General features: G+C 32.5%; 1 protein-coding gene across 1 annotated transcript; it reads right to left on the bottom strand.

Moving 5' to 3' along the window:
* Positions 1-14,764: 14,764 nt before the first annotated feature.
* On the bottom strand, positions 14,765-64,730 carry LOC129226653 (neural cell adhesion molecule 1-like). The gene is made up of 15 exons (XM_054861284.1): positions 64,637-64,730; positions 61,382-61,432; positions 53,154-53,495; positions 52,022-52,132; positions 50,380-50,583; positions 48,300-48,593; positions 45,109-45,399; positions 43,334-43,627; positions 36,375-36,674; positions 30,794-30,925; positions 28,807-28,837; positions 26,939-27,012; positions 25,213-25,328; positions 20,169-20,402; positions 14,765-14,837 (listed from the first exon to the last, which is right to left on the bottom strand). The coding sequence occupies exons 1-14, from the start codon at positions 64,728-64,730 to the stop codon at positions 20,367-20,369; spliced, it is 2,370 nt and encodes a 789-aa protein (XP_054717259.1). The 3' UTR covers positions 14,765-14,837; positions 20,169-20,366.
* Positions 64,731-72,089: the final 7,359 nt, after the last annotated feature.

Here is a 72,089-nt window from a genome sequence, read left to right as displayed (position 1 = left end):
AAGAAACTCTACACCAACTCAATAAGTTTCGAGTTGGTTCTGTACAACCTTTTGAATCTTCCACATGTCCAAGAAAATTAACAAGAAAAATCATACAAAATATCAGTTTTCCCTCAAATTATGTAAATTACACAAAATTGTAGCAAATATCAAAATGCAATCTTCCAAAAAAGTAAAAAGAGCGGATAACTTGGTTTTTTCCCATTTATCCCTGAGTAGTGTTTGTTGACTAAATAGAACAAGTTAAAATGCACATCAAAAATATCTTGGAAAGTTAAATGTAAAAATTAATGTTTATAGTAACCTTCTACATTACAAGCAAAACTGGGCGATATAATTTATTGTAAAAGCACTTATTTTTGGGAGGTCTTAATTTTTGGGATTTTGGCGAACCGGTTGTCGTCTCCTCGTGAATTATTTGTTGTTCGGAATGTTTCAACTTTTCGATCTGCTAGCATAAAATATGCGACATTTTCAGCTCGTAAAGTGACCAAAATCTTCATTTTCATTATAACTACGGCTAATGAAAATGATTGCTTTTACAGTACTTTGAATTTATAGACCTTCTGTAGAGGAAAATGTACTTAATCATAAGTTAATTAGGTAAATTACTAATTAACTTATTATTTTACTAGCGTCATTGCCCAGCGTTGAACGTTGTACCTCGAAAATAAAAAATGGGACAAGTGACGCATGTTCAAAATTCACTTTTAAACTAGTATGTTGTGGCCATCACGAAACTTTCTTCTATATTTTTCTTTTTTTTTTTTTTTCTGATCCCTCCCCATGCTTGACGAGGAAGCAATATTCCCAACAAAAACAAAATGACACATGCAAAAACTTGACGACTATCCCAATGTCTGAATTATTGCAAAAGCAAAGCAAAGAGCGAAAATTGAAAGTTATTTTAAAAGCCTTGCTTGAATGAATTACAAATATTTTATTTGTTAACAAACATAAGATGGCAACAGTTAAAAATTTTAAATCATTGAGATAATATTTCCTATCATTTCCATACAATTAAAATCACGAGAAATACGCAGACGACAATCTATTACGATTTATCTTTCTTATTGTTGCATTAATAAAAATATTTTTATTCGCAAAAAAAAAAAAAAAAAAAAAAATCAACACCTCTTGGAGCGATCGGCGTCAAAATAGAACCAAAGCCTGTTTACATATGGATTCACATATATTCCAAATTTCAACCAGAACGTAGCATTACTTCTTGAGATAGGGCACTCAAAATGGAAAAAAAGAACGGGTGATTGCGCTACCTCCTTTTTAGCTGTTGACACAAAAATAAAATCAGTTCTTATACCCACTAAGGGCTACTTGCCGATAAATTTTTCTTTCATTCCGTTCATTATTTCTTGAGATACAGCAGTCACAATTGACGACAAAAAACGTTCTATAGCTCAACCCCCGTTTGAGTTATTGACACCAAAATTGAATCAGCACCTGTTCCTGTTAATACCAACATATGGACCAAATTTTGTTTGATTCCGCCAGTAACTTCCTGAGGAATAGCAAGCACGCGTAACTCGAAAAACGTCCCATTGCTCCACCCCCCTTGGAGGAATTCGCGCCAAAAACTAATGGGCACAAGTTCACATAGGGGCACATATGTGTACTAAATTTCGTTCGATTTCATGCGGTAGTTTTTGTTGTAGAGCGGCCACAAAAAACTGGTCACACACAGACGTGACACACATACATACACACACACACACACACACACACACACATACATACACACACACAGACAGACAGACATTTTCCAAAAATGGTCGAAATGGACTCAGCACACCTCAAAACGTTCGAATCCGTCAAAATTCGAAATTCGAAAATTTGCACGAATCCAATACTTTCTTCTATATATTAGATATAGAAGAAAGTAAAAAGAAGAGAAAAATAACAGTGCATTAAATTCCACTTCAACTTGAAGAAAAAAGCAATTTCATGACTTGAAATTTAAATTTAAAATTCTTAATTTTTTTATAAAATTTCAAAAATATAGTTATTGTTAATTATAAATGTAAAAATCCCTATTACGAATTTTCTTGCTGAACTTCCCTACCAGGGGGTGCATTCTCCCCCCTACATTGTGGCAAACAACAACAAAAAGAAACTTATAGGAATTCCTGACCATAGAACAACTGTGCCAAGTTTCTCAAAGGTTCAGCTTAAACTGTGGATTTGCTTGAAAAAACTCTCCGTGAGATGTTTTAGTCCCTCTCTCCCACACAAAGGAAGCGGAAACCCCCACAAGACAATTCCTGAGCATCAAACCTCTGTTTCAAACTTGGCAAAGATGTGGTAAAAACTGGATTTTTAAAAAGAAACCCTTTCCCCCCATGAAGAGTTTGCCCTATAGCGGGACAAAAGCTGCCATGCATGAATTCCTAAGCGTCAGAGAACGTATTTTCTAAAATTGGCAGAAATATGATCTAGACTGGTTTCGTTTAGGAACACACACTGACACACGACGTACTTTTATATATATATATATATATATATATATATATATATATATATATATATATATATATATATATATATATATATATATATATATATATATATATATATATATATATATATATATATATATATATATATATATGTGTGTGTGTGTGTGTGTCATGTTCACACAATGATGACTCTTACGCAATGGGTTTTTTTCCTTATGTCAAAAGTACTACTTTTAGAAGCCAAAATTGGTTGAAAAAGTAATAATAATTAACATTGGATCAGAAATTGTTTTTTCCCTTACATTTAGTTTTTAATTATATTTTTTTCAATATCACATTTTAAAAACAAGATGTTACAGCGTGTGACGTCACAAGTGATGAAAGCCATCTTGAATTGGTTTATTTTTTAGCTCAACAGACCATACATAAAAAGTTGACTTACTTATTCTGCGCTTGCATTGAAATTGGTCAGAGATAGGTTAAACTTGTATTTACATTTATTTTTAATATTCATTTCTATTGAATGTGTATGATGTTTTATATTTCTGTCTAATCTTTAAAATTTAGTCTTACTGGAACTCCAGATAAAAAATCGAGTTTGTTTAAACAGAAACACTTTCAATGTTTAATGATTTTAATTTAAAACCCTTTACAAGCAACAGAAGAACGTAAAGCTGACTTTATTACTTTCGTACAGTTGAAAAAACTCTCTATGGATCCTTAACTTGTTTGTGAGCTCTCACTATTTCTAAGAAGTGTCTAATTTTCAAACTCTGAGTTCTTCAAGAATGAGAATTGAAGTTTAAAGCAAATAATCAAACTAATTGGATCCACGAGTGCTTTCATTAATTTAACAATAATCTTAGCATAGCTTTTTCCTTTCTGAAAAATCATATTAATCTAGGTTAAAGCAAATACTTTTTTTTTTCAATATAAATCAATTTTATTTTTATTGTATGTTTAAATAAATATTTTTGCTGCTTTATGCGACCATTTCTCAAGCAGATTATTTTTATGACATCTGTAGCTGTTTAAAATACTTCTGAACTTCATTGCAATAAAGCTGGGAAAATATCAATACTTATGTTCTTTTTAATTCTCTTATAAAGTTTTTTTAACATAGTTTTGTATCCTTCTCTTCCTGTAAAAGTATTAGCATCAAGTTTTACGCTTAATATTTCATTTTTTCTTTCACTTCACGAACCAATCTATCCCTGTATATGAAAATTCATTGTTTAAATTTCTTTAAAAAAATTCTCAGACTTAAAGTGGTGTTTTAAAAATTTTAATTCTGCCATTTTTAAATGGCTATTCAAAACTTAAAAGATCAATTTGAATTCTCACTCAAAGTAACTACAGGGTGGCCTGAAAAAGACTGACTGTTATCAAAAATTTATAACGGGAAAATGGTTAATGATAAAAAAGTAATTTTTGCAGAAAATGTATGTGGTGGACCATAAGTTTCATTCCCTAGAGTTCCGAATTTTAGTTCAACATTTTTTCAATAGATAGCGCTGCAAATAGTAAGCCTCTAAGTCAAAAAATAATTATTGGAATTCACCGAATTTTTCTCCGATTGTGACATGTGGTTGCAGCCGGCTGCAGACATTTTGAAAATACCGTTGCGTAATTTTGTTTATTAAAAACCTTTTTCCCAAAATTATCATGTAATTTTTTGTCTTTCTTTGCTTTACGGTCTTACTATCTGCAGCGCCATCCGTTGGGAAATTTTTGATCTAATTTTTTGGACGAAAGTTACGGTCCACCACATGAATTTTCTGCAAAAATTATTATTTTTTTATCACTAACCATTTTATTTTTATAAATTTTAGAAAACAGTCAGTCTTTTTCAGGACACATTGTACAAAAATAATACAATGGATTATGAATGTGTATCAAGTGTACCAGAAAAGCTAGTTTCTTTTTTTTTAAATAAAATAAAGGTTTGATGTTTTATAACAATGGAATGCAATATAACCTTATAAAATGGAATGCACAGTTTTTTTCCTCGAAATGTAACATCAAATCCAACGGAAGCTTCCGTTGCTGCACGGTTTTTGTGACAATCAAATGAATAACAATCAAAAACTAGTATCCTTAGTACTTTTTTTCCGTTTTATTGGTATAGTTTAATATATTCATGCATTATATATTCATTTAAGACTTAACTGTAATTTAAACATTATTCTCAGTAAACTGGTTTTGTTCAATGAAATATTTTGCTCCAAATGCTTTGAATAAATGACTGAAATATTAAATGCTACATCGTTATTTTTATTTTTTCCCATATTTACCGCAAAATCCCTTTTAGCAATATTTACGCTATTCATACAAAATAAAGTAAGTTAGCTTCCTTTAAGGAACATTTCATTTCTGCTTGAGTTAATAGTCTTTGAGAATTTTTAGTAAGTTACTCATGCTTTCGGGGGATACATCAAAGGAATTTATTTGGGAAATAAAAACAAAACTATGAACTTTATAAAGAGTTTACTAGTCGAGAAGATATTCAAAGACTTTTTAAAATCGACACTAAGTTATCTTATATCAGACGGATGTACTTTGTGCTACGTAAATATTAGTTTTGCTGCATTGAATCACATAAAACTTTGTTTATGTCACACATTTTCCCAGATTTAAGTTGAAGTATTCTTTAGTTTTATCTTTGAAAGCGCATTTCTAACTTATCGAGACGCCTTGCTTCTAATTATTTTTCATAAAAATTAATAGTTTCCATGTTTTAACATTAAATCCTCATATTTTCTCTTAACAAAGCAAGTTAAAAGTTTTATGGGCTATTCAGCATCTTATATAGTACATTATTGATTAAAAATAGTAATTCAAATTCAGCTATATCTTGCGTCTCAGATCTTGGTTTTGAATCTTTATTTATAGCCGTAGAACTCATTATTATTTGCATTTTTTAATGATATGATCTTTCTTGAATAACGATTCAGGTTTAATATTTTATGTTTTTCTTTCTTTGCCCCACCCCCTTTTTTGCGATCATATTTTTAAGAGGGGGGAGGGGGACAAATGTTGTGAAACCCAAGCAGGTAGGAAAAGTTTTAAGTACGTATTATGTAAAATTAGTTTTTTTTATAGTTAATTTTAAAATTCAGTTCAACAAAGCTTTTGAAAGGTGCGTGTTCTAAAATAACAAGCCACAAAGCCATGCTTTAGTCTCCAGAGCGACCTGGTTCTCAAAATTCGTCAGAACCTGCTAACTATACAAGTAGGCTATATTTGAAGTTACCCTTTTTGGAGCCACACACTACACATATCTCGTTCTGATATAGTTAAATCATTGAAACTTGGAATACACGTGATACGTGTATGGGGAAAAGCGATTTCCAATACGGAAACACTAGTTTACATTTTCTCTATGCTGGATGCAAATTTCCTTTCGTTGAAGCTGAGACTACTTTTAACCTGATAGTTCAAATTAGTTTAGAACGCCCGAAAGAGTCCGCAACCTAGAGTGTGTTTCAGCTTATAAACTGAAGGTAAAGTATTAAAGGTTCAATTATTTGAATACGTGGCTTTTAGCGTACTTTTTTACTGAACGTCTGAAACTATTTTTTTTTTCTTTTAAAAAAATCATTTATTGGTTCAAAGTACTCATGAGACGACTCATTTAACTGTTATGAGTGTCGTTCGTAAGTTTTCATAAAAGAAGGTAATATGCACACAGTTTTATATATTTTGAAATGTTTTGAAGTCAACCTTACATCTTCGATGTCAAGTCCACGGTAAAAGAGTAAAAAAAAAAAAAAAAAAATAATAAAAATAATAATTTGAATTTTGACATCTTGAATTCAAATTATGTTTTTCGCAATCACGTGTTTTTTTGCGTGTGTGCTGGCATGTGTGCGTGTGTGGGTATGTGTGTATGTGTGTGTGTTTGTTTCTGTGTGCAGGCATGAGAATGTAGGCATGCGTGTGTAGGCATGCGTGTGTGTATGTATACGTGTTGGATATGGACGCAACCTGGAGACGGTTTTCGCTAGAGGAGCAGCATCGTGAGGCCGGTCGACGATGGTGCTGGCAGAGGGAGACGGGGGAGGGGGGAAATAAAATCATAGCACGCCAAAAAAAAAAAAAAAAAAACACAGTCAAATGAGAACAATAAGCAATCGTGATTGCTTAAAAAACAGATTGACAATTGCTAATTCTAATTAGTTTCTTAATGATATGAACAGGCACATAAACATAAATAAATGTACTGTATGAGTAAGAAGGAAAGTGTTTATTGTATTTTGATTTTTTCCATAAGTATTAAGGTTTTTAAACGAGCGATATCCTATATTTTAAAATTTTTGTTTGTTTCTTAAACGCCAACGTGATACATTGTTAGGTACCAAGTAAAATTTTGCATTTTTTAAAAATGGGTCGTAGTAAAAACTTCCTGTTAAACTTCTTATCAAATTGGCCTCTTAAATAAAAAATGTGAACTAGCCGAACCAGTAGACAATGAAACAGTGCTATTCTCCTGTATTCAGTGAGCTCAGGGGAAAATTAGACTTGCGTTAATTGGCACTTAACAACTGCGGAACAGTAATTTCGAACAAAACACTGAAGTGCCATGGAACATAATTTAAAGGAGACACGTACTAAGGAGGAAGAGAATCTCTTGTCTCTTAAGAGTACAAGAAGCAGGTTTTCCAATTTTAGGAGATTCTGTGAAATAGAATGTGCTGTTTCATTAAAAGCTGGTAGTGATCATTTAAAGTTACTGCGGAAATAATAGGAAAATTAAAAATATGTTTTAACCAGAAAAAATATCATAATGCAATACAGTCGAGTCCCGACTTACGCGAGGGATGCGTTCCAAGACTCCTCGCGTAAGTCGAAATTTCGTGTTGTAGAAAAATGTACGTATGCAGTTTTTTTAGAAACATATCAATTTCTTTTAGACACTGTTAAACACCCCTTAAAATGCTTTAAAGCATTCCTCAACCATACTTTACAGTTCCTTACATAAAGAACTGAACTTTTACTGTTTTTTAAAAAATAAAGATAGCCATTTTATTCAGCAAAAATTACTTTAAGATGCACAAAATGAATGATCAATGCGAGGGAAAAACATAAAATAAAACACGGCACGCACACTACGTAGCAATAGTAAAATGCTGCACTCTAATAGTACTGAACAGTAGACACAGTAATATTATTTATGAGTTAAAAAATAAAGATGGTGATGACTTATGCTCCATGATCAGATCGTTATTTTTTTTAAAAATGCATTTTTATGTACGATTACTTCGCCTTTTCTTTTATAACGTGGTAACAGCCTCTCTTCCTGATCTCTTTAATCCACAGTACATCAAGAGCAGCTTCCATTTTCATAATACATATTTCCTTTGCTTTGACACTACTCTATAAGCTTTAATATTGAAACTAAGTTCAGAACGTTTACGCTTATCTTTTTGTTTTGACTTTTAACTGTACGTATGGAAGATTCACTCATACTTATTGTCGTGCTGCCGTCGACATTTTGTGGCTGTTCAAGCATATGGACAATCTTAACTTTATTTTTCTCCCATCTTCAAACTTTGGATGAAACAGCGCACTAAGGGGTGTCATTATATTTCATCAACTTTCAAAATTAGAATGAAAAAATAAATAAATAAATGAAAGATGCTGAGTGGTTATTTGATGCACTAACAACGCGACGCGTGGACTCGTTAGAAGTTTCGCTTTCGCTGTCAGTGATTCTAAAAGGATGTAATGACAATCACGAAAGCAATATTTAGTAACTAATAAACGAAATCGATGCTTTCTACCAAAAAAAAAATCATGTTGTCGACGAGGAATTCGCGTTATCTCTAAAATTCATTACTCGTGAAAAAATCGCGTTATAGCCTTTTCGCGTAAGTCGAATCGCGCTGTAGCGGGAGTCGACTGTATTACGATAAGGAAGTTGTGTTGTTTTTAAAATGTAACTGCAGCAGTAAAATAATCTGAGGTTTTGAACTAACTTTTATTTTCGTCTAGAGTAAGTAAATCCGCCTTTGATAGAAAATGAAATTTAACTTCGGAACGAAAGCTGCTACATTCAAATATAAGTGATGTCCAGGGCCGATCCTAGGGTGTCGGCCGCCCGTGTGCAAAGACCTAATGTGCCGCCCCTCAAGAGTAATTTGCATATTTTGACTAATCTTTAACGTCTATATAAATCTTTCTTTAAATTTCTATGCCAAGTTCGAATTTTTTTAAAAAAAGGGGGGGGGGGGCAGAAGAATGATCTTATAAAAAGGAAGTGATTTTTTATAGTAAGAAACTCCTTAGGTACAATTTATATCTTTGAAGAAAGTAATAGATACCAAAATTTACTAGTCGTAAAAACGAATTTTATAGTCTTTCTTCTGTGACATCAGAGAAGGGACGGAGGAAGGGGAAGCGTGGGGGGAGGTGTCAGGGGTTCAGGGAAGGAGGATTGCTCCAAGAAAATTATCGAAATTGGCGTATGAAAAATATTTTTAGTTTATCTTTAGTTGTGTTTGGTTGCAAGGACAAAAGAGTCAAGTATATTCAAGGTGCATGGAGAAGGTTTCGAAATTGACGTCAAATATCGCAATTTTAGGAACTTTTTCGAGATTTTAGGTGAAAGTAATGTTGCAGTTCTTTCCTAAAATTCTTTCAAAATTGAAATCAATTTGAAGCTATTTTTTAAGACCGTAGCTTACGAAGGATCGGCGTTCTTCACGAAAAATCTCCGAAACTGAAATTTTAAACCCGCAATTTTGAGTTACCTTTGTTGACGTTGCAAGAGGGGGGGGGGGAGATTCAATCTAAAGCCCTGCTTTAATTCAATCGTCTCCCATCGAAATATTTCGAAATATAAGTGTAAAACACAAATTTAGGCCGTCTTTGGTGACGGTAGGGGATCTGGCGGCTATCCTCCGGTAATTTCTCGGCACTATTTTTTCGAAAACCCGTTTTTGGCTAGATTTGAAAACAATAGGGGAAACGTGAAAATATTCCGAACCAAAATATTTTTCGGAACTGAAATCCATTATAGGCTATTTTTGGGAAGGAAGGATTTTGGGGGTCTTAAGCGGATATTTCTAAAATCGCAATTTTATATTATCTTTGGTGACGTTGACAAAACTGGGAAGCTTCGACAGATTTTTCGGATATTTTTCAACATTAATATCTGAAAAATATAACTATAGACTTTTGTTCACCTCACCTCGACGATTGATGGATATGCCCTAGCGCCGTAAAAAGTTACATAAGCCTGGCAGTTCTCCTCCGGAATTCTTTAGAAATATAAGTCCCAAAATCGTATTTTAAGCATTGTTTGATAACGATGGGACTAAAGGCGGACGGGAGTTCAGTGTGCCCTCACGAACTGTGTTTTTGAAACTGAAGTCGATTTCAGACTAGTTTAGGCAGGAATTTTGATTATATTGGGTATAGTCATTGCGTTGGAGAAAAGGGGGATCCGGGGTCTTTCCCCAAAAGTTCTTGAAACTAATGTTTGAAAAACGCAATTTTAGTTTGTTTTTCAATACGTTAAGTGAGAGGGGGTGGAATTAAGGGCTTCTCTAAAGACGCTAATTGAGACTGTCTTTGGTAGTAATGTTTGCGAATGGATTTCGGGGTTCTCCACTGCAAAAAATTCGAGAAATGCCAAAGCAATTTTATATGACGTTTGATGATAGGAAGGGCTGTCGTCTAAAACACGTTTTGGATTTTGGAGCCAACATTTTTAGGCTATGCTTGATTAAGTTAAGGTGGAAGAGGTGAATCAGAGCCTTATTGGGTCTTTAAGATCGATGGTTCAACCAGTGAAATTGTCCGAAAAAAAAAGTCCTAGAAACGCAATTTTAAGCCTTCTTTAGTTTCGTCAAGGAGGTTATGGCATTCTTTTGGATCTTCGTTTTGGAGCTACATTTAAATTTTCTTCACGGGGCAAGCGCCCTGTCCTCCTACCTGATCTGAAACCGGGCAGTTCATTCAAGATTTTAATCAGAAAAATTGTCGTAAAGGGGGAAAAGTACAACATTTTAGTTCGTCATTAATATATGTTACTCTCAAGGGAGTCGCAATTTTCCACTTTCTCTCCCCGCATCCACGATTGTTAAACATAGAGTTTGTTAAATAGTTCGTTGTTTGAAATGCTTGCGAGAGTATCTCATCAGTATAGCTTTTTTTTAATAAATAAAATATGTCTTCATTGTTTAGGTCTATAAAAGCTTGGGGGGTAAACATTAGTGGCCGCCCTCGGAGCTCCTTTTAGACTGCACCATTTCATGCTTCAGAAGGGGGCCTTTCCCCTCCCCTGTATCCATGCCTGATTACCGGTTCTGTCACAAACTTTGCAACCAAATGAAGCATGTATGTTAAGAGTAGATATTAATGAACAATAAACCAACACAATGTTCCCTAACATTCTATCTTTCTTAAACTATGCTATGCTGTCGGGAAATCGACACATACTTTGACAATTGAACATTTAAAAATCAGCATATTTATTCTACTTATTATAAGTTATCTTGTGAGAAATTCTTGAGGAATTTTGCTTGATTATAAAAACTATATGATGCAGCCTGCGGCCGCCCCTTGTTTTGGCCGCCCTTGTGCGGCGCACACTCTGCACACCTGCTAGGATCGGCCCTGGTGATGTCTAGGTAGTCTGGTTTAGGTAAAGTAAAGTAGCCATGCAATACTGGAAAAAAAAAACTCACAGCGCCACCTGGTAGAAAACTTCGGAATTAGAATTGTTACTTTGAAGAGGAAGGTAGGAAAAATAATTAACCAGTTGTAGAACATTATTGATTTTGTGCGAAAAAAAACTTTTTTGGCACTTATACAATGAACAAAACGGTTAAAACATGCTTGTTTTTCGTAATTACCAAAATTATGATGCTGAAACTTGAACTGAAGAAGACATGATTTTTACTTCGGGCAAAACTTGGGATGCGCCGTTAAGCAAATAGGCCGATTACCGATTTATTGGTTCATGAAAATCGGTCAATTCTTTTTGTGATTATTCTTAATGCTATCAACACCCTAAGGGCCTTTTTACCGAAAAGTCAACCCTGTGTCCGCACGTGACTGTTCATATATTTCATTAAAAAGTAATAATTACAAAAGGTAATGACGAAACTTTTTTCTCAAGAAGTCTCACTTAAGTTTGTAATTTATTAAGAAGAAAAAAAATTCTTTATTAATGTTTTCAAGTATCATTTTTAATGAAATATATGAGGCGTTACGTGCGGGACAAAATGACCGTTTTTCATTTATTGGCCCCTCATCACTTTTTTTCTTTTATAATTTCGACCTTAGAAATAGTTAATATTTTTTTTTTCTGAGAAATGACTTATTTTTCCCCAATTTCTTAATTTTTCTAAAATAACTTCACAATTTCATCCAGTTTCTTTCAGCCATTTGTCATATTATTGTTAGTAAAATTACATTATATTAACTAGACATGAAAAATTAAAAATAGTAGGGCTGTGGTTCGCAAGCTAATTTTGGAGTACTTTTTTTTTAGTGATTAATTTACTTTTAATCCAAGTCATTTTTTCTTTATGAAAGGACTATGCTAAAGGAGAAAAGTGTAGACACATGGAAATGTTGCAAAATTGTATGCATAGGTACTGTGTATATTTATTCAAAATAGAAAATTAAATAAAAAGTAACACTAATTCAAACATCAGTGAGTAAGAAAATAATATTAAATTATGTACAGAATTTTTAATCAAATATTTAATAGTAATAATTAGTGACATGCCGATTTTCAAAGTAGTGAGATAAAGCATTATTCAAATAACCCCATTCCAAAGCGATTACTGTAAATTTAATATATTTTTAAATAGCCCAAAGAAGCCCCAATAATTCAAGTTTCTGGAAATAATCAACGCAAGTACAGGAAAGTACGGAAAATATTTTTTTAAAAAGCAGTTTGTACTTCAGTAGCCATATAGCGAAGGTTTTAGATGCTATGTTTAAGAAAAAAAATCGACAAATAAATCCTTTTAACTGAGTTAAAAAAAAAAAAAAAAAAAAAAAAAAAAATTGGAAATTCTTTAAATTTGTATGTTTAAGTGTCGTGCTTTCATTTCGAAGTAAATACTATTTGATTCATCATACTTATTGCTATTTTATTTTCAGAGGCGAGGATAGAGATGGATTTTTAATCAGGTCAAAGTGGTGTGTTTCGAGTTCTGTCAGTAAAAAAACTAAAACAAATGAAAGTAGCTATTGTGTCTATAAAAATTTTTGGAGTTAAACGCGTAAAAAGACTAAACCGTTCGAAAGGCTTTTGCTGGCATTTTTTATTTTAAATCATACTGCAAAGCAGGGCAGTTCCACGAAAAATTCAAATCTTTTTCCCGCACGTGACGGTTCATATAATTCATTAAAAAGTAAGAATTTTAAAGAGTAATGAGGAAATTTTTCGCTTAAAAACACACATAAGTTAATAATTTGTTAAACAGAAGAAATTGTTCAATAATAATGAAAGTATTATTTTAAATGAAATATATGAGGCGTCACGTGCGGGACAAAATGAACGTTTTCTGTGGAATGGCCCAGCAGCACCTTTCAAGGTTACTGTTCTTCTCTTTTGCTTCAAAGCAGTTGAGAGTTTCTCATACAGTAAAACCTGCAAAGTTGATCACCTTTGTAAGTTGATTACCTGTCTATTTGGCTGAGAATCATATAACAGCACCAAATTTGGCTGAGAATCATATAACAGCACCAAATTTGACTGAGAATCATATAACATGCCCTTTGTAATTTGACCACCTGTCTATGTTGACCACTAAAGTACTGCACCGCAAGTAGTAACTTACACAGGTTTCACTGTATTTTGTGCACAAAATATATTCTAAGTGTTGTTATTTTTATTTTTTTTAAATTTATTTTTTATTGGTAGTGACACCTATTTGCTTATAGGTGCTTCAGTTTAGATTGTTATATGATTTCAATATTTCTTTACTTTTAACCAGGGAGAAAACATTATCTAAAACTTACCTTTTCTTCGACTGCCTTACATCTGATGCCGTTCATTGAAAAGTTTTCCAAAAGAAATGTGAGTCATTATATTGCACGATATTGTAAAATACCTTCATTTTAAAAATAGTCTGTCTAAGGGGTTGAAAAATGTGTTAGAAAACAATACATTTAAAATTGTTTGAAAGTATTCTCTGCATTTTATTTATTTGTTTTAACAGCCAAAAAAAAAAAAAAAATCTAACGTAACGATAAACTACTTGGTTTTCAATCTTTTTGAATTCCTAAGGCTTCGAGAATCTTCTCTCAATCAGTTTAGTTGGGAAAAAAAGTTAATTATGATTCCTTAGATCGTTAGTCAAATTTTTTGCACTCTTATTATAAGCTATATATTCTTCTTTATCTCCTTTTGCTACTTTTTCTTCGACTGCCTTACATCTGATGCCGTTGATTGAAATGCTTTCCAATCGTGTAATGTGAGTCATCATATTACACGATATTGTAAAATATCTTCATTTAAAAAATGTCTGTCTAAGGAGCTGAAAAATGTGTTAGAAAACAATTCATTTAAAATTATTTGAAAGTATTATCTACGTTTTATTCATTTATTTATTTTAACAGCAAAAGAAAAAAGAAAAAAAAAAAAAAAAACGAGAATCTAACTAAAGTAACGAGACATGGTTTAGTAAACTACTTGATTTTCCATCTTTTGGAATTCCTAAGGCTTCGAGAATGTTCTCTCAATAAGTTTAATTGGGGAAAAAAGTTAATTATGATTCCTTTCTTTCTAGGTTATACTCTAACATAAATATTTCTTACATCGTTAGTCAATTTTTTTGCACTTCTATTAAGCTATATGTTCTTCTTTTCATTAAAAAGAATGTTCATTTTATCAGCTTCTAATTTTCAAAACATTTAATTACCACTCACGACGCTTCTTCTATCAGGACCTGAACAAAGTGGAGCGAATTAAGCTAATTCAATTTGATGTTTGGTAAGTGTTTTATTGAAAGTTTTCAATTAAAGTAAAACTTTCAAAACAGGCATTTTAAAATAAGAGTCATGTTCACAAAACATTTTCGAACCGCCCTCAAAAACGTATTTTTAAAAAAAATTTTAACAACGTTTAATCAGCTCAATTTTATTGCAGTAAAAAATAACGAATTAAAAAAAAATTTTTTTTTGTAAACCTATGAAACATTAAGTATTGCATTTTAGAAGAATGAACTAACTTTTTTATCTGTATATTTTTTAAGCAAATCATTGTTCAGACATGCATTTTTCTTTTAGAAATAGTTTTATTCTTTGCAAAAATATATAATTTTCAACAGAATTACAGAGAAGACAGTGCTTCACATTCAAGTAGTTTGCCGAATAAATCATCTTTTCCAAAGCAACCTGTAATTAAAAAACACAAATTAGTTACAATTTACAGTAAAACCACAACGTATAATGCATGAATTAGCATCACAGAAGCAATTAAAAAATAATAATCCGCATTCTCTTTGGTCTTATTAGAAAGTATTTTTATAACATGATCTTCAATTCATGACATGAATAGTCTAAGAAATTCTAAAAATAAAAAAGCAATAAGCTGTAAGAGTGTGAGAGCTTTTTGATCGTTTTCAAGATTACTATGCATGTTAAAACAAGTTTATACTACAGTGTGCAGGTAAACTGTAGTAGCTGCAGAATTGAGTTTTCTAGATAGTAGAAGAAACGCGTTTCGAAAAAACTACTGCCAATGGAGAAATGTTGATTTAATCATTTTTTCGCACCTTTTTCTCCGCGGAAAACAAATAACCAAGCTTGTGCAATGAACCTGAAGTAAAGTAGATGACGAAACTGCAAAAAAGTAAATAAATACAATAGAAATGCATTTACTGCCCTTTACATGCCCAGAGTTGTAGATTCGTTTCTACTGGCATATTTATTAAAAGTGGGTACGCTTTCTAAGTTGTAGTTGTTTGGAATTATGTCACATCCAGTGATGAAAGCTCTGTACGGCAACACGGTTCTCTCATTTATGAATTTTTTTTTTTTTTTTTTATTTTACTCCTTCCTCCCTTTGTCACGAAGTCGTTAGTACCTCCTTTCTGCATGGTATAAACTCGCAATTTCAAAAACGCTCTCAAAGTGAGACATCATTTGTAAACAACTCTCACTATGATTAAAAATGGACATGTGTTGTTTAAAGTTTGCTACTGTTTTTGCGGTTCACCCCAGTTTCGCTGACAGTTAAAATGTCATCTCCCCTTATATATGTCAAAAGATCTGATTGGAACTGTAGAACGGGGAAGGGGATTTCACGTCGGGCGAAACTGATGGGATCAGACCGATTTCATCTTAAATATTTTAAAATCTAGATAAATTACAAACAGGTAAACTCAACTCTTGTGCAATATGTTTTACATTTTATTTTGCATTAACCATTTTCATTGGCACATGATGCGGAAATCAAAGTTAAAATAGGCTGATGGTTTTCCAAAAATATCAAAAAAAGTCAATGGAACAACGGTTAAGGCTAAAAACACAATTATTGAAAAAAAAATTCCATGTGACAGGATGTTTTTTTCTCTCCCCAGAGGTATTTGTTTTACTCCAAAAATTTTCAAATGAAAAATAAAATCCCCTTAAATAAAAGAAAAATAATTGAAGATTATGTCATAATGTTTCGACATTTTTAATTATCAGCATTACGTGTAACTATTTTAGATATGTTCGCCATCGGTTGCGGTTACGTGTCGTAATCGGAAGCACAAAACTAGCAGCGATGTTCTGCAAAGTTTTCGTAGAATGGCGGCACATTAACCACTGAAATTTCTTCAACTTTATCTGCGGAAAATACTTGAACTAAAACGAGAAATTCTGAGAATGATCTGCCTCAGTAAAGAGCTTTAATAACCTTTTTTTAAAGTTAGGCAGTTTTTGGTTATACGTTTTTGAAAATCATTCATTTAACCGTCTCGTAATTGCATCAGGTGGTAGACATTTTGAAGAAAATGGAATGTAATTCTATCCTCTAAGTATTTCAAAACAATGCTATGCGCTTTAAATTGCGTTTCTGTGTTTTGCGTGCCAACTGTCGGGTGCTTCATCGGTTGAAAATGTTTTTAACTAACGTCATGAACTCGGAGATTAACCAAAATATGCCAGATCACATGATTTTTCCACAAGTGTCAATGTTATGACCTAACCGTGTTCCTGCTTTTTTTTTCCTTTTTTACTTCCTTTTACAAAAAAGGAAACAAAAGTATTTGCGAAAAAATTTTCATTCAAAAATCGACCTTAATTTCCATTTTGCTCACCCCCGAATGAATGTTAAGTTTTTTTTTGTGACTTGACCACACGTGGATAATAAGAACATACAGAAACGCGAAATAACTATTTTGACGATTCCCGAGTTAATTACGACGAGTTTTCTCGTGACGTCTGTATGTATGTGCGTATGTATGTCGCATAACTCAAGAACGGTATGTCCTAGAAAGTTAAAATTTGGTACGTAGACTCCTAGTGAGGTCTAGTTGCGCACCTCCCTTTTTGGTTGCATTCGGGTGTATCTAAAGGGGGTCTTTTGCTCTTTTTTGGGGGGAAATCGTTATTTTCGATGTAAACTCAAGTAGTGTTACAATTTGGCGGAGACTTGGCGATAAATCGCCAGTCTTTTGGTCGCCAAGTTTTGTCGCAAACTTGTTGACAAATTTGCCGATTTTTGAGCAGTCACGATTGCTTATTGTTCTCGACAGTTTTGAATTCCTATGATTTTATTTTTCCCCCGCCTCCCTCTGCAGCACCACCGTCGGCCGGCCGCCTTACCATGCTGCTCCTCTAGGGAAAACCGTCTCCAAGTTGCGTCACTTACTCGCCTAAACTTACACTAACACATACACCTTACACCCATATACACCTACACACACAAACACACGTATATATACAGACACCTACACACACAAACACACGTATATATACAGACACCTACACACATACACACACACATCCACACAACTACCCACACATACACATACCCCCCCCCCCACAAACACACATACACACAACTACCCACACACAAAAAAACATACCCCACTCATTACACACACAAACACAAGCGCCTACATACACACACACTCGTGATTGCGAAAAACATAGTTTGAATTCAAGATGTCAAAGTTTTTTTTTTTTTTTAAATCTGGTTTCAGTTCGGCTACTGTTGGTGATATTTAGAGAGTAAACTATTGAATCATATTAAAACTACCAATAATGAGAAAATGACATTAAATTGGAGTAAAAGGTAGTCATGTGATGCACATATCAGCTCATTTTCTATGGAAACCGTCAGCATATTTAGAACATCATGTATGAACATAATGTGTGCGTGCTACAAAAAATAGATTCACGAATTTTATACAAACTTAACAAAAAAAGCGTTACAGATATTTTATAACCATTTCCCTTAAAGCAGGGGTTCTCAAACTTTTTCAACTCGCGGCACCCTTTGAAGATTTGGAATTTTCTCATGACACCCTTTTCCGTAACTGTTATGTAAACAACTAATAAATCGGGGGGAAATATATTTAGAGTTTTATTCCCACACCTGTACACAGTTAGTTCATTTATGTGCAGCATATGCAGCACACGATCATATCCTCCTACCCAAAACTCCGGTGTTATATTATAAGGACACGAGAGTTGTTAGTAAGGCGAACTAGAACCTCTATATAGAGAGTAGTATATATAGGGATATATAGGGGTTTCATATATAGGGGCCGTATATATAGGGGCCTTGAGGCGAACCGTGGCCGTATCGTATTACAATCTACGTTTCTAGGTTATCAAATCAAGGGAAAATTACGCTTACAAAGACATTTTTCTTTTTGAATTCGTCAACTACATAATTCAGGTTTCAAGAAAAAAAATGCAACTTTTTTTTATTCTAGTTAAACTTTAGGGAACCATGTAGAAACAAAATTTACCGTAAAATAAGATCAGTTGATTTTGACATCACTCTTCTACAACTTTTACTACACTGTTGCACTTCAGCCTGGTGGTACAAAAAATGTGTTTTTGATAATGCTTTATCATCAGTTTGAAATTTTCACAACGATGAAGAGGAGCTAAGGATTCTTTGCTACACTGTATCAAAAAATAGAGGACTTCCTAACTGGGCAACCGAGCATTATTTAGATCGCTCATCTTACCTATATTGATACCACGGACATCGCGCCACCCTTCACTCTTCCAACGATACACAGTGTTTCGATTAATGCAAGCTAGGTGGACAAAAGTCATGTTCAAAATTCTAAATTTGGTATTAGAGTGCAAACAATAAACCAAAACATGAAACTTAGTTATTTGTTTATGTCTAGCTCCCTTCCGTCACGCGAGTAATAAGGTTCAAAGGTACGTATCCGTTTGTAATAGAATAAATCAGTTGAGTTCATCATTTCATCACACAAAATAAAAGTGTTCCTAATTTCATATGATTTTATTGTTCGATATGGGTATTATTTATACTAGTAAGTGCTTTTTGTTTCTAATTTAATTAATCTATCTTATAGTTAAACAATATTTAAAAAAAATGATGAACGAAGGATTTTTTTACCCATTTTAAAACTTTCAAGTGATGATAATGACTTGTATCCATTTGTACCCGGACTAAATTTTCTGTACATAGTAGCTGCAGCTCTCCCATTATTAATAAAACGTATTATAGTCAGCACACTCGAGTACAACATATTTTTTTTTTTTTAATCCAAAGTTTTGTATACTTCAATTTTTCTTCAAAGAAATCCCTACTCGAAAGAAAGTACTCCAGAGAAAAAATATGTTGTACTCGAGTGCGCTGACTATAATACTTCTTATTAATAAAGGGAAAAGTGCAGCTATCATATGCAGAAAATGTAGCACGTGTATAAACGAGTAAAATCATTACCATCATTTGAAAAGTTTTAAACGAGCAAAAATTTCTTCGTTTACCTTTAAAAAGTTTTTAATATTGTTTAGTTATCAGATAGAGTAATTGAATTAGGGGAAAAAAACCAGTATAAGTAATATCCTTCTTGAACAAGTAAATCATGTGATTTTAGGAACACTTTAATTGTGTGTGACGAAATGATGAATTCTGAAATTGATTTTTGTCCACTTAGCTTGTAGTATTAATCGAAACACTGTGCGGCACCCAGTTTGAGAACCTTAGATCATTGAGACATAGATACGGCAAGTGGGAGCAGTTGTTGACGCAGGAATCTTTACAGGCGAAAGTGAGGGGAGACCATTTGCTACGGCCTTCCACGGAAGACGATTCGTCAGAGCTACACTAATTCTCATAGAAATTTATTTGAATAATCGTCGATTTTAATTTTTTACTTTCTGCCTAAATTGTTTTGGCACATTTTCTTTCTGTCACCCGCACGCGCATAGTTTACTGATTCATGGATAAGTGTTTTTTTTTTTTTTAAATTTTTACAGTAAGTTGTTGAGTTATGCCGATTTAAAAATGGCTCCAAGAGTTTCCCGATTGAGAAATAGAGTTAGTACTTCACGTAAAAATCGAAGGACTTAATCACGTGGTACACGGTATCGACATTATTTGATGTTTTCCCCCGGAGGTAAGACCTGTCGCCTTTATTCCTACTTCATCGCATACAATAGCAAATGAATGGGAGGGCTCGTCTATCCCTCAACGGTCTAAGTTGAGAAACTCTGCCTTAAACTATAAAACTTAAGTCTTACTCTCTTGCGTCACAACTTCGAAGATCGTTTTATGAAGAAACTGCTGTAGGAACGCCATTCTTTTCCGACCCAATCTTCAAGCGGGAGTCTTCCTCTGGAACACTGTTTCAGAACAGGTTTCGGGTTCAGGAATTTTGTTGAGCGTTGACGATGTTCATGGTTGACCCTCATGAAAACCGCAGGGTGGTATTGATCTCGTCACCGTTCGATGACCGGAATGATTACTTCTAAGCCCTAGAAAGACATTTTGAAAGAAGGTTTTCATCTAAGATTAATCTATTCACCTTTTGATTACAAAACCAATTATGATAATTAATCATATAGTAATATTTTGCAATAAAACACCTAAAAGTGTCCATCTTAATACATTGGCACAGAGTTTCAAATCACTTACTTAGAAAGTCAATGTTCGTAACTTAAATATTTGCAAGTAAATAGCATTTAGATGTGTTATTGTATTTAAAGAAACCGTCTAAAAATAATATGGTATACGTTTTAGTTAGATAAGTTAAGTATTTTAATTTACAGGCATTTAAACTCTTTTAAGTTGAAATCATGACTTTTTTTCTAATATGTCGTATAATATTTTTATGTGATGCTATTTTATCAATGATATTAAATGTAACTAGATAAATCTATTATGTTTTTATGCATTTAACGTAGATGAATTTATTGGTAATTGGATGAATTAGGATGTAACAGGTTTGAGGTAGGGATACAGATTTTACGGGTCTATTGATCTTGTCTATTGATTTTTACGTGATGCGTGTGCGTGTATCGATTTATCAATACATACCAACATTAACTTTCGACAAAAAGGTTATATGAGGCAGTGAGAAGCAAAGGGATGCAAGTGGACATTTTCAAGTTTTGAGTAAAACGCGTTTAAGCGCCCTCCTAGATAGACTTTCATTGATTGTTTTTTTTCTAAATCATCCTGTATAGCAGCAACTACGAGGAGTACTGGTACCATCTCCTGCCCCAAGACAGAGGGGAGGCTCATCTACCATGTGTACTGGTTATCTCCTAATTTTTAATTTTGTCACTTTCATCCCTTTGCTTCTCACTGCCTCATATGAGGTTTTACGCAAATAGACATACGAAAAAAAAAAAAAAAACTATCAACTGATACATCGAAACGGTTTTTAATAAATGTAAATCGTTTGCCTACGTAATGATATTTTATAAGCTTAACACCACCCTAAGCAGAAAAAGTATGACAGCAACAAGTATTAACCAGCAGCCCGGTCATGGCATATAGAGCCTGAATTTTTACCCTTGATATGGGCTCATTAGTTCCAGATCAGATCTTGTCCAACATTAAGATCTCGATCAGACCAATTTTCGAAACTGGTGTGTCAATAACAAGGAAGAAACTACAATCTTTGAATATTGTACAACCTTGCTGTCGGTCTAAGATCGTGCTTCTGCGTTAGGTCTGGTATAAATGGGGCAACTTTATTTTTTATAGGCATGATAACAATATCCGGTTTATGTTATCAATATCGTGCTGAAAGAAGAATTGTTTTACGGGAGAAAATGGAAAAATCGTAAGGCGGTTTTATGATTGGCTGGAAGCAATGTGTCAGCAACAACATAAGCGAAAAATAAAATAAGAAATACAATACGAAACATTTGCACACTAATGAAGTGGAACTTTAAAGATAAAAACTTTTAAATACTGAATAAAAACAAAAAAGTCTGACTGAGTAAAAGCCAAAAAAAAAAAAAAAAACTTAAAAGAAAAAAAGTACTACTGAATAATTATACCATTGAAATAGTTTTATAATCGATTCACACATAAGACTTAATCAAGTAAAGACCAACAAAAAATGAAAATGAAAAAAATGTCAAATACATATTTGAAATACATTTTCGTTACCATGCAAGACAAATAAACATCTTGTACATAAAATTACATTTTGTGGTAACTGAATGTGTTAAGTTGGTCTAGTTATGTTGAATAATTTGTTATTTGCACACGTTTCACGTTGTATAATATAAAAATTGGCAATTTATAATTTTAATAAGGAACTTTTATATTTTAACTTTAACAGATTGCTTAATGTTTAGGAAAGAATTGAGTACTTACATTTAACTACATTTTTTAAAAGGATGAAAAAAAAGAGAAAGACAACGACAAGTAACTTCTTTGTCTGGTTTTTAGAACAGGAGCCCTTCAAACGTCGAACTTTCAGAAAACCCAGTAATTGCACAGCATTTTTCAAAAGTGAAAAAAGCTTTTTGTCTAAAATCATGGTAAACATGTTATTGACTCCATTCTGTTACTGATATTTTAACACGATGTAATATAATTGAAATATTTGTAAGAAATTTCAACTTTCTTTTACTGACATCAATATTCCATAGTGTAATACGAAGTAATTTCGTTAAAAAAATATTGGAAACATTAAAGTAACGTGCTATTATTACGCTTTTAACCACATACTTTGTTTTTCAAATTGCTGATGACACTTTTTTAAAGTTTGGTGGTTTGAGCTCAAAAACTAAAATAACTGGACTAGATAAAAGAAAATATTATTCAGAGTTTTAAATTAAAAGTCAATTTTCAGATTAAAAACTAAAATATTTCCTATATCAGCCTCGCTGTTTGATTAAAATACCTAAAGCCTAATAATGCAGTTTTTTTCTTCACAAAGAGAAATACTGAAAATAATAATGCCATACTGCGAATTAAGTTATCTATGCACCTAGGCTAATTGCATTACATTTTTATCAAAAATAATTAATTGCATTTCGAAAAAAAGACAAAAGCGTAGTGCAAGAAAGTGAGATATATAAAATAATAACAAAATAGTTGATATTTATTAAAATTACGTGATGTTAACTCGCATAGGAATTCAGAAAAAAATGAAAGCCCCAAACAAAATAAAACGAAAAAGTTCTTGATATTTTTACAGCCTAGAAAATCCTTTTCATTGAGCTTTCCATTTTTTCCTTTCATTGATGTATTATTAAACCGCAAGCTAACTGCTTTTTATTACTAACTACACAAATATTTTCATTTGTTTCTTCTTTTGATACCTTACTAAGTCTGCTGTGCGACTTACTACTGTGCGACTGCAGAAAGAAGCGAGAATAAAATTATTCACCTTAAATTATGTTTGTATAAGCTTCAACAACACAGATATTTGCTGCTTTATCTTTGTTCTATTACACTGGAAAAAATGCGAATTTTATGTGCTTTGGCTCGCGTTTGCTCAGAGAAAATTAAAGGTAATTTATTTGTATCTCCATATCGTATTTCTCCGAACAAAATAAATCATGCCTGAATATAATTTTTTTTTTTTTTTTTGCTGATTGTTGAAAGCATAATCTTTAATAAAAAGTTAAAAGTCAAACATAAGGTAACTTGTCTCAAAAGTTAAATTACTTATAACTAATTTTACATGTGAGCATAGATTGTATGTTTGAATTTCGTAATAACAACATATGGACTTCTAGACACTTAGGATATATCAACATTTTAAAGCAAATCCATTAGAAACAAAGCCTTAACACCAGTGTTGTGAATCGAAAACCACTTTGCCATTCTCTGCGTTAACAAGTTGAAAAAGTATTTTAATCTCTTATTTAAAGATGCCTGATCAATCAGTGATCATTAAAAGGATTTATTTTTTCAAGGAATTACATAATCAGTTGACCTGCACCTACCTAGAACTACTACACATACATATTGATGAATAAAAACGAAGGCGAACCTTGTAAGCTTTCTACTTTACGAGGGATGTTTTGCGTTCATAGTATTGCGTTGATGTATTAATTAATTTAGGAGGGAACACAGGTCTATTAGCATGACAAACATTTTGACTTGCACTGAAATATATCTCTTCAATGGAGACAGAATGTTTTGTTCCTAAAAAAATAGATTAGTAACATTATCTTTTTTAAATAAAAAAGTAAGTTCAATGTAATTTACGGGTCAGGACATAGGGGAGATTATTAAGGGAGGGGGCTCTTGGAGGAATATTAAACTTGGAAAGATGCTTTAAGTAAATGTTTTTAAATTTTCAACTCTTTCTGTGAATGTAACAATCATACTGCCGTGCTGAAAACTAAAGTCGTATCTGCACTTTTTTTGTCAAAAAAAAAAAAAAGTTACGGTCACCAGGTGGTTCTTTGTCACATATTTCACCTAAATATAATGTTTTTGCTTGTTTGTCAGAATGAAATATTTTTTGAAAGTCTTTTACAAAGTTCCGTCTGGATCAGATACATATTGCCATCTATTTAAACGGAAATTTACCCTTTTGAGCTCAACTGCAGACACGACTTTTGTGCTTAGCACGGCAACATGGCCCCAATAACCATACTTGCTACTGTAAATAATTTTAGTTGCAATGTATTGTTAAATTTAAATCCGAAAAGAAAGCTTCACATCGTCGGAAAAATAGTAGCGTTCGGATGTGGACAACAGAGTGAGCATTGTGTCCGTGGCGGAGTTTGATCCACGAACATTTGTCATTTTAACCCAGGGCTTTACCTCTAGCCCAAAATTAAATCAGGGCTCGGGTGCAAAGTTGGTTTTCGTGCTTTCTAAATGTACGTCACATTACGCAGGTCCTTGGATCAAAACCCGCCACGTTCACATCACTCGTTCTGCCTTTTACATCCATACCCCAAATGAATCCCTAGAAAACGTTAAAATTAATTTTTCAGTCTCACATTCATTAATATTCTGCTTTCATCTTTTTCAAAGTTTAGCTGATTATAAAAACATCTGACGAATAAATCTCGTGCTTTCAACTCTTATACTCGACTAGACGGCATTTGAACAACATTTCTTTCACGCAGATAGTTTGGTTCAGTCTCCAGTTCAATTCTATGTTAGGTTAATTTTACAGTTAAATACTAGTGCATCCATTTAAATTTGTTTGAAATTAAGTTACTATAGGCTTAAAACTTAAGATAAATTAGAATAGATAGATTTTTGAAATGTTATATGCTCTGTTATGTTGTAAAATTATTATTTCCTCTGGAGAATTTTACACTTGCTTATAGTCCAATTTTAATTTAAACTTACTTCCTCATTTAACACATGTGCTTTGCAGAGAACTGTACCAAAGGAAGAAGGTTTACCATCCATCAGGCTTTCATAAAGGCAATCAGAGCCAGGTTTGGGAGTTAAATGCACGTATTCTAAAAGAAACGGAAGCAAAAACGGGAAAATTAGATTTTCAAATAAACAATGCTACGACATAAAACATACTAAGTCCAAACAGTTGTTTTGACAAAACCTATCCAAATTTTATTGCGTAATCATACACAGTAAAGTCTTAAGGAAAAATATTAAAAAAAAAAAACTAGTCAAATTTAATGGAGAGGATTTGTTAAATATTGCAGAAGTAAATTGTTTTCCATCATATTTTGCGCAATAAAGTTTTAACAACAGGTGTAGGAAGTATAAGGTGGGATTAACTTTTTTTTGAAAAATCAAGTGGTATAAATTTGTTTTATATATTAAAATCTAAAACAAACATCTTTTGTTTTCAGAACAAGAAATTAATTTAAGACGCAAATTCTGAAAACCGTAAGTCTTTACTTACTTTTAATATTTTAAACCATAAAAAAGTACAACAACTCATTCAAACACATAAATATTCTGCAAAGAAAACCATAGCACGAAAAGTTCTTAAAAAACTGTATTGATACATATGTTCACCGATTTTGAGAAAAAGTTTATTTTCAATTAGCTAAATTTTGCCACTACTTTTAATTATAAAGGATGAAAAGAAAATGAAAAAACTGTATACTTCACTATTCAGTTCAAATATGTTGCATAACATTGTTGGGAAATGAACTGATGGTATCCTTGTCAACATATGTTTACATTTTCAGAAAATTATTTCGAAATATTTTATTTTTACACTTCCTTAGGAATGAAAGGGGGTTTAATCTTCCGAAATAAAGTTTCAAACAAATCTTTGACTTGCACTGGAGATGGGGAAAAGTCAAGGCATGTATCAGCAGGTTTGATTGAAACGGTTGATGAATCCTCTAATAGTGACGTTTCACTAGAACGTATACAACTAGATACGAACTATTTTCAAAGAGCTTGCGTAATACTCTGGCATTCGTATAAGACTAGATTAAAATTTTGCAATATTAAAGATTTTCAGAACGCGTTTCATAAACTGCACTGCTATGACTTTCAGGGAGAGTTTCTCATTTTAATTTTTAGCTATTCATTTATAAAAGACGCCAATTTTAGTGACCAAATAATTCCTTTGTATGCATGTGCCTTAGATCGTCATTCACGGTGATGTTTATGGCTTTGTGATACACTAATTAAAAACTGAGTAAACATCAAAGCTAAGTAAATTATAAAAATCTTAGAAAACCTCAAAATTAAAATATGTAATTTTTCAATCTATTTTGGTCAACCAAGAGATTTCAATTATGAAAAAATTACGAGGAACGTTGTTTTTTTTTACAGTGCACAAGAATATTATAGTATACACGAACTTTTATCTTAATTCTGATGGGTTCATTTTTTTTTTGGCTCTCTAAATTATTTTTTTCTCAAAATATACAAATACAACCTTTAATGTTGCTTAATTATGTTTATATTGAGAAAAGAACTAACAAATCAGTATTGCTCTAGTACTTTTCGATTTATATAAATAGAAATGGCTGTTTTACTTTATTTTTTTTCTTTAGTTTTGAAAATAGATGTTATTTGTAGGGTTTGATTAAAATGCTATTATGTTTTACTGGTATCTCTATGTATATGAACATTTTATACATACCTGTTGGTACTTCCCTTGTATGGTACACATAGGGATTACCATCTTCAAAAGAATGTTTTGACGTTTTAGGAATTCTAAATAAAGAAAAATTTATTACACTTGATTCATTGATAACGGATTCGTAATAAAATAAGAGTAATAATGTTGAGATTTTGCACAAAACAAATGCATTGAGAAAAACGTAGAACACTAGTTTTTTTATGTGCTACTTTTTGGAATTATCATTAGAAAAAAAATATGATTCATTTGAATAATAAAAATTTCCCTTATCATTTATAGTGGAGATCTTCAATACAAAATGACTCGATATATTTGTTTTCCATTCATGATCAAACGAGAGTTTGTAATACATGCATGAATTACAAACTCTCTTGTTTGATCATGAATGGAAAACAAGAATTAAAGTAAGATAGGAAAAATAATTTATGAGATTGGCAACTGCTTTACACTGGAAATACAGTTTAGTTTTGAATAACTACTAAAAAATCAATTATATGGACAATTTTCTTTTCAAGTGTTATTATAAATTTTCTTTTTCTTCTTTTTTTTTTTCAAATTTTCACAAAGAGTATCGTTTATCCTTTTTTTTAGAAAGTCAAGACATGCATTTTTGGTAACTACAGAAGTAAACAAAATATCTTAAAGCTTGAATATTGAATTTGTAAAACTGACAAATTTTATGAATGCATTTTTTTTAGTTTACCTTAAAATTTGATTCATGAACGAATTTGTTGAATGATATTTTTTTAAGAATAAGTATCGTAACTCAAAATAAAGGTATAAAAATTAACTTTCAAAAATATAAGCGGCTATTATTACAAAAAAATTAATATCATTTTATTTTCCTTCTTTTTTTAATGACGTTATGATAGCTGCTACTAAAATTGTAAGTTATTTGATCTGTCAGTTATACCTATTGTTCATGAAAGACTGTAAAACTGTTCAATGGCAATAAACCAAAATGGAGGGGAGGAAAAACGTATTAATGTATGCAATCAGGCAAAAAATATTTTTGATTTCAAATTGGTATATTTGTGGCACTCTAAAAATTTATTAAAGAGATAGTTTTTTAATGCCTTAGTTGACCTTTAAAAGGGACTTGACTACGATTAGGGTCAGTTGATGGTAATGGCAGTTTAGTACTTATATTAAGCGTCCATACAAATTAATATCATCTACGAATACAATTCTTTTCATCATAATAAATAAACATTAATTAGAACAAAATATAAAACACTTTTCTAAAATGCTAAAAACCTGTAAAAAGAAATTTGTTCTTTCTAGAGAATTGCCCTATATACTGTTCTGTGTGTAAGTTCAAAAACAATGCATACGTTAATGTTTTGTTCATATATTTTTTGCATAGCGCGATATTTCAATATTTGGCTTCCATGTTTAGATAGTTAGTTACGACTTTAAGAAATTTTATGCCTTTAATTAGTTCTCACGGATTTTGTGTTTATACCAATATTTGAACCAAGATCATGAACCAAGCCTTAGTTTTATTAAAATTAGAATATTTTTATTTTCTTTTTGGTAAAATGCACGCATATTATTCGATTAAAAGTGTATAGCCTACCAAGACTTTTTTTACTATGAAATCCAATATAACCATACTATGTAATTCTTAATCACAAATAAATGCTTTTTAACATTTGAAAAACCTGTGTAAAGATTTTTAATTTCCTTCAAAAAATAAAATATGTACTCCTACATCCCCATAGCTTCTCTTACTTAATTAGTTATTTAAATCTCAAATTAACATGTATTTAAATCTAATTGACAGAAAACAAAAGAAGTTTCATCTTTTTAAACTTTCAAAAAACTTAAACATATTTCTAATGACAATAACAATAACTTATCCTTACTTCTCTGTCATTTCTAATCCACTTGTAGTAACTGAAAAGAAAAAGAGAAAATATGCTATTGATTTTTTTAAACAATTACATAATGCTAATTAAACTATGCTAAAGGTTATACATAAAGATTATTTAACCGGTTTTTCTAAAAATCATTGTGCCTTTAGTAAATGAGAGTAAAAAATCACAAGTATATGCAAGTGCTTGTTGCACAAGTACGCATATTTGTCATTTTACGCATATTTGTTCTTCACAAATTATTTTAGAATTGCACCTTTTTATGTACTGATTGCAAATACATAAACTAAAAATTTAAGTTTATTGAAGATCTAACAATTGAAAGTATTTCTCAATTATGCAATCAAATGTGTGTTTCCGTAATCGTTTTATGTAACAGCTGCGTTTCGTTTTGGCTATAACGTTTTGCTTTCCAAACATAATATATCAAAATTGATGCAATGATATAAGTTATTTCAAGCTGAAATAAAATTACAGGATCGATAAAGTGTTTTTTATCTTACTTAAATTTAATTAAACAGAAATAAATATGTACCTAGCGATATTCTTCAATTTCGCTTAACATGCTTAAAGAAGCAAAAAAAAAAAAAAAAAAATGTGTAGAATATTTACATTTCGTACCCTCATTATTAAACAAATATTTTCGAGTTTCGTTTGTATTAACTGATGGGTAATTCCCTAGCAGATATTTGATGTCAACTGCCAATGTCTTAAAATGCAAACTTTAATCAAATAACTAAGAAAATAAGAATACTGGAAGTGACAATTAATTGTGAGGATACTGAGCTCAACACATACAGTTTCACTAAATACGTAGATGTGGATTAAAATATTGAATTCGTCTTCGGTATGTTTTGATACAAACCAGTAGTGCACACAAAGGAAGTGGACCCTACCCTTGTGTGCCAAATTTTTGCCAAAGCTACGAAGTCAGAGTCGAAGTCGGGGAGTCGGAGTCCGACTAATTGTCGGGCACCGGAGTCCGAGTCAGGTGCCCCTGAATTCTCGGACTTGGAGTCTGGAGTTTGTCGTCAAGAGCTATTTCCAACGAAATTTGTTTGAAGTAAATTCGCCTTCAAGTACGGAATCTGCATTGACTTTCAGTTTCCCCGTAGGCGCTAATGTTAAGGGATTTGAACTGTTCAAAATTGAACGGAAAATTGTTCAAATCAAAAAGATATATCCTGTACAAGTTTTTCATCAAAAGCTTTTTCCTACAAAGTTTGAAACAAATTCGCCTCAAAGTTCGGAATTGTTTTGAATTGCCCCGTAGGCGCTAATGTTAAGTTTTTTTTGAACTGTTCAAAATTAAAGAAAAAATAATTTAAATAAAAAAAATGAAATATAGGAATGAGGTGTCCTCGCCGAGATTTTTTGTCTTTTGCAATATTTTCAAGATGCATTAAGTCTTCTTTCATGCTTGTTTCGTCATTCTCTGACTTTTACTGGGAAAGTAAGCTAAAAAGGTATGTTAAAAAACTCTCGTGGTGAGATGAATTAATGTATTCCTATTTACTTTTCTTATGAAGACATTTCATGGCTATTTACATGTATTAACTTGCAAAATTGTCTTCTTTAGAAGAGTTAATTGTATGGAATACACCATTTTGGAAAATGTCTGCCTACTGGAACGCTTCCCTGTCTGACCACGTGCGAGTGTGCGTACGGTATATGAGTGATCATGTGTATATGAGTGTTTAAGTAAGCACTTTCTTTAGTGAACGCCGTAGCTCAAGGAATAATGTTAAAAATAGATACAGATGTAATTTAAAAATTAAAGAAAAACAACATAGTTCAATTTATTTAATTATTTAATTTATTTCTTTACTTTAAGAACAACATTATCAAGGTAAAATGAAAAATGTGTTTTTTTCCCCCCAATTTACTTTTAATCATTCAAAAATTTCGGAAAAGAACGATACTATTTTTTTTAGTTTCTAAAACTTAATAATTTTTTGTAAAAACTTTCCAAACTTACCTTCGTTTGTTGTAGTTCTGGTTTTGTTTTTAATGACAGCAACAACTGCAGCTACAGCAAGTAACGCTAATGTCCCCAACGCTGCCAAAGAGACCAGAAGAACTGCACTGATGACACTTTTGCTATCTTCTTCTAGAAAGCATAAACAGAATAAATATATTTTACATGTTATATGCGAGGGTTTTGCATTAAATAAGGACAGCGGAACCTAGAAACTCTATGAAAATCGAGTATGCGCAGAAATGATATACGAGTGATAAGTTGAGGCTGCTGTCGATGCGTAGAATGCAAAAAGTCGTCGATCTTAATAGAAGAGAATTTGTTTTGTGGCGTACAAGTAAAAGTTTTATTTTCATCGCTCTAAAAACTTTTTAGAAGACGTTCAGCAATTGTGGCTAAAAACCGAAGTTGCAAGTGGCATATGTGTACCATAATGATATAAAAAATTACTGGAAGCCTGTAGTAAAAAGGCATTGCCGTGTAGGACGATGTCACGATGGGTTAAAACGCTTTGTTATAGTCTGAATAAGACTGAATTTGCACAACACATACCGGCCTTCCAATCATCAAGATCAAATTGACATTCTGAGCGATCTCCTTTCCACAGAATCAATGGAGTGTTCGCCAATTATTCTCAGATGTTGGTCTCAATCTTCATGTGTCTCAAGCATCAAGGCGCGCTGTTGCTAATACAGTAAAACCTGTGTAAGTTGACCACTTGCGGTGCACCACTTTAGTGGTCAACTTAAACAGGTGGTCAACTTACAGAGGTTGATTTATATGAGAAGTGATAATTCCGTGAGTGAAAAAAGCGGCCAACTTACAAGGGTGGTCAACTTTACAAGTTTTACTGTATCAACATTCAACATCTTGCCAGTTATCTCCAAAGGATCCCGACGTTTGGCCAAACGTTAGCTTTACCGGTGATTACATAGAAGGAATGTAATGTAAGTCCATAACAACTTGTAAGTTCATTAAAGACTGGTTCATACTTATAGTGTCATTCGTTACTTTACAATAATAGTAATACATTTTTTTAAAGTTAGAAATAAGTACACTGGTATGCAAAAATTAAGGACGAAGTCGAAAAATTAGCATATTAGCTGAACGAAGAGGCAGAGCGGACAGAAAGACCAATCAGGAGATTAAGTAAGGTGATGTACGGTAGCACATGCGCAGATATGCAGGCAGACGTAATGGGGGAGTGTCTGAGTAGTATAAAGCGTGTTGTCGGTGTAAGATCAGTATTTCTGGCAAAGAGATTGCACGCCGTATAGCAGTTATAATCACACCGAGTTGCTGCCTCAGCGAAAAATGGCGAATAATCAATCTGTTAGACGACATCTGGATGCTTTTACCCGAGGTCGAATCATTGGGAAGTTGGAGGAAGGCCGCAGTGTGACAAGTGTGGCTGCAGAGTTCGGAATTGCTCACAGCGTCGCTTCACGACTTTGGAGACAATTTCAAAGTACAGGAACAGCTATCCGGGGGTTCAGTAGTGGTCGTCCACGATGAACCATACCCGCAGATGACTGGAATATTGTCTTACAGGGCAGAAGAAACAGGCGGTAGACAGCGGGAGAAATCGCTAGACACACGACACAGGCGACTGGACGACCGATATCGTGTTTTACCGTGGCCAGAAGATTGCACGGTGGTGGTCTGTTTGCACGACGCCCTATACGGTGTGTACCTCTAACGCCTGCACATCGGAGAAGGCGTTCTCTGTGGTGCCGGGAACACCGGGATTGGAGAGACAATGAATGGGGACGAGTTCTCTTTACAGATGAGAACAGATTCAGTCTGAGTAGCGATTCTCATCGCATACTCATCTGGAGAGAGCGGGGAAGCCGCAATCATCCCTCGAACATCATTGAAAGGGACAGGTATGGAGGCCGCGGTGTTCTCGTTTGGGGAGGCATCATGCTTGGTAGTCGTACATACCTTCACATCTTCGAGGCAGGTTCAGTCAACGGGACCCGTTATTGTAACGAGATTCTTCTTCCATATGTGCGTCTTTTTAGAGGCGCTATGGGTCCGCAGTTCCTTTTCATGGACGACAATGCACCATGTCATTGCACAGTAGCTGCCGAACAGCTGTTAGAGAGTGAGGATATTGAACGTATGGATTGGCCGGCACGATCTCCGGATCTCAATCCCATCGAGCATGTATGGGATTTTCTAGGCAGACGCTTGGCAGCTCGTACCTTACTACCAGTAACGATTCTGGAGCTTCGATTGGCGCTGCAAGTCGAATGGGCAGCAATGCCTCAACAACTCATTGACACCCTCATTCTCAGCATGGGCAGACGCTTTTGAAACTTGCCTAGTAGTCGGGGAAGATCATATCCCCTACTAAAGACCGGATGCTTCTTGCGGGACACCCATCACAGGGATGTTTCGGCCTTCAGCCGCATTGCGCTCCATGCTACTTTTTCAATAAAGCTTCTTTTTATCCCTCTGATTTCTCTTTTATTAAGCGTTGCTTACATTACACATGTCCTTACGTATTGGGGATCTTACGGTATTAAATGTGTTGATTTGGAAAGCTTTTGTACAAAGTTATATTGAAAAATCCGTCTCGTCCTTAATTTTTGCACACCAGTGTATACAACAGTTGAACTGATCTTTTTTTTTTTTTTTTTTTTAACTATAGCTATTGCATTATACTTCTTATTTTCAAGCTCATTGGTTTACTAAGTTTCGTGTTCATATCGTAAGTGATTAGGTTTTAATATTTTAAAAACTTTTGCAATGAGATTTTCTTGCTTCTCAGGATACAAAATATTTAATAACTCTTTAAATAATACACAAGATTTATTGAAATTTTATGCACGCATTAAACTTACAGAGTAATGAACAGGCATAAATTTTTAAAACATTTTTTCCATAAGTTGTGAGTTGTTCAGTCCGGTATTTTATCAACTGACGAATATACTATATTTGACATATGGTGTTTTACATGTCATTTTTACGTCTTTAGCTTCATTTGGGTCAGATAATTAAAATTGCATAACTCTACATGTTTAAATAATTAAGAAGAACGCTTTGAAATATATATACTCGTATTTATTTAAATTTAACAATTAATAATGCACGAGTGATCAATTGTTCTATAGTTAGTCCTCAACAATGATTAATTTCCAATCTCAAAATTATTCCGAAAATGCACCCTTTGTGAACAAATAATGAAAAACATTATACTAGTAGTTTCATACTTTATAAAAATATTAATTAAAAATAACTTACTTCCTTAGGTTAATCCATCTCCAAAAACAACACAAAAATTTCAATTGGTTTATTATTTGCGAAAAATTCAAAGCATTTTATAATGAAATACTTTTGCCCTTAATTTCAAAATTTTCGCAATTTCTAGTAAAATGTCCTTTATTTATTTTAAAGTTCAAAATTCCACATAACTCTTCAATGATAACCATTTCCGACGTACATGCAAAACCAATCTCAAAAATGCAATTTGTGTTTGAATATTAAATCAAGAGTACATTATTTGTTTATATTTCTCTCGGGTGATTACAACGCAAGTCGCATTTTATCATTTCCTCACAGAAAATATTTCTCTTAATAATCAAGAGCAGATCTCGTTCCCTTTTCGCTTTAAGTGACAACGCGCGATGATGGGGAATAAACAAGAAAACTTCCTTTCAGCACGAGAAGAAAATGAAAGGAATTCAAATACCCTCCAGGAATTCGGTTTGTTGTCTGTCAAACTTTGTTTTCTTGCCTCTTTGATGCTGCGAAACTGAATTGTGTTGAAAGATTATTTAACCTGTTTCTCTGAGACAAATCCGTTGCTTTTTTTATTTTCAATGGAAATGTCCATTGAAAGTTTGTTTATGTAGTATTTTTGTTGGAAATTGTTTGTTATGACTTTTGTTTGAATGATGGCGGGATGATCAAAAGGCTTACTTCTTTTGGAAACTTTTGAGACTCAGTGTTTCGAGAAGATGATTAAAAGTTTAGAAATGTGGTTTTTGACAGGAAAATATTTGACGCAATTTCAAGTCATTTTGAAAATGTATGGTTATAAGAACCTTTGTTTACTCATTAATATATTAAGGTCATACCATGTTCCTAAAAAAACAAGACCTTAGAGATTGACAAGACAGGAATATCAGAATTGTTGTTTAAAAAAAAATTCTAAAATATAACTTATCAGTTACTAGTTAAAATTTCAAATAACCTCAGTTTAAAAAAGTTAAAAAATGCAATAATATTTCCTTAGAATTGTTATAATTATTTAAGACCCAATTATGGGAGTGGTGAATTTTCTCTATTTTCTCTTTTAAATGCATTTTTATCTGATAGGGGACTTCCAACTTAAAATACAATTTTTTTTAATTCACACACAATTGAGCACAAAATATCCTACTTGAAAAAGTAAATGGCTGACATCTGTACAGGCTTGATTCAAATTGTATAGTTGCTTTATTACATATGCAGTTTACTATTTCTGATGTTTTACAATTGTGTAACTAAAATGCTGTGCTACGCATTCAATGAGGATTTTCCAAACTTAATTTTATTTTTTAGTGTTTGTGTCAGTCAGTCTTATTTTTTTTTTCAAAAAAGTATACATAGAACTTAAATTACATTGACGCATTGAAATTACAATAATCAATTTTAATAGGTGCCATAGAGGGCGGGTCTAATGCTTATCAAACGAAAAACACAACCTGACGAAATAAACTTCTTTTGAAACGGAATTTCCTATAACATTTATGAAGAATGTTTTATGCTTAATCCTTTTATTAGTGCCTTTTTGTCAATAATTCGAGTTTTCTTTTTTTGAATTTTAATGCGGGTTTATCAAACCAATAATAGTAAACAAAGGATAAATTCATGTGTATATTTAAGCGATTCTTTTCTCGACTAAACTTTGAGAGAAACGTGTATATCTTTATCATTACAATTTTGCGTCAACAAATTTAAACAGTTTGCTTATGTCAAGAGGTTCAAATTAATGTATGCACTTTAATTTAGCTTGTATTGCTAACCTGTGGCAATAAAGGTATACCTAAAAAACGTCTAAATAAATAAAAATAAAAAAAAATAGAAAGTTTTTGCGTAATACTACTTTTGCATCAGTTTTTCTAAATTATTATAATTTATAAGAAGGATAGTTAATTCTTCAAGTCCTATTTAATAAGATGTTACTAGTAGTTGAAAGTTGGAAAATTTCATTCTGAATTGTCGAATTTTAACAATGTTATTCAAATTATAATGTTTATGCTTCACGCACCAGTTATATCAAGTACCCTTCTGGAGCAAAATTGCATTTAAATAAAATTTTAAAACAGTAATTTTTCTTTTAAATATGCCAAAGACGTGACACTAATTTCGGTGAGAAATTTGTTTATTTTCAAACTAGTCATAAACAATAAGTCTAAACTAAAAAAGAAAACTCATTTCAATCACAAACAAATTAATACTGAAAAAACATCAAATTTCAGAAATTAAAACACTGAAATCCGTTACTAAGTACTAAAAATAAAACTGATTATGTGAAATACGACCAGGAGAAGATAATATTTTGAATAATCCAGAGATTAAGTACACATACCCATTTGTCGCTCGGCTGAAAACAACGTCGCTGCTGTTAATGCTACAGATGTGCTCCGTCCTTTAGAGTTTGAGGAATAAATGACGACAATAAAAGATGTTCCCGTCGGCAGGCCCTTCACTATAAAGTTTGGGGTTTCGTAGGATGTAATGTTTGCGAGTAATTGTTCCCGTTTCATGCTGTAAATTTCGAGATGGAAATTTTGTTGAGTACCTCCGTCGTCCCCAGCTTCGCATGAAAGAGTAAGAGCACTAAATGACTGATTTGTTATTGTGCAGTTTTGTAGAGGATCGGGTGGTCCTGAAAGATAAAGAAGCATAAAACTAATTTTTGTTTTGACTCATCTCGTGTTACTCAAATATGCGCATGCAGTTAAGGGATGTCATAACATTTCGCTGAGGTTTACTTCGTAATCACTCTTTTCATAAATGCTGCTAAGAATCCTATCGTCGAGAAGTTCTACAACTCAGTAACTACAAATTGAAAAAAAAAACCGAAATAGTGTCATCAGAAACAGACACGTGTCCAGTAACACCGTCATAGTTTTAGACGTAATCACTCTTTTCATAAATGCTGCGAAGAATCCTATCGTCGAGAAGTTCTACAACTCGGAAACTACAAATTGAAAAAAAAAAAAACCGAAATAGTGTCACCAGAAACAGACACGTGTCCAGTAACACTGTCATAGTTTTAGACGTAATCACTCTTTTCATAAATGCTGCTAAGAATCCTACCGTCGAGAAGTTCTACAACTCGGTAACTACAAATTGAAAAAAAAAACGAAATAGTGTCACCAGAAACAGACACGTGTCCAGTAACACCGTCATAGTTTTAGACGTAATCACTCTTTTCATAAATGCTGCGAAGAATCCTATCGTCGAGGAGTTCTACAACTTGGTAACTACAAATTAAAAAAAAACTGAAATAGTGTCACCAGTAACAAACACGTGTCCAGTAACACCGTCATAGTTTTAGACGTAATCACGCTTTTCATAAATGCTGCTAAGAATCCTATCGTCGAGGAGTTCTACAACCCGGTAATTACAAATTTATAAAAAAAAACCGAAATAGTGTCACCAGTAACAGACACGTGTCCAGTAACACCGTCATAGTTTTGGATTAAACTAATGAACCGTTTAATTGGGTAAAATTAATGTTGCTGTAACCTATACATACGGTGCAACCATCTAGTGTTATCAAAGTGAATTTTATGAGACAGTTGGTATTTACAAAGTAGTGGTGGAAGGTTATTAACAGCCACTACGAAGTCAGATGGTGTTTCACGTTCATTTGAGTTCAAAAAGGATTTAATTCTAAAAGTAGAGAACCTTTGCCTATTTTAAAGAGAAAAGTGGAAATTCGTCTATTACTAATCCCTTCCTCACCCTGCTGGGTTTAATCATTATTTTAGGTGTCTGTTACTGGGGATCGGACATGAGCAAATAAAATATAATTAACTAATTCAGAGGCTTTAGAAGCAGCTGAACGCTAGATGAGATGTTGCTGCGTGAGCGAAAAATAGTTTTAAAAGTGTAAATACATTAAAAGACTCAGAAAATTGAGCAAAGCTGAGAACGATGCCTGTGACTGGTGCCGTTACTTTAAGGAGAAAAAAAAATTAAAATTTTACTTTTGTTGAACATTTTTGTTCGGAAGAGGAAACAAGTTCTTCCAATTGAAAAATCTAGAAATGAGGCAGTGGGAAAAAAATAGATGTAAGAGTCAAAAAAAAAAAAAAAAATCAAGTAAACTAAGACAAATTCTTGGAGAATCTTTTCTCTGTTATGGTGCAAGAGATGGTAGTAGCAGCTTTAAAGGTTCTGTGCTATAACAAGATTTAGAAAGAAATTTCAATAAAAGACCTACCTGGGATCTGAACTTTAAACACGTTTTACTCAAAACTTAACTTTAAAAAGTCCACTTACATTTCTTTGCTACTCACTGTTTCAAATATTGGTTTAATGTAAAATAATCTGTATATTTTCTAAAAGTTGGGGGAAAGCATAAAATTTTTGTGTTTTTCTAGAATCAGTATAAAAACTGAATTACAGTTACCTATTTGTAGTATTCACCCACCGATATGTTTAGAATATTAATATCTGTACAAAAACAATGTGCTCAATAAAAAAATATATTTCATCAAAAAAAAAAAAGGTCATGATAACAAATATTTGAAAAACTGCAAGTTAAGAAAGATGTAGCATTGATTCAAAACGTATTTTTCTCCGGCCTCCCCTGCCTTGTATTTCATAATTTTATTATTTCCAAGCGCTGCCACAATACATGTATGTTTGGTTTGATGCAGCATGCCGTATGTACGCAGTGTCTCTGAGGAGAGTACACAGCATAATTGGTTCATCTGTATCGGACCTATCGTGCTTTGCATCATACCTTGTCTCATAACGTAACATAACGTAAATACAAATTGGGTTTATTAAAAGTTTAGTACATAATTTCATATCGTTTCACGGGAGCGATCATACTTTGTTGTTGAATTGTATATATAACACTAAAAATATGGACTGTATGTGCATTTTACACTTTTTTCTGAAAATCAATCGATTAATGTACACTAGCAGTTTTATTAACAAAAACAACATACAATTTTAAAAAAATGCACTTCAAATAGCGAAATCAAAGGCTAAATTTGTGCTGTAACCCCTTAGAATGTGATGTCAAAAAAATCTTTTGAAGAACTTGATTTAAAACAACGTGTTTTCAGTTCCCTCTTATTTAACTGAATATAACTATTACATTGTATTCATATTCTAGGGAAATATTATTTCAGACAAAAAAAAAAAAAAAAAACTCTACTAACTGAACCATTATCTTTTACAACATTACAACAGTACATACAAAATCAATAAAAACGCATGCAAAAATAAGACAAACGTTATCATTTACCCCTCATGCTGAAAAATATTCCAACATTCAGCACATATAACCAAAAAATGTGGTAAAGTTTCTGCGAAAACATTATTATTTCTCTCTTACTTATTGAAATGATTTTTCTACTATTTCCAGAAAACTACAAAAGAATAAGCTTTCCAGCATCATACTTATACTATTCCTTATCATTGTTAAACAGAAAATCATCAAAGTACAGTTTAAATATTTGCAAAAGATAACTTATATAACACGTATGTAAATCGGAAATTGTTACGAAAAATTATTATTTTGAGATTAATTTTCTTCCACTCATCGACTATTCAGCTCTTTGTACATGATGCAGCATGTATTATCAAGTTTAATGAATGTTTGAGAGGAAATTTGTAATGAGGTATGCTTGAATATTTAAATGAGGCCTTGGTTTTAGAAGTAAGTTTTTTTATTTTTATTCTTCCTTATTCAAATATTTCACAAATTGCCTATTAGTCCAGTCATCTGGTAGTTTTACCTGGAAAGTTTTCCGGGAGTTTTGAAAATTGGTAATTTTATAGATTTTGATGTGTTCTTTTCGAATTTCCACTTTGCCACCTCGTATCTTTGCCGCTCGCTCCGCCATATTGAAAAAAGGGCGTCTAAAAGCGGTATTTTGATGATATCTCCGTTCTGACTTATTTTACGACAAAAAAATATGTTACAAAATTAAACTAGAGAAAATTTCCTACAATTCATGTCACAACAATTTTTTCGTAAAATAAATAGCTTCGGCGTACGAGCGTCGCAAAATATTATTTAACACGCGTTATCGCAGAATAAGTCGTTCCACACTACTTTGAGGTTTAGTTATCATAACACATCGAGGAAACGCAGAGTTTAATTAGTAAGCATATAGTACAAACACAAATTCAATCGATTTACAAGTTAATTTACTAACTGCATAAAAACTCACAATCCACAAATTAAAATTCTTTTTGTGGTAGAAATGAGCGAGAGGAAAAAGGCAATACGGAAACCAAATTCCATTTCAGTTATTTCTTCCTATCTGCACTAAAACACCGAAATAGACTCTTCCAACCAGGCGCCACGTGGATTCCCCCCTCTCTCCCTTTCCGAAATTTCTACCGGTAGAACTCAATAAAATATTTTAGTCTGCGTCATCAGTATACTTGTTACGAAAAAATTATTGAAAAAATGGCGTCTAAAAGCGGTATTTTGACGATATCTCCTTTCTGACTTATTTTACGACAAAAAAATCATATACAAAATTAATTTATGCATTATATATATTAATTTACATACAAAATTAAACAAGAAAAATTTCCTACAATTTATATCATAAAGTTTTTTTTTTTTTTAATATTGTGGTCAAACAAGCCACAGAAGATGCAGACACTTTAATAATCAATACTGCGATAAGTGTTTCTTCAGCATTCGATTCCGTAATTGTTGTAGGCGAAGATGTAGATCTTATTCTTTTGACAGCTCTATCTAAGCGATCAAACATATATATGCTCAAACCAGGAAAAGGAAAAATTTCGCAACAAATATATACAACTGACAGTATCATAGATAAGACAGCCGTAGATCATATTTTATTCTTGCATGCCTTTAGTGGCTGTGATACAACATGTGCCCTTTTCAATCAAGGAAAAACGAAATTTATTAACGTACTACGAAAAAATCCAAATTTAAGTGAGTCTATTAAAGCGTTTAAAAATCCAAATGCTGATCCAGAGATCATTGCTAAAGCTGGAGAAGACTTCCTTCTTGACTTATACGGTTTCAGTGAAGTGAAAAGTAAAAAAAGCAAGAAAAACATGACTTTAAACGCCTACAGATATGAGTGCTTTGTAAAATCCGCATATAAAAGTAAATTTAATATTTCGTCGCTACCTCCAACAGAAGCAGCAGCAAGACAACATTCTTTTCGATCTTATCACCAGATTCAGCAGTGGTGTAGGAATGAAAAAAACCCAGAGCAGTGGGGGTGGAATAGAAATAAGAATGGGTTAATTCCTGTTATGACGCTTGACCCTCCAGCTCCGCAGACCTTACTAAGACTTATTTCTTGCAAATGCAAAAAAGATGTCAAAAAGCCTGTGGATGCAGAAAAGCCGGGTTAAAATGCTCCGTTATGTGTACTAATCGTACAGGTGGTAATTGTGAGAATTCGCAAAGTTTATCACATGATAGCGATGAAGAGGAAGAAACGGAGACGGTTTTCGAGCAAACGAATGATGGAATAGAAAACGAAGAAGCTCATGATGAATTTGATGATCTCATCGCAGATGATGTCGAAGAAATTGCATGACGTCTCAATCGATACTGAAGACGGTGAACCAGTAACTCTTGGTTGATCAAAAATATCTACGCGAAAATGCTGTTAAATAACACTTTTCGGCGCTCGTACGCATAAATTATTTATTTTGCAAAAAAAAAAAACCCTTTATGATATAAATTGAAGGAAATTTTTCTTGTTTAATTTTGTATGTAAATTAATATATATAATGCCTAAATTAATTTTGTATATGATATTTTTTGTCGTAAAATAAGTCAGAAAGGAGATATAGTCAAAATACCGCTTTTAGACGCCATTTTTTCAATAATTTTTTCGTAACAAGTATACTGATGACGCAGACTAAAATATTTTATTGAGTTCTAACGGTAGAAATTTCGTAAAGGGAAAGAGGGGGGGAATCTACGTGGCGCCTGGTTGGAAGTCTATTTCGGTGTTTTAGTGCAGATAGGTAGAAATAACTGAAATGGAATTTGGTTTCCGTATTGTCTTTTTCATCTCCCTCATTTCTACCGCAAAAAGAATTTTAATTTGTGGACTGTGAGTATTTATGCAGTTAGTAAATTAACTTGTAAATCGATTGAATTTGTGTTTGTACTATGCGCTTATTAATTAAACTCTGCGTTTCCTCTATGTGTTATGATAACTAAACCTCAAAGTAGTGTGGAACGACTTATTCTGCGATAACGCGTGTTAAATAATTTTTTGCGGCGCTCGTACGCCGAAGCTATTTATTTTACGAAAAAAAATGTTGTGACATAAATTGTAGGAAATTTTCTCTAGTTTAATTTTGTAAAATATGTTTTTATCGTAAAATAAGTCAGAACGGAGATATCATCAAAATACCGCTTTTAGACGCCATTTTTTCAATATGGCGGCGCGAGTGGCAAAGATACGAGGTGGCAAAGTGGAAATTCGAAAAGAGCACATCAAAATCTATAAAATTACCAATTTTCAAAACTCCCGGAAAACTTTCCAGATAACCCCTTTTTTTTCGACCAAATGACTGGACTATATTTTCACCGAAAAAAAAGGAATCAATAATAATTTGCACGAAGGACAAAATGGATTTTCCATAACCAGTATTTTTAAAATTAATTTAGTATTTTCAGTGCATGACAGGTTTTATTTTAGTTAACGAATAACTAGGCTGAGAAATTTTTTCTGGATAATAGAGGCTACGAGACATCCCAAGAAGATTGAAATATGAAATACCACAGGAGGCAGAGTGTCTAAAACTACAGTGTGAAACGCTCACATTCATTTGTCTGTTAATCAGTTCTGTTTCTAGCTCAGAATTCAATTATCCAGATTTAGTACAGAGAAACGTCGACGTTCTGAAGTGAAGACAATATTTATTACTTTAAAATTCAACTCATTCAGATTTGATACAAAAAATCTTTGATGTTCTGAAGTGAAGTCAATATTTTTTATTTGAAATTCTACTTATTTAGGTTTGATACAGGAGATCTTTGACGTTCGAAAGTGAAGTCATTATTTGTTACTTAAAATTCAATTCATACAGATTTGATACAAGGAAACTTCGAAGTTCCAAAGTGAAGTCCGTATTTAGTATTTTAAAAAGCAATTTATCCAAATCTAGTACAGGAACTTCAACGTTCTGATGTGAAGTCAATATTACTTTTTCATCCATCTACGTAAAAAAATACCTTTTAACTTAAAACTAAAAATGCTATTTCAATCAATGACGAATGAATAAGAAATGGTTATACTTTTGTTAAAATTGAATTAGATTTTTTAGAAAAAAGAATCTTACCGATAGGCACTATGTTGAAGATACACGGTTCTCGCATGCTTCCAACATTGTTTTTCGCAAAGCAATATAGGAAACCGTAGTCCGACTTTTTCTTTGGAGTATATTTCGCAACGCTTTGACTTCCACTAATGCTTTCAAAGCTGTAAATATCCATGTTTTCTGAGAGGCTATTGTTAAAAGCCCAACTAAAAATAACATCCAAGGGATCAGCATCCACAGTACAACTGACATTAGTTTGTTCGTCTTTGGCAATTCCATAGTTTCGGCGCTGATGACTATTACATATAGGTGAATCTGAAAGGTACATATTTGCATTTTACATATAGTCTATGTTACACATAATAATAAATTTAAAAAATAGTAAAATTGAACTATATATCAATGGTTGACATTCCACTAGAAGTTGACACAGACTTAAAGGTAAGCCTTGCAAATTTAAACACCAGTTTGATAAAAAAAATGCATAAAACAAAGAACTAATTACTGCTTTTTTAATATAAATTGTAAATAATATTTTAATTTGATGCGCGTAATTTTCAGCTTATTCTCTATAAGTTTCGACAACTAGTGAACTGGTGATTTTACCGCACGTTGTATTTTAGAAATCATCCGTACATTTTTTTTTCCAGTCTCTTAACCCCAAACTTAAGCAATGCTTTCATCTGTAAGGAATTTTTTACTGCAATTTTTAAGTATCGCTTTCGCTCCTCCAGCAAATTGCGTAATGTACGCATTTGTGATAAAAATACATATCTTCCAGTTTTTCCTACTCAGGCACATATAAGAACATTGTTTTATGCTGACCCTTTCTTTAATTGCCCGTTAGGGAGTTTGTAATTTTCATAAATAATAGTTTCTTATTGTAGGGACTTAAATTTTATTGCACTAGACATGTGACATTTGAAGCAATAAATAAATACCTTTGTATCTTTACATCTAGAAGCTCACACCTTTGAATTGAAAAAGGGGTTCCTTGAAACCTCGAAACACGTGTATTCTGAAATCTGTTTATTTGCGCTAAACACCGTTGGATATTTCCTGTTATGGGACATTTGGTTCATTTTAGAGAAGACTCCTATTTCTTTAGAAAAAGTCTCTTTTTAAATATCATCGCGCTGTTATCTTTTTTTTTCTGACATCAACAGTAGCGAGAAAACATTATGCTTATCTGAAATTTATCTTAGATTTTTATGGGTAAGCATTGCGTGTTAGGGATATACTGTCATCTCTTTCATGAATACAATAAAAGTATAATTATGTTTGTAAAAATATTTTAACAGGGAAATAATTTTTAAATGATTTAACGAATTCAGTTGATAAAGATATAAATATAAAGAAAGACGTCAGATGGCTACTCTTAATCATGAATATAGTACATTCAAAGTGTTCAAGGTAAACATTTAGTGTTGATTTGAGATAAAAATGAATAAATGAACAATATTTGTTTTAGTTCCTAAGTTATAGTTTTATTAAAAATTTTTCATGACCTTACTAACAATTATTCGTTCATACACATCAGCATTTTGTAACAATTACATTATGCAATAGTATGCATCAATGTTTAAAGCACCTAATCACTACATAAATGAAGATCACTAGTAGTGAAATTATAGTGAGCGAAACAAATATGTTTCTCTTACCCGGCAAGATGAATAGCAGTTTCGGATTAAGAAATTATATATATATATATATCCTTCTCTATCAGAAACTTCTAAGAAAATCACCTAACACATCTCAATCAATCATCCCAGAACACACTCAGCAACATTACTCACATTGAATCCTCAGGACCACTTCTTCGCTTCTTCCTCTTCCTTGTGTATTCGAAGCCAAACACTGGTAAGTGCCTCGGTGTCTCTTGCCCACGTTGTGCAAGAGGAGAGAGTGGTTCCGGACAATGATCCCCCTGAGAGGATCGTGCACAAGATTTCTGGACTGGAACCGCCACCTCACTTCCGTTACTGGAGGATTGGCTTGTATGTTGCACTCGAAGTACACGTCACTTCCCTCTCTGATATGTTCGTATTGTTCACTAGCACCAAAGACGAGAGATAACTGAGGTGGATCTGTGAAAGGAAGTAAGCTTTAGGTTAGTTGGTTATATTTGTGCTTTCAATTACGACGTGAGATTTTATTTCCTGAAGTGATATATTAATGATTTTTGGTGATGTGTTTCAGATAGAGTGCAAATGCTTTATGACGATAAATGTCATTGCGGTTTTAATACATGGTAGCATCTAAAGAATGGAAACCACTTTATAACTTTGTCGCAGATCATATAGTTATGTTCTGTTCATACAGTATAAACCATTTATTCAGATTAACTGGGACAATAGCAATTCGGATAATCAAAAATCCCGGATGTTCCGGGAATAAGCAAAATATTTTTAATAAGCAATATCATCTTTATTGTAGCAACTAACAATGTTTTGTTACAAAATAATTCAGCATCGTTTCTCGCAAAAGCACATCATAATTTGTATTTCAGCAGCAGCGGTGTCGGACTCCTTAGTACGGCATGTTGTTCGTCCGGTTTTATTTTACGTACTATGCAGGAATTGTACGTTTAATCAAAATAAAACCCAGATATTAGACGTATTTTTAGTTCTGATCTTGCTGTCGTAATTTAAAATCATTATTTAAGTAAATATACTGATTTTAAATTCTACAAATTGATCCGGATAAACTAGAATCCAGATAAACATGGTGGCTGATAAACGAGGTTCTACTGTAATTTATAAGGAGGGAATGAACAAGTAGCAACAACAAACTCTATTACCCATTGAAAGATATTAGTTTTTACAATCTCCGAAAATAATGTTGGAAACTAATTTAAATTGTACAAGTGGAATATGCCTCAGAAGAAACTGCGGTCCTCAATAGAGTCAGGTGTCAATATGGAGCACAAATAGTGCAACGAATACAATTCTTAGAATCAGAAATCAAAGCTGTCAGAAAAAATTGTATCAGTCTAAGTTTCAATAGGTTCATTATAAGTTATATATAAATACGTTTATTAGGGATATGTTTTGTAATAAATTTTAACGTTGGCACTTAATCTCTTCTCGTGCTTTAAATAAGTGAGAACCATGAGTATAGACTCTAGAATATTTGCTTTAAGTTATCTGCTATAGAATAATAGCTATTAAGTTTGTATGAAATAGTAAATAAGCCAAGTCAGTGATAATTTATTTTTGACTGTTTGGCTTCCATTATTTTAAACTTGTTATGTAGTCTCAGTTTGTAGTACACAGCTTGCGAAGCTTCATTGTACGCTGAATTTGTAATATCAGCATAACGGGAAATGTAAACAAATTTAAAAGCCTTAGAAATATATTATTAAAATAACTTCTGACAGGTGCACTAGATTATGCAGGGAAAAGAGGTGTGTATGTGCTATATAGAACGTCCACGTATTTGCAAAGATGAGGACATTTTAAGCATTTTTCTAACAAATCGATATCCGTATTGCACAGTAAATACATGATATTTAAGTAGTCAAACATAAATGATACATTTTCTACGACCATATTCTATAACACTTTATATTTAAAATTTAGCGACAACTTAAATTGAACGAAAAATAAAAATATTCGAAACCATTATCGTTTCATATGTTTATAACATTTATTTGCAACATTGCTTCCACAATAAATTGAAATTATTTATTAAAATTTAAACGCTTCACCATGATAAATGCTAGGAAAAGACCATCAGATAAGTGGATTACAAATGTCTTCCTACATGAGACGCTAAGATTAATTTATATAGTTAAGTTGCAATTTGCTACTAGAATAAGATGCTAAGATTTAGAGATGTACCGAGTACTCAGTAACTACTCGGTACTCGGCCTACTCAGCCAATTTGCCAAGTACTCGGTACTCGGCCAAATTTTGATCAGATACTCGGCCAATACCAAGTAGTTGTAAATAATGAATATTGTTCAATACATATTGTGCAATTAATAAAAAAGTGCAAGCATATAATGTACTACAATCATTTACAATTTATATTCACAAGTCAAATTTAAATTTAGAGAATACTGAAGTTTGTTACGCTTCAATGGAGTAAATCTTTATTTTAATGTCCCCCAAGTTAATAAAATTATTAATTATTATTCATTAAAAATGGGGCAAAAAGGGTAAGTATAGAAAATATGAATTTTATATTATTAAATGGATTTTGGCTACAAAAATTATTAATAAGAAATATAAAAATACCTTTGCTTAAAAAATAAAAGCAAATAAAACAACATTAAAAGCATAAATGTGCTCGAACACTGCAGACACGTGTTTTGGCGTTACAAGGAATGCCCAAAATGTGAACTTATAAATTTGGAGACTATCTACAAAAGTCGGACTTTTTTGTCTGATGTCTTTACTTTCATTAGCTCACATTTTATGCACTGAAAAAGACGTTCCTTGTAATGTAGAAACATGTGTCTGCAGCGTTCCTGAATATTTGTGCTTTTAACGTTTTATTTGATTTCAAAAGTTATGTATGTTTGGCGGACTTTTTTGACACAAACAATTTTTTTTAAATAATGCGTCGTTAAATTTCAGCTTTAATTTTGTTTTAAAATCTATTATATTTACATAAAGGTCTATACTACTATTCCAATGAGTTCAAAATTCATCATGTGTGTGTCGGTGGCTCTTCTTAAAACATATTTGGTACTCGGCAACTCGGTACTCAGCCAAGTAGTGAAAGGCAGAGTACTCAGTACTCGGCCAAACTGCCACTTGGTACGTCTCCACTAAGATTAAAAGAAGTAGTTAGATTGCAAATGTGTTTTTCATAACACACTAAGATTTCATACAAATATTGGATTGAAACTTTTACTTACATAAAACGTTAATATTCTAACTCGGTTACAAGGCTCAATCCAAGACACTTTGAATTGCAAGTGTTATGTACTTAAAACGCTAAGATTTTATGGAATAATTTAATCGCAGCTGTTACTTACATAAGACACTAAGATTCCAACTATCTTGCAAGGCACTTTCAGGAAGTTCTGGGTTTTGGGCTTCACACGTCAGTTTCTTTCCGTTGTCCTCAGCAGCCGCAGCAAAGCTTAGGGTGCTGACAGAGATACTGCCGAAAGTATTTTGAATGGCTTGATGGTCAACTCTCTCGCTTCCCTTGATCCAGGATATTCTAGCAGGTGGTCTAGAACCTTCGCTTTGGCAGTTGACCTCAATTCTCTGACCAGCTTTCAGAACACTTGGAGCAGTTGTTATCTGGACGCTCTGTGGTTTCACTCGTTGAATAGAAAGACAAAAGAAGATGGAGTTGATAGTTTTATACACGAAATACAAAGCAGTAAATTAGCAAGAAATAGTTTACTGTTAAATACATTTTTGTAAGCTGTAATAGTGCAAACTATCCAAGTTGGCAAACCCTTAAAATTTAAGTTTAAACTAGTGATTATAACTGAAAACTCACTATCTGGTTTTGATGCCAAAAAAAGAAAAACAGACAATAACAGTTCGTTCTAGAGTATGACTAGTTTAAAAAAGCAAGAACGGGGGCAGGGACTGTAAAGCAGTAATTACATACGGAGAATGTTATAATTACCATAACTAACTTAAAAAGTAATTAACAAACTTTTAACTTAATCAGATGATGAAGCATTCACTTTGTGAAACATCTTAAACTCTTTTTTTTTTGAAGTTTTCAACTTTGAGTGAGTTATGACCGTCTTGCGTAGGATGTACCATGCATTTAGTACTAATAAGGAATGTTTTATTTCTATCTCTTTTTCTCTTGTTTTGAGTTTATATTGGTTCAAACAGAAAATAAGTAATTGAAAAGTTACTTTCCAAATCTTGAAAGTTAAGTGTACCTAGGGAATTTCTCTTTTGATAGTCATATTCCAACCCGAAAAAATAATAAACGTATAAATTACACTTAATATATATATATATAAAAAAACAATTGGAAAATCACTTTTATGCCAAATTTCATTAATGGTCAATGAAAAAGATAAGAACCGTTATTAACAATAGTCGATTAACTTGCCAATAATCTTTTTATCCACGAGTAGCTCGTGACAACCCTGGCAGCATACATGTACATAATGTTTGAACGTTTCTGAAACGTTTTGAAATCATTGTAACAACGTTTACAGCCATTTTAAAACGGTTATGAAAAGAAGTGTGCTTGCTACCTGGGGAAAAAGAAAAACACCTCTATCATGAATATGGTTTTTCGACAGGTGTTTGAAAAACAAACTTTGCCCGATTCTTTAGATAGATTATGATGAATAATAACTCGCAAATACAAATGAATTGTACCAAGAAAACCACAAATATGGTTTATATTGGGCTATTATTAGTGCATAGCAATAGCGTAAGGGGTTAAACAAATTGAAACAGAAATGATTGTTGTGGTAAATGGTAGGTAACATGCACCTGATGAACATACAAAAATATGCATAGGTTCCGTTGGGACAAATCTGGTTTTTGGCCGCCATTTTGAAAAATCAGGAAAAAAACTTAAAAAAAAAAATCACGTGTGGGATCAAATAATAGATAATTTCCAGTTAAAAAAAAAAATAAAATATGAGAAAAGTAAACATACTAAAAATATTCACCCATACTATTGCGAAAAATGGTGATGTTTAGCTGCCATCTTAAAAAGCCACGAAAAAAATTTAGAAATGGGGAAAAAAAAAACGTGTGGTATTAAATGAAAGGAAATTTCAAGCCGAAAAGGAATATAGTATGAGATATTTAAAGTGAAGTGTTAATAGAAAAAATATACATCTGTAAGTACGCGAAAAAGTATTTTGTTTGGGTTGGGGGGGGGGGGGGTTGCGCCGTGGAGAAAAATCATGAAACATTTTCAACATGAACAATTGGAAAAAGAAAAAAAATAAGTCACGTTTTGTCTCAAATAAAAGTAAATTTCACGCTATAAAAGGATATTGATCAGATTTTTGAAACGAGTATCTTTTGAGAGGAAATAGGTAGAAAATGGTAAAACAACCATGTACAATATAAAAATCATTAGTTTCAAGTTTTTAATCTAGCACCTATACTTACAATTCAGATCAAGAGTCACTGATGTGTATACAGGACCAGTGAGATTATTATTCGATGCTTGACAAGTAAGCACAGTCAACAGATCTTCTCTTCTCAAACGATTAAAAATAAATTCATTTCTAACCACCCCTATCTCATCCACTTTGACATTTCCTGCAAGAATTCGCGATCCTTTGCGCCAGATGACAGTTGGAGTAGGAAATCCTTTGAAAGAAAAACATATATACATATACTAAACCATACATTAAATTTAAAAAAAATTATCAAAGCTACATTGCTTGAGAAAAGAGAAGTATTTATTTTGAATTAAAAAAAAAAGCAGAACCAACATGCTTTGTATGCACATGAAAGTTACAGGCGATTTACATTCGAAAACTCATTGAATAGAGGGTTGCTTAAAACCAGGAAACACGTAAATATTCTATGCAAATTTGTGGATTTAATGTTGTTATATATGTATTTTATATTTTTCTTCGTATAGGTATTTAATCATTCCTAAATTTCCAATCTCTCATATTTTTAATGGTAACGGAATAATGATACTACTTAGGTGGTTGCTGAAGTATACTTTTCTAGTAGACTATCGTCCTTTGTTCAAAAGTCAAATCAGCTTAAATATTTGCTTGAAAATAGGCCGTACTGAGGGAAAATCTGGTTAGTCGAACATAAAACTTCGTATATTATAAAATTAGGTTATTTTGACTGACGTGATTTTCCGCCTGAACTCTTGAAGCTGTGAACTATTAAAAATAATGTGGCTTATATGCAGGCATTATTCATTTACTGATTCTTTTACATTGATCTAAAAATATTCAAATTTCAAACAAAACAAATATATAACGAACTATATATCAAAACTTGCTCACTTAGTTACTTTAAAAGTAGATAATACAGTTACCGGCAGTAAAATCAGCACATAGAAAAGCTTAAAGCAAAAGCGCATAACGTTGTATGGAGCTTACATAACTTCTTTTAAAATACTTTTTTTTCCTCATACATAATTTCCAACGAGTCTGAAATTCACTTAGTGGTAATAAAGCACTGGTAAAGTTCCTTTTTTTTTGCTTGTATTTTTTCTTCCGCTAACAGTGCACCTGTTACCAGTAACTATATATTTCTTAACTTTGTATTTATTTTCTTCTTCTTCGCTGTACCTCTTCTACAGTTTTATTTAGCACAAAGAAACTATTTAACGTCTTATGCTATTGAAGGATTTTCAAAAAGTTTAGTTCACATAAAACCTTTCTACATAGAAATTACAAACCCATTATACTTTTGAGTAAAATGATATAAGGATGAGAACTCCCCCCCCCCCATGACTTTTTTTCCTAAAGATTACCCTTCGTTTTATTGAAAAAGGGATTCCGTGAAACTCGGAAACACATGTGTCTGCAGCAATCTGTAAATTTTATGCAGAAAAACAATTTTATATTTTATTTTACACTAAATAAGAAGTCTTTTGAGAAAACAGGTTTCGTTCAAATCACGAGAAACTGAACGAATTTTTTAATCAAACGAATTTGGAATGAAAAGGAACGCTATGTTTTTTATTTATTTATTTCATTTGACGATAATATGAGTAAGTTTTTACGTTACTAGATGTAAAATGAAAAGAAAAAAAAACGAAAACAATGTATCTTACCTCCTCTTGCTTCACATATAAGAGCTAAACTCATTCCTTCCGTAAATGGACCAATAAGTCCGGAATAGCTTATGTTTCCTCTCCCTTTAATGTGAACTTTTTTAACAGGAACTGAAAGAATAACATTAAACACTCTTAAAATATTTTGTTACATATGAAATTTAATTAAATATCTTCAAATATAAATATTTATTCAATTATAAAAGCGTCAATGAAAACCTTGGGAATAGATATTCCAATTTTGCATTTCAGTATATTTTATCTTAATGCTCCTAAAATGTTTTATTTCTTGCTATTTGATGCTCTTGTTTCAACTTCAGTAAACTGCAAAATTTTACTACTTTTTCAAAACTTTTAAGTAACGATTAAAATACAGTATAACATCGGTTAACTTAAGTTATTGGTACTGACCCGCTTTCGGTTATTCAAAAATTTCGGATAAAAGGGATTCATAAAAAATGACTGTCAGGAGATAACAAAGTATCTGAATGTAGTATTGGGTAATTGTTTACTTGCCCAAATTTTATAATACTTTTTGGTAATGTTTAAATTGCAGGGAAATTCTTTATTGTGACAAAACCTAACTGAATCCGGTTTTACTGGTAAGACCGTGTCATTTCAGGTGAATGAAAACCGAAAAACTGGTCAACAATATACGCTATCTACTGGAGTTTAGGGTTAATCCACTGGAGTAAGGGTTCAAATTTCAACTATCAAAATATCAACAAACCAACCATTGCTTCGTTCAAATACAGAAGCAATTTTACCTGTCATATCTTGACGGGCGATTTTCTAGTAATAATACTTAACCAATAAAAAAATAGATAAAATCTTTATCAAACTTGACTGCCAACATAGTAACAAATAGAAAACTAAGACTTTAAATAAGAACAATACTTTTATGTGCGTTTTTGTGAATTCCCTGCCATATGTATTTAGTGGTTAAAGACAAACTAAATTTTTCAAAAAAATTGTTAAAATTACTTAACATTTCATGTGAGTGCATAAAAATAAGTATTCCATGCCATCTAATAACATAAATTTAAGGTAAATTTCATTTCCTCCTTACAATATTTATGGTGTACATTTTTAAATAGTTTAGAATTATTCAAAAAACTTTCAAATTACTCACCAATGACGTTGAGTTTTACTAATCTACTCAACGTCCTTCCCCTTTTGAAGTCTATTCTGCACCTGTATTCTCCAGCGTCGTCTTCGTCGACGGGGTCGAGCCTCAAGTGTGCTGAACTGTGCCGACTGACGTTGAAATAAGCTCTGGAGCCAAGAACTTTACTGGAGAAGTGCTTCGCCATTTCAGAAGACGGGACGGTTCTGTAGTCTAGTGTATATACAGGGTTTTTCAAGTCTAGCCGATACCATAGAACAGTTGAGATGATGTCATCGTTTGAAGGCGTGGTGAGATCACAAGGCAGAGAAACTGCTGAACCTATGACGGCGAAAAGCTCCGGATATTCTGAAACGCAAATTTAATATTTAGCACATATATACTATGAGATCAGACAGGAACTTTATTAGACACTACTGGTACCCGCACGGCTTTGCCCGTAGTAAAAATTTAAAAGATCTTTTGGTTCGCCTGTATATTTAAAAATAATGTATGGTGAATTTCTCGCCAATTGGCTTGTGCCCATGTTACGGTTCCACATTATGATAATTTCGTAATTTACTCGTCCATCTTATAATAATTTTGTTCTTAAAATTGGAATAGAAAAGGAACCACATCGTATTTTCGAAAAATTGCTTCGAGGTGCTCACCGTATGCTATAAACTATCTTTCTGCCAAATTTCATGAAAATCGGCCGAACGGTCTAGGCGCTATGCGCGTCACAGAGATCCTGACAGACAGACAGACAGAGATTCGGACAGAGAGATATCCTGGAAGACAGAGAGAGAGAGATTTGGACAGAGAGACTTTCAGCTTTATTGTTAGTAAATAGAAGTACCTTTATTATTTGCTTATTCATCGAATAAATTTGAAAATCATCAATGTTATACTGGCCATCATCAGGTAGAAGATCACTTTTAGATCACTACTAGATGAAATTAAGTAGAAGATCACTAAGCTCACTTTTTTATTTAAATCCGGATCAAGAGAACAAGATTGTTAAATGTTAACAAAATCATAGATTATAATATGTTGATTTCAGGTGAATTTTAAAAGTAATATCTTACTTTTAAACATTACTTAAATACACAATATGAAAGGAAACATTAGGACACTTTTAATAATTCACGTTTTTACGGGTTTCTCGCGCAATAAGAGACAATTGCTTTGTAATTGTTTCCACATAAAAAGTTTGCTCCAGCTATATTTTCCCTAATCAAAATAGAATCTGGTATTCATTTAGGGGACTAGCAACAAGTTGTAAAAACAAAAAAATAGGTTTTGATAATCCTTCTTTGTGAATTGCTGGAAACAAGCTATGCATTTCAGAAATAAATTAACGAATTACGTAGATTTTACTTTTATATTTTTGTGGAAGTATCTCTTATACCAACGGAAATGACACGGTCGTACCATTTCAGATATATAAATTTTGTTTGAAGGTTTTCGGCTCATAGCACGCTGAGTTTTCCGTCAAAGGTTACTAAGCTTTCAAAATATTTAACAGCATACAGGAGAAACAATAATAAAAATTTGAAATTGAAAGATTGAAAATTTAATGAAATACAAACATTTAAAGCAATAGGAAATATATTAATTTATTACTTTCATAGTCCAAAGCCCAGATAGATCCTGTTACTCATGATAAATTTAAAACCGTAAGTTATCATCTACCTAGTGAGCCGAATTTCAACAATTCTTGGATAAGAGACAAACCGTAAGTGGTCGTTTGCCAACCGGCAACACTTTCCTGTTATCATTCAGAGTGATTCATGATAAAAACGGATTATTTTCGAACGATCCCTCACGAATCATTACCTATCCATGAATTGTTGAAATTCGGCTAAATTTTATTAAGAGTTGCAGGATCTACTTGTGCTTTGGATTATGAATGTTATAAATAGCTATCTTTCGCACATGGTAAATGAAAATTCAACTGTTTTAAAAGTTCATATTTCCTTAAATTTTCAATATTTTAACTTCACATTTATTATTATGTTTCTCTTGCATGCTGTCAAATATTCCAAAAGTTTAGTAACGTTTGACGGAAAACAATGCATGTTATGAGCCGAAAATCTTTTTAAAAAATTGTACTTTCAAAGAATTGCTTTTATATTCGTGGGTATAAGAGATACTTTTTACGAAAATATAAAAATAAATTCTACGTAGTTCGTTAACTTATTTCTCAAATGTATAGCTTATTCTCAACTATTTAAAATGATGGATGAACAAAAATCTTTTTTTTTTTTGTTTCTCAATTTGTTGCAGGAAACCTAAATGAATAGTAGACTTAAAATAATAGTAGACTTAATTTTTATTGAAAAATTACCTGTATTATTTTAGGGTTTGTTGTTTTTTACCTGGGTTTAGGTTTACTTGTAATATTTACCTGTATTATAGTACCTGTATACCTTTTATGTGAAAAACATTACAGAGAAATTCTCTATTATTTCACGAGAAATAGTAAAAAGTGTAGATCACTCAAATTTTTTTGATAAAGGTTTTTGCTTTTACTTTACGAAAGCTGATTATTTTAAGAAAGTACGCTAACGTATCTGTGTAGTTAAATTAATGCTGATTCTGAAATTGTAATTAAAAATTCCAATAGGGTTGTTTTTTACTTCAAGATTTGTATTACATCAGACATCAAAAATTTTAACATTTGCGCCTTACGTGTTGCGAATTAAAACTTTACTAATAATAAAGCTGAAAGTCTCTCTGTCTGTGAGGATCTTTGTGACGCGCATAGCGCCCAGACCGTCTGGCCGATATTCATGAAATTCGGCACAAAGTTAGTTTGTACCATGGGGGCACTTCGTAGCGATTTTTCAAAAAATCGATGTAGTTCTTTTTTCTATTCCAATTTTAAGAACAAAATTATCATAAGATGAACGAGTAAATTACGAAATTATCATAACGTGGAGTTGTCACATGGGCACAAGCCAATTGGCGAGAAATTCATCATACATTATTTGTAAACATGCAGGCGAAGCAAAAGACCTTTTAATTTTCTATTATACTTATATTATAGCAAAGCCGTGCGGGTACCACTAATTAATAAATAAAAAGATTAAGCTAACTGATATTTTAAGAATTTGAAAACTATTTTTCAAATACAACAGAAGAGGTCGATAACAGAGGGAAGGATTCAATACTTTATTGTTTCAAGAAAAATAAAAAGATTTGGACAAGTAATTTAAAAGGTCACGTTGCAATGCATTTAATTACATCGCTGACAATGTTTAATAGGCATGAGACCATATTGAATAATGTCACACTTGAATCTGATCCCAATAACGTGCAGTCCTCAAATGCATTGATTGGTGCTTTAGTCCCTGCTATGTTAAATTATATAGCTATCACCAGTTGATTATATATTTTGTCTCATTATATAGTGCATTAAGTGCCATTAAGAATCTTGTAATGAGTTGGACAGTGATAATCAGAAATTTTGGCGTCGTTTTGTGTACAGAAATAGAAATTAATCTCACACAAAGGCTGGTCAAGTTTAAATAATTATATATAACGTATAATATAGTGATATATTTATGCTTTATGCATTAAGTTACTAAATATATTTTTTTTCAGCAGTCTGTGCTATTATCAGGTGTCACCAATTCAAGATTGGTTAATAGTATAATGTTACAACCTGAGGTGCGGTGGTAAAAAAAAAAAAAGTTTTATATTTGAGACAATGAAATACTTAAAGCAAAAATAGGTCAAAGAGTACGGAATTTGATAAAAGGAAGAATATGGTATGGTGAACGAACTGTACTTTTTTTAAACCTAATGCTAAGAACAAAAAATGAAAATGCTGATCAACGTAAGAATAATTATACAATTATTATGCTATTTTCTGTGAAAACAAATGAAGCACAAACAATGTTAGTTTTTAACGGATTACGACAACATTGGAAGCTTTTCGAAAATCTGTTGTGGATGTCATTAATTTTACATTATGAAATTGTACCAGTTTGTTAGGCATCATTCCCCCAATGCTTGGCTATCATTTATTCACCATTTAAATGTTGGATGACAGCACAGTCATTTTTATGACAGCCTTGGAAGCCTGTAAAACTAACGCAATTATTTACTCCATAATCGTTTAATATTATTTCAAATGCTCACGTAGTGTGACAAAAGTTGTATACTAAATTTAATTTTATAAGTACGGATTACTGATGTGACATTACTCGTGACAACAAAAATGTTTGTTGCGGTCATACCAGGTACTCTTCTACAGAATGCTGTTATATGTGTACAACAGCAGTATGGCAGTCGTTTTGCTTTTTTTGCGTCAAAAAGCGTTCAATCTAAAAAAGTACCGATACACTCAATTCAAGCTTACAGTTTTTGAATTACTTTTAATTTAAATTATCAATATATCTGTAATTAAAAAATAACTTACTATTAGATTTAAGCATCATACGGAAGCGTACATGTAATATCATATCATAGATAACCATTAACAAAAATGATGGATGGATGGATGGATGGATAGATATATATTGGATTGTGGTTTAGGAGAACATATTATTTCGTAAGTGACTTTTTGTGCTAAATATTATTCAACTGATGCAACGAAATATCATAAAATTCTTAGATAAAAAGCTGTAAAGCATTTTATAGCAAAATCAGAACTATATATAATATAAACTAACAACATTTATAAAAGAAGAAACTATTAAAGTGATGTGTTTAATAGGAAAAATGTACGAGTACTTCATATGTTGATTGGTATATCATTTTGGGATATCTTTTGTTCAGATAGCGCATTTTAGTGCTTTGTCCTTTTTTAAAACAAACACAAGAGGAATTTCACACCGAAATCACAATTTAGATTCGATTAACTGTACAGTTAGAAGAAAGATAGTCTTCAAAATATTTTTAATTTAAAAGTTGAAAAAAGGCCGCTTAATCTTTTTTTTTTAAATTAACTATTCAAAAGCAAAATAAACTGTTATATAGTATACAAACCGTTAAAATTTTACACGTAATGTTAGCGAATTTACAGCAGTACTAAAACGCAAACTTCCTTAGCTCTCACAAATGCAATCTATGAAAAAAAAATTCAAAAACATACATAAAACAAACAAAAAACATCGCAAAAGCCATTAGTTGCCACGGTTCCTAACAAAACGGATTTTTATTAATCGTAAAACACATTTAATGTTAGGAAAATATCAAAAAGGGCCTTTTTTATTATCTAAAGTTAGAAAACTTTCGAAATTAGATACATAAACCTGATTTAGTCCAGACACTAGAAATGAATTTTTTAAATACTTTGCGGGGAAGCAAAATATTCTTCCATTATTGAGACATCTTTTGAAAAATGATATTCTCAATTCTAATCAATGCTATTTAACTAAGGCTCAGAAATACCCTCGTAAAATCTCCAAAACCTTGAGGTGTCTTCTATCTAAGGGCGTGGGAGATACGTTTTTATGCTTCGAATCAATGAGCCAAAGTAATGAGTTTTTGTTGTTTGTTTTATTTACATTATATGATATAGAATTACTCGCTTTGCGGAGGAGCCATTAGTTTTTATATGTGCGCAGAAGATTTAATGGATAATTTCGAAGATGAATGAGGAAAATTAAAACTTTTAGGGTTGTAATACTTTGTGTTATCTCGAAAATGGAATCGCTTTCCATTTTGAATTTCTTGCATTTGAGGACTGGAAAGTAACGTAAATGGTAGATTCACGCAGTATTTAATATAATGATCAATTGTTAGTCAAGTTTAATACTAATCATAATACATGTATAAAGACAGATGTAGATACTTTAAAAAGATAATCATGATATCGACGAAGAAAATTATTTTAACAGTAACACCATAGACATAAAAAGCAGAAATCGAAAATTACAACACAAACATATTGTTAATATCAATTTGTCTATTAAGGCAATAAATTTCCGATCTTAGAATTATACAGGGTGTTCCGTTTAAACCAGCAATACCTTTATTTTTGTAATCGTTAGTCCTAGATGTATACTTCTAATTGCAAAAATGTTCAAAATCAGATGAAGAGTTTAGATATTGAAAGTGTGAAGTAAAAATAAAAATTACTCAAAAAATACAAAATTTAACTTTTTATACAGGCCATAAGACCCCTAACATATATAGGGAAATAATCTCCATTGAAAACTATTACTGACACAAAAAACTTGACACATTTGTGCGATTAAAACTAAAGGAGATATTCCATTTCAAAGTCTTAAGGGGCCATATAGAAGATGAGATTGGAACTTATCGCCTTTTCGGAAGAATGACAGGTAGTCAAAGTAAGAAAAACAAGGTATTTATATTTTTTATTGTTATTCAAAAATTTATGCAAATGTTATGACGTGATACGCAAAAACACACTACAAAACCTCGAACAGTTTGAGAAACCACGCTCTATGCACACATATCATTTTAAACACTTGTTAATTGCCATATTTTCCCTCAAAAGGTGTTATTGACGGCGAGTGAAAAGTGGTGTAAGTCACAAAACGCTGCGTTTCATATCTCGTTGAATATTGGTCGTACTAATTTCAAACTTTTTTTTGTTGGAATTATTTTTCAATGGAGATTATTGCCTTAATATAAGTTAGGGGGACCTAGGCCCGTGTAAAAAGTTAAAATTTATATTTTTTGACTTATTTTTATTTTCACTTCAAACTTTCAATACCTTAACTCTGCACCTGATTTTGAACTTTTTTGGCAATTGGAAGTATACATCTAATACTAACGGTTGCGAAAATAAAATCTTGCAGGTTAGAACGGAACACCCTGCATATTTTTTATAATTATTGTTCGCGTATGTTAGAAATATTTTCTTTTATTTCGTTTGGCTTCTTTCTATCTTTATTTCCCTTTACTTTTCCTTTTCGCCATTATCTACTTCCAACAAGTTCAAAAGTTATAAAGTTATGCTGTAATAAAATCATGGAATCTATATCCTACTCAAAGAAATTCAAGTAAGAAATTTTAAATTTAAATATGTGAAAAGTCAATATGCACCAAACACCAATAATGGTAATTATAGTTAATCAGGTTTGTAGTTTTACGACAATTAACTATGAAATAAAGATATTCAAAAAAGGTAAAGGAGTAAAGCAAATGGAAGAGTATGGTTAGTTGAGAGTGCGATACTCAACCAAATTTGTATACTGTTGATACTTAATCCTATTACCGTAAAAGCTGGTGACTATGTTACAGTGTTTTAGTACATTTGTCTGTAATTACTCAACATTCATTCGAAAAAAATGAAGTTGCGTTATAATGTAGGATCTGGGCTTTCGATTTCGACCCTGAAATAATTTGAAGCTTTACCCACACTCCCTCCAGAGCAGTTTTTTTTTTTTTGTACTACTCTCACCCTCTCATTGCCGGTGAGAATGGTACAACACATGTTTCAACGTTTTTAAATAGATTTTGGTGGTTTGTACCATATTCTCCCTCTCTTATATTTCAATGGGAGGGTTGTAGATGTAAGGTATACTGAAAATTGAACTTACAATAGTTCCTATTAAACATAGGATATCCTAGAGTGCACTACCAACCCTTATTACGTCAAAACTTTAGTTTGTATCATTCTCACCCTCCATACCATTTTCACGCGCTCTCTTACGGTATTTATTTATTTATTTATTTCATTTTTTAGTGCGGCCCTTATTATTTTTTTCGTTCAAGGTACTGATTAAAAATAAGGATATAGATTCATAGACATAACGGAACTAAACAAATAACATGTTAAGAGAATGATATAACACAGGCAAATGCATAATTTTAGTCATTAGCCAATTATTGTTATCATTACTTGATGCGCATTTTATTGATGTGAAGTTTGCATGCTTTTGAGGGATCAATTTATGAACATTTGGCTCTGAACATTGAAGCTGATTTCGAAGGCAATTCGAAAAAAAAACTGTCCAATTTTCGTATTTATCACGTTGAGAAGACACATTAAAACTCTTTTTTTTCGAGGAAAAAGGCAGTATATCCCAAAGTATTTATCAGAACTGATATTTTGTATTTGTTTTAGCAGTTTTATTTATCATTTGCTATGTGCTAAGAATTTCTAAAAATTTTAAAAGAACAGTATTTCCCTTAAAAAGATATTTATTTAGCGGTGTAACATTTATAAATGTATTTGTATGTTGGATCTAAATGCGCTAACTGTACCTAAGCAAATATTAAAACACTTCAAACAAATTATAGAACCTTTATGAGGTTTATCTGATTACCTGTCGTATCTTCTAGGTTATTATCAGACTTTATCTTTATTCCAGGAATACCTGCAATGATAAGAAACATGGCATTAATGAACATAAAAGATCACATGTGTTAAGTTTTTACTTGATACTAAATACATTTTAAAACACAAAACATGTTATAGGTCATTGAAACTCTAAACATAACATTGAAAACGATAACTGTATGTAAGTAGGTTAGAGTATTAGTAATCGAAAGTTTAATGTGTGTTTCCAGCTCTTTTTTTACTTTCTTTTACAAAAAAGGAAGTATTGTATTCACGAAAAAAATTTCACTCAAAAATCGCATTAATTTCCATTTGCTCACCCCCGAATGAATGTTATTTTTTTTCCCCGACTCGACCACACGTGGATAAGTGCCTAAGAACGTATAGACACGCGAAATATCCATTTTTACGATTCCCGAGTTAATTACAACAAGTTTTCTCGTGACGTCTGTCCGTAGGTATGTATGCGGATGTGCGTATGTTCGTATGTATGTCGCATAACTCAAGAACGGTATGTCCTAGAAAGTTGAAATTTTGTACGTAGACTCCTAGTGGTACCTAGTTGTGCATCTCCCTTTTTGGTTGCAATCGGCATTTCTAAAGGGGGGTTTTGCCCATTTTGGGGGGGGGGAGCAATCATTGTTAATTTCGATGCAAACTCAAGTGTTGTTATAATTTGGCGGACACTTGGCGATATATCGCCAGTCTTTTGGCCACCAAGTTTTGTCGACAACTTGGCGATAAATTTGGCGGTTTTTTTTTTTTTCAATTTATTTATTTTTTTAAAATCGGGTTTTAATTTGGCCACTGTTGGTGATAGTTTAAGAGTTAACTATTGAATCATATTAAAATTGCCAATAATGGGAAAATAACATTAAGTTGCTGTAAAAGGAAGTCATGTGATGCACACATCAGCTCGTTTTTAAAAGGAAGTAAAAATTGTTGGAAAAGTTTTTTTTTGATTCGATGGAGGACGGACTAGAATAGAGTAAGTGCTTCTTGAAATCTCATTCGTAATGCGCCGTCTGAAAGTTTGAAATGTTAAATGTTAAAAGGCTAAGAATTGCTAAAATGGAAAACAAGGCGCTTCGTCCTGCCAAGAGCGTTGATCGATACCACCCAGAACCCTGACAGCAGTAATTCGTTCAGCAGTTTCCGAAGCAAATTAATAATCTCCCCCTCCCCCCCCCCCAAAAAAAAAGTCTGCAACATAAAACGAAATTAGGCTGATGGTACACCTAAACAATCACCGATAAATGCTCAAAAATAAGGTGGTTAGCATAAAAAATAAAGTCGATTATATCCCGGAAAATACGGTACAGATCTTCGCTCACCGACATTTAAGATTTTTTTTTCTCGGTTTTTAAATTGTAAGTTTTTCTTCCTTTACTAAGAAGTAATTTGCAGACTGTTTCAACAATCTGTCACGCTAGTCGCAACGTCGTTATGTTTCTGATACCGGGCAAAGAAAATTGACAGCTGGCTAAAAATGACACGTTAATTCGTGATGCACAGTCAGTATATTTTTTATCTTTCCAATGGGGCTGTATAAGAGACCCACCTCAAGAGGGGTCTGGTCCATAACCAGACCTAGTGCGCTCCCCAACAATGCATCAGTCTTTCGTGGGTCACCATTAAGGCGCTGATGCATGAAACAGTAGTCTTTTTGGCGCCCAGTTTCCACCAGATGGATGCACTTGGGCTCTCATTTGATGTGAAATTGCACCAGGAATTTAATTTAGCCGAGGGATATTCTAAGCCAAACGAATACCCAAGGGATCTTTTACATGCCGCATTATCATACGACATGAGCGCAGAAGATTTTCTGCATCTCGAAAATCCACCGACTTTCCACCCAGGTCAGAACCAGGGTCCCCAGGCGTAGAAGGCAAACGCCTAATCATCACGTCACCAGCCGGCTATTGCACAGTTAGTATTGAATGTTGAAATCTTATGTTTTTACGTTTCGCTTAACCAGATGAGAACGAGCCGCTCTTATCGCATTCTAGTAAGTTATACAATCTATAGTTATTATTTTTTTTTTAGCACTTACATTCCTCTGCTATTCAGTGAATGATTTCTATATGATAACTGAAATGTCTTCTTAAACAAATAACACATTAAAATATTAAGACGGATTTAACACCAGTAAAAAACATTGGTTCTTTAAAAATCATAATGAAAAACGTGTGCATGCACTTTTGTTTAACAACTTGCAATTACCTTTAAAATTTGATAGACTTAAAGAGAAAAAAAAATATTATAAAATTTTAATGATAGAATTAACGCATACGTATTTTTTTCGCTTACCGACACACTACAAAGTGCTTACACATTAACAAAAGTTTGTCTCTTAGGTCGTAGAAAGAGGGGAAATTACTATGTGTCGCCGAGAAGCTTTCGTTTCGAGTGTGGCAACTGGCGAGTCACCACAATGAAGTTTGAAACAATAAGTCCGGCAGACCTGGTCCATCTGGCCTAAATTTTGAAAAGATACCAGCTTTCTTCGGCACATGAACTTTATAAACTGCTGGTCTAAATGCGTAGTTTGCGTTGTAAAGTTCCTAGAAGGAACATGTTACAGTTTTGATTTGTTAGGTTTTAAACCTAGTACCAGCTGCGTCGCCCGGCTTTGCACGGTCTACCTCGAAAATAAAAGTTTTGTCAAGTGACACTTGTTCAACAATCAGGTTTAAACGAAAAAAAAAATCAGAAAAATGTTGCGGCAGATTGCAGCAAAATATCCCCAAAAGGAAAAACATTTAAATATCTCGATTGCAGGAAAAGCCTCAAAACAAAGCCTAGAATTTTATTTGTTCATATTCGAGAGAAAAAATGGCATCAGATCTTTTATTTAATGAATTTCTTCCCGCTACAAATTTTAATAAAAGTATTGTTACGGAAAGTTGAGATTGAAGCACTGAATAATAATTTGAATGAAGGAAAGACTTCGAAAAATAGGGATTTTATGTCGAAATCTAAGTGTTATAATTGATAGTTTTTTTTTTAAATTGATGTCTCCATTAATTATTATTGGAGGATTATGTTAAATAGCCAAACATAAAGACGGGAAGATTACGAATCCATCGAAACTTGGGTCGATGGTCAGTTCGCTGTCGTTCGGGAGAAGTAACTTGGACATACTTACATACATAGTTGCATACATAGTTACATGCATAGGTACATACGCTCATTTTTTAATTATATAAGATGTTATTTATAGATTCCAATCATCGTATACCTCCCAGACCTTGGACCGAAATGGTGTGGGTCTCCGCGTGATGCAGCCTGGCTAATTCTAAATCCCAGCCTTCCTCTCCTTGCGGATGTATCATATCTGCATCTGATCTGCGGATTTAGGATGGCAAATTATGTAGTAAATTAGTGTCACCAGACCAAATCTTATATCTGAATCCACGGTGTCTAGAATTGTAAATGGTCAGGAACAGTTCATATTGGTTCTTTAGAAGTACCACAATCCACGCGTTACCGGGGGCTAAGTAGCCATGAAACCTATGACGGTAATTGCCGTGGTTGTACCATTGTGTACCTCTCAAACCTGGTATGCTTCCTTACACGGTTTTTTCTTTAATTTATAACTTCTGTCAAATATCTGAATCCCTAAATTAAGCTGACTAAGCTGATTGTTTTGTTGCAAAGGTGAAATATTTTAAGAAATAAAAAAAAAAATTATCTTACTGACGAAAATAATATGATGCAGATAACATGGTTAGAGAGATTCACAAGAGTATTAAGACATAGTAAACGGAATAAATATTTCAGTTCTCGTTCTTAAATTTGATAATTAACTAACTTAAGTTAGCTACATAACGTCTAAATAAATGGTATAATTATAATTTAAAAAGATATTTCAGTTTTTAATATTTTAAATATTTTAAGATTATTTTCACGCAAAAAAGACGTTAATGCTTATTAACATAAAACAATTTTTCCAATTGCTTTGAGACCAAAACCTTTCGACTGTTCAATGAACGATGTACATCAAAAAACTTGAGGCAGAAAAATTAAAGTCGTGCTTATATGAAAGGAACTTGAAATATCTCTTTCGTTCTAATTGGCTCTAAGAGAAACGTCAGACTGACGAAGGCAAAGTGCTAGAGTGACAGTGAAGAAAATTACTTACGACAACAAGAAAGAGATAAAAGGGTACGCTATAATAACTAATCCTTTGAAAGAATGTAAAGAAACTTACATCAGACGTTAGAAAGAACTTTCAAAGAAGCTTATTTGTCAAATTGTCAAAGAAGGAGTAGAAAGCGTATAAGTATATTTTCAAGACGATTTCTGAAGTATACTTGTAAACATACAGACTAAATTACGTTTTAAATCCTTTGAACTAACGCATTTCGGATTTTTTACTTTGAAATGTGCAACTAACTATTTTATCTTAATGTAATGTCTTTAACTATGTAATGGGGTTTTTTTTTTTATAAAGAGGCAGATAACTCAAAATTAAACAAAATACAAAAATATGTCTTTAATGTTCATGTGATTGTCTTTATTTGAATACTATTTTTTTGGAATTAATGTTTGTATATGATTTCGGATATGTAGCCACTGAGGCTGGCGTGTAAATTGTTTAACCCGGAGTCTTCATACAATTTTCGCAGTAGATTTGACTGAATGTTGGTAACATAGAGCGGATTATTGGTTTTAGGGGAGTCAGTACCCTCTATACCTTCAATGTTAAATTGCACAGGTTCATGTACCTTTTTCAGAAAATCTATTAAAGATACAATAATGAAATTTTTTCTATACCTTAAGTAGACTCTTTTCTCTATACTAAAGTAAAATTTTTACAGCAAGAAAGCTTACTTAAAAAGTTTGAATGAAAAGTATTGAAATGGAGTTTTAAAATATATAAAAGTAAAAAATCGAATTTTTAAAAGTTTTTAGGGTACGGACTCCCCTTAAAAATGCTGGTTCATCAGCGGTTTATCAGCGGATACAAAGAAACTTCACACATCCCTAGAGGAAGTAATCCAATGGCGTCAAATTGCAAGAACGAGGTAGGCAGTTCAACAGGCCCCTTTCGGGACATTTTTCTTACTCGAAATGCTACTTTTAATACATGAATTGCTTCAAGAGTCAACCCGAGATTGCTTGAGCAGGGTACGACATACCCACTGCCTCGCTTTCAATTAAAATTCTCCCCCAACATTTTTTGAAAGTGGACACTTCCTTGAGTAGCTAACCCAGAGGTCATAACCTTGAAGGGGTAGAAACTGCGGGAGCATTCTAAAAATAGTTTTTTTGGAATAGTCTTCTACGGGTGTGTCATATCCAGCGTAGGGTTCTAAGCTAAAGCATACGCAATGCTTCTAAGACACTCAACATTAAAACTAGGATCTAGTGAAGACATTGCACTCCCTGCTAAAAAAGCAAAATCAACGTACAAAACTGTACTGAATTCCCCAATAAAAAAGACAGAGAAACCATTTGTGAGTGAAAAATATGACAAACACACTTGTATGGAGCATATGGCATGCATTTGCAAAAAATGCGCAAATTGAATGTAAGTATTTGAAAAATAAATGTTTTAATTATATTCTACTTCCTTATTTGTATTTTTAACCATTTTGAAAAAAGAAATGAATTTTCTGAAGACATATGGAACAATGGTTCCACTGGCCCATAATACGCACCTTGTGACATATATACTTATGTATATATATTATTTATATATAAGTGACATATATACTTATATATATTATTATTTATATATATATTATATAGATATTTTATTTTGGCTGAAAAAAATTTTAGAATTTGAAAAAAATAGCTAGAATAACTAAAGTTTTAGGAATGTCATTAATTTGTTCTTAACATGCAGGTTACAAGCATGAGTGTGAAGAACATTGAAGTTCTTAATTCTTGCAAAAATATCGTTTGTAAAAGCACTCTAGGTACAAATGGTAAAATATAAATAAAATAATATTATTATTATTATTTTAAATTTGTATTAATAGTAACTAGGCTTATTCAAACAATTTCAACAGCAACGTATTGCCACATTCCTAAAACATGAAATCATTTAAGTCATGTAGCTATTTAAAATGAACTTACTTCTAACTAAAATCTAAAATCTCTACTATCTAAAAGCGGATATTTTCGAAGAAGAGTGTACAATTTTTGTACTGAAAAATTTAAGTAATTAATTAAGAAGCAAAAAACAGCCTTAATTTTAAAAGTTAACCATAAATATTGTAATTCTAGAATATTTGCGACTCTTTCAAAAAAGAAATTGCAGAGCAATAATCTTCACTCTACTTGGTGAGCCACCTTCTATTTTTACTCAACAGGTTCTAGCAAGTGAAAACATTTTGATCTTTGACAATGCATAAAATCAGATAAATGACAGTGATTCCACAATTAACTAATCATACCTTTTATTTTTATCAGATTCTCCCAATTTAAATTTTTAAAAACAAAATTGGATTGTAAAGCAATCTGCGGGGAATGGTGAGCACAAGCGAGCAGAGGCTGGAGCAACCTAGCTTTTAAATATTTGTTTTAAAAATGTTTTAAATATTTTGATTAAAATACTGATATTGAAACTTTTGCCAAAGATTTTAGTTGTCAATCATATGAATCTGAGTTTCATTGGATGATTGCTTTTGGGAGTCATACAAACAAATGGTAAACACAGCTGATTCGAAACTGAAAAGAAGATGTAGGCAAAAGTAGATTAACAAAAATTTTTTGTTAGCCTTTCACTGTTTAAATACTGTATCATGGTTTGAACTAATAATACGAAAAATTAAGTTTTTCAACCTATCTGTGTAAACAAACACCTTTTTAAATACTTTAGTCGTTGGCAACTTTATCAATGACAAAGAAAAACGATACTTTCCTTTGAGGGTTCAATGTAATTGAAGTCATAATTCTTAAAAACTTGATATACATATTTATAACTTTTTGAATGTAGTTTTGAAAACTTTAAAGTTATGTAATTCTTGGGAGGAATTGAAAGATAGTAAAGAAAATAAGAATAACGCTAATTACTGTATTTCATTGGAGAACAATTTCATTTTTGTTTTCCTTTATAAAGCTGTCAATAACTTCAGTATAGTTTGTAAATATGTTTGTATCAATAAAGTACTTATTTCGTCTTACAATTTTAAGGGAAATCGTTGTAATTCCTCGTGTAAGAAGAAAAGATGCGTACCAGCACGTTTCCGCCTTTGATAAGAGGTCGAATTGTAGCCTACCGGGATTGCTGTTTATCCTATCACAGTATTGCTGCTCGCGTCGGTCAAGATCCAAAGACGGTTATCAGAATATGGATTCGATGGGTTAAAGATAGTAATACAGATAGTCGTACTGGTTCTCAACGGTCAGTAATCACTAGCAACCGAGAGGACAGGCATGTTAGACGCATGGCCTTAATGGATCGTGCAGTCACGTCACAAGCCCTGAGTCAAGAAATGAGGTCATTTTCAAGACAACAAGTGTCTACACGAACAGTTCGGCGACGTTTACTGCAGCATGGACTGTCAGCTCGGTGGCCATGACTGCGACTACCATTGTCACTGCATCACAGAGGAACGCCTTCAGTCGTATGATCAGCGACGAACCTGAGTGTACCAATGGCGAGACCTTTTTTTTTCTGATGAATCCGGATTCTGCTTACAACATCATGATGATTGCATCCGTGTTTGGTGGCATCGTGGTGAACGCGCACTAGCAGAGTGCATTCGCCATCGTCATACAGTGATACTGGCGTGATAGAGTGGGTGCCATTGGATACACATCTCGGTCACCTCCTGTTCGCATTGACGGTACTATGAACAGTCGGCGTTACATTTCTGATGTGTTACGATCCGTGGCATTACCCTTAATTTGAGCCCTGCAAAACTCTACGTTTCAGCAGGATAATGCACGGCCGCATGTGGCCAGTATTGTGCAGACTTCCCTTGATACGGAAAATGTTCGACTGATACCCTGGCCAGCCTGTTCTCCAGATTTCTCACCAATAGAAAACGTTTGGTCAATGATTGCTGAACAACTGGCTCGTCAGCAAACGCCAGTCACTACGGTCGATGAACTGTGGCATCGCGTTGAACATGCATGGGTGTCTGTACCTGAACATGCCATCCAATCTCTGTACGACTCAATGCCCAGGCGTATACGCGCTGTTATTGCTACCCGAGATAGTAGTTCTAGGTACTAATTTCTCAGGATCTGAAAATTTAATCATTTGTTTTTTCCAACATAATATATGTGTCCAAAAAATATCATTTTATTATCCGCATTTCTTCATGTTGTAGCAATTTTAATGGCCAGTAGTGTACAATCTGCTTTAATACAGGTTTTTACATTTTTAAACAACAAATGCCGATATTAATTTTGACAGGATCTTATTTTCCAAAAAAAAAAAAAAAAAATCGGAGTAGTGTCATGGGTTCAAATCACTCCAGTTCTTAAGTTCGTTTATTCATCCATTAAACTTTAAACTGCTTTAAGAGTCACTAGATTTAAACGGAATATCTAAAGAATTGTTTGATTGTTCCGAACCAGGATAAAATTTATTACATGGACTAACGAGTTGCTGTTTGCACAAAGACATTATTATGTTTGCTACAGATAAGCTTAAAATATTTTGTTGACAGTTTTTTCTTTATTTTGTTAGTTAAATCAGGACTTATTTTTATATTTTTTTAATCTGGTTTCAATTTAATTCAACTTCATTAGCTAACGCGATTTTTGTCCAATTTGAAAATTAATTCGAGCTTATGGCACAATGTGCTACTAAGCTCGAGATTTAATTTAATTTTAGGCAGATACAATTTAAATCATTCATTTATTAAAGAACTTTTTTTTTTCTTTAATGTAACAGTGTTTCTCTTCTATGTGCGAATGTTTGAATGTCGTCTGCTGGAAATCCCGTTGCTGAAATCTTTTGATACCAGCAAACTAAACTCCCTTCCTTACCTTCTTTTCCTTCTCCTCTAAGGTAAATTAGTTCATAGTATATATATATATATATATATATATATATATATATATATATATATATATATATATATATATATATATATATATATATATATATATATATATATATATATATATACAGTGCCGGTAAAAAAACCTTTACATTTGGTTTGGCAATTAAAATCTTTACATAACTTTCCCATTTCGTGATTTTACTTGGCATCCTCTCTTGTGAATTGTACTCCTCTGTGTGAGTATACCGGATATTCGGCCACAATCTGGCCGATTAATAGATATTCGGCCAAATAAGTTGCTAGCATGCCAAGTATAATCATAAAAAGAAGTTTGCATATAAAGTTTTTAATTGCCAACCAAATGCAAAGATTTTTTTTGCCGGCACTGTATATATATATATATATATCTGTGTGTGTAGGTGTGTGTGTTTTCATGTTTCATAGGATTTTTAAAATTTATATACGAATTGCTTTTTGTCGCATGCCTATAGTCATGAACACTTTTCACACTCACACACACACATATACATATAACTTTATTACATTTGATTCAAACAAAATCTTGTTTCGGTTAGTAAAACTTGGTTAACAGAATAACTCAATAACACTTCGTGATAATTATCACATCAATTAAAAAGCTCACAGTTGGCAAACATTTAATTACTTATCTAACAAGCTAGCGAAATTCACATCCCAGTGGTTCAAAATGAAATCCCAAGCGCAGGTACCTATTTATAGCAATTTTTGCTTATCTGCCTATGAGAAGAAACGCGCCAAACCTTAATTAATGAAATCCAGTTTTCCACATTAATTTAATATATTGCTAAACGCGAATTTTGAGTGCGCGGCGGCAGATATAGCACGGTTATGTCAGGAATCGATAATTAAACTTTCTAGCTAATCACGATTCCCTCTCTTACAAGTTCTCCTCCATTTCAGCGAATGCAAATGAGGGAGCATGATTGCGAATGCGAAATTCATTACCCAGGTACGTGAGGGGGTATTAAGGCGACAAAGTATAGGTTCCCGTATGAGCATTTACACTGGTTTTGAACTTTGTATTGGAGAAATTTGTAATTTGCAAAAGTCTTGGGTTTGTTATAATGCGGTGTTGATGGAAACGTAAGATATACGCAAGGATAAATGAGCCAAGACGTTTAAAAATTTTCGGTGCTCAAATTGGTAAAGCGACAAGGTGGAAGAAGTGAGATTGGATGGATAATGTTGGAAAGAAAGCAAACATTTTAGGGAATAAAGCAGTCGCTTCGTTTACCTTAATAACTTCATACAAAACAAGGCCTTAATAAGCAGATCATTATATTTAAAAAAAATGTTTCTTTACATTAAATAAAAGCGTTATGTTATTCTTGCCGCTCATCTTTTCTAGTTATTGCTACTATTGTGTCTCGGTTTAATACATGATCTCTCTTTTTGACTTTGCTACTAAAGCAAACAATATTTTTATTTATTGCCAGTTGCATCGGCCGGCTTTGCACGGTGTACCTCGAAATGTATATTGACGCAGGTTCAACAATGAGATTTGAACAAAAAATTAAAAAATCTGTAAAATATCCCGACAGATCGCGGAAAAATAATCAAATATGGAAACAACTTAAAATTTTCCGAATACAGTGAAACATTTAAAGCAAAAGCAAGAATTTTATTTTTTCACAATCGGAAAAAATATAAACAGATTTTGTTTCTCAATGTTTTATTTTCATG

The sequence above is a fragment of the Uloborus diversus genome, chromosome 7 (assembly GCF_026930045.1).
Source record: "Uloborus diversus isolate 005 chromosome 7, Udiv.v.3.1, whole genome shotgun sequence".
Classification (NCBI taxonomy): domain Eukaryota; kingdom Metazoa; phylum Arthropoda; class Arachnida; order Araneae; family Uloboridae; genus Uloborus; species Uloborus diversus.
This window is presented reverse-complemented; position numbering and strand designations above follow the sequence as displayed.

What these genes read in the sequence shown, in the direction of transcription:
- LOC129226653 (XM_054861284.1), bottom strand. Translation starts at nt 64,730, where the DNA reads ATGATACATCCGCAAGGAGAGGAAGGCTGGGATTTAGAATTAGCCAGG. An exon ending in TTCGGTCCAAGGTCTGGGAG is followed by an intron (nt 61,433 to 64,636) that starts GTATACGATGAT and finishes TTATCATTGCAG; the next exon opens with GTATTCCTGGAATAAAGATA. An exon ending in AGTAAAACTCAACGTCATTG is followed by an intron (nt 52,133 to 53,153) that starts GTGAGTAATTTG and finishes TTATTCTTTCAG; the next exon opens with TTCCTGTTAAAAAAGTTCAC.